At 40.5% G+C, this 72,089-nt stretch overlaps 2 protein-coding genes across 2 annotated transcripts; both read right to left on the bottom strand.

The window, feature by feature from the left end:
* Nucleotides 1-22,922: 22,922 nt before the first annotated feature.
* LOC147838382 (uncharacterized) lies at nt 22,923-30,768 on the bottom strand. The gene is made up of 6 exons (XM_087303738.1): nt 30,562-30,768; nt 28,941-29,264; nt 25,703-26,002; nt 24,327-24,428; nt 24,146-24,213; nt 22,923-23,350 (listed from the first exon to the last, which is right to left on the bottom strand). Exons 1-6 carry the CDS (start codon nt 30,608-30,610, stop codon nt 23,297-23,299), a joined length of 897 nt encoding a protein of 298 aa, XP_087159864.1. The 5' UTR covers nt 30,611-30,768; the 3' UTR covers nt 22,923-23,296.
* Nucleotides 30,769-35,199: 4,431 nt separating this feature from the next.
* Nucleotides 35,200-51,607, bottom strand: LOC147838381 (SLAM family member 9-like). Its single transcript, XM_087304817.1, has 4 exons — nt 51,594-51,607; nt 38,931-39,274; nt 38,467-38,757; nt 35,200-38,388 (listed from the first exon to the last, which is right to left on the bottom strand). Exons 1-4 carry the CDS (start codon nt 51,605-51,607, stop codon nt 38,273-38,275), a joined length of 765 nt encoding a protein of 254 aa, XP_087160943.1. The 3' UTR covers nt 35,200-38,272.
* Between the last annotated feature and the right edge of the window lie 20,482 nt (nt 51,608-72,089).

The following is a 72,089-nucleotide window of genomic DNA, read 5'->3' as shown; positions in this document are numbered from 1 at the left end:
GTACATACACACACACACACATATATATATATATATATATATATATATATATATATATACATGTACATACACACACACACACATATATATATATATATATATATATATATATATATATATATATATATATATATTGTTTAAATTATTAACTAGTAGGATAATTTATTTTAAAGTGACATATTATTGTTTGCTTTTTATATTTTACAACAAAGTGATTTTAACGAAGTATGATTATATTAAGATCGTGAATTAGTTTATTACACTTAATCCAACAATTAGATGGTCTATAATGTTTTCTTTGTTTATGTGTGGACCTATGAATAAAGTCAGAAGTGTCTTTAACCAATTATTTTTATTTACATAAATTGAGTTCAGAAATTGCAGAGATGTTAAAATGATCGTTACGATATAATAATAATAATGACTGAAATGGGAAACCATATTTTTGAAATTCAATAGGTGGAGATAATGGTAAAGATTTAGTTAGCATGCATGGTTTGCCTAAATCGTGTGTCCTAGATTGTGTGTGCCTAATACGTGTGTGGTTCTGCGTTATTTTGAATATTATTTTCAATAATATTCTGGATATTATTGAAGTCAATACAGAACTCAACCCCCCCCCAACTGTTGTGCACGCAGACCAGAGAAAATTTAAACCCTCGCCCCCGCCCACAGACACTGTAGAAAGAAAAAGAAGAACACAAACACTGAAGCAGATCCCAGTTTAATCATGTCACGAAGACGGTATGCTCTGAAGTGTAAAAATGAATTATTTCCCTACCCAAAGATGAGGCTGTGGAGAGTCAGTGGCTTAAGTTGATTTTTGCAAACAATACCTCAGTATTATAGCCCAGCCATATGCAGTGCTCCTGTCATTTTTCTGATGAGTGCTTCAGCAATCTACATGCTTACAACAGGGAATTTGTAGGCTGTTAAAGCAAGGATCAGAAAAGACTATTGATGTATGGAACTTTGTCAGTGCTTGACTAAAACTTTATAGTCCACAGTTCATGGATCAGTTTCTTCCTCTATTTCACAAGTGTAAGTTGTGTGATTAAAATGGTTGCCTCCTTGTTTTCTCTAGCTTGCAAATGATGTATTTAATTGTGTTTTGTTACTTGCTCCATGCGGCTTGTACTGTATCTGGTCAGGTTTTTATATTCTCATTATCGTGTCTAAACTCATGTTGAAAACGTCATGTGTATGCACGTATTTAAATGCGTTTGTGAACTAGAATCGCGACCCTCTGCTGTTTGTCATTGCTTCCACCATCAGCTGTTCCTACACACATGTGGCGGTCAAGTTTCAAAATAGTTAAGCTTTTGCCGCTGTGTGGATTAATACTGAATGTGTGTCGTTTTTACTTAATAAGAATAGAGCAATATGGTGTAGAAAAACCTTTAAGTATAAATACCTTTATGTATAAAATGTTCAAATAAATGAAGAAATAAATCTATAAATGAATCAGTGGACATAAATCAATGTAAAAATAAATAAAAGCAAAATTAAATGTGGAGAAAAACATAAATAATAGATAACAATAAAACAAATAATGTTTCTTTTAAGCTTTTTTTTACTTTTTGCATTTATTTATCTTTGCTTTTATACATTTTATAATATATAAGTTTTTTTTTAACCTGAACCCCTAAACATATAACTAAGCTCATAAAATGAACATAACACTAACAAAATCAATAAGAGACATTAAGTAAAATCTAGCAATATGCCAATATAAATATATCAAGATATCAATACACAGAATTTAAGTGTACAAATACGCTATTTACAAATAAAAACAAAATAGTTTTGAGCTGTTATTTACTTTCATAACAGTCTCATAATGATCATCTCTGAGAGACATTTGACCTTTTGTCTTAATCACACAATGACTTTAAAAATCACGACAAACACATCAGAAATCAACTCTAAATCATACAAAAATAGTTTAAAAAACCTTAATCGGGTTAATGTTTAGATGATGTTCAGGTCTCATTGAGAGTAGTGCTGACATTTACAGAGAAAAAAATAGTATTTCACCTGTTATGTTTTTTTTTTTTTATGTTATACATAGTTGAATACATATATTAAAAGCAAATTCTCAACAGCCCTGGACAGTTTCTGCTCAGGTTTCCACTTTATTTCCCTCACACACACCCATCGTGTGTATATGTGTGTGAAGGACCTAAACCAGTGTTTCATTTTTTTTTTTTCAGAAGCACATTAAACCACAATGTGAAAACTTGAATAATGTGTGCAGTTTTAACGGTTTCTTTCACAGATAAGCAAAAACATTATGTCCAGTTAAGTTTAAAAACGCACACATTAGTATAAATAAAAAAAAAACATAAAAAATATTAAATTAATTCAATAGTTATAAAATAAGTTTATTATCAATAAATTAAATCATATTATTTAATTTATTTATTTTTAGTTAAATAATATTAATTACTCACGCACGAGCATGCTGGGCTTTATCAACTAATGAAAAGAGTTCCAGCACAGGAGCCCGTGTCAAAGCATTTAATGTTATGGTCAATAGAGAGTATTATAAATCATTAAGTGTTATGAAGTCTTCATCATACATTGTTTTCCTAATGCAGGTAGTTCATCTCCGGTCTCCAATGAGACTGAATCAGTTTAAAGATTTAAGAATAAAGATCCCTTATTGAACCACATCATTAATGTTTTCATACAGTCAGAGTTATTTATAACTGATAGAAACTAAATATTTTTCCAAAACATATTTTACATTATTAATATAAAACCGTTAACAATTTACATTTACGACATTTGTGTCGCACTCGTCTTTCTCTCTCTGGTAGTTGTATATGTTATTGCTACAGGCCCGGCGCCAGGAAGTCAAAACTGAGGGGGCACTTTAAATCCATAGGGGGGCACTAGACCTGGTGACTCATTTTGTTCTCTTGTTTCTTTCATTTAGGCTATTTATTCACATTTATTATTACTTTGCATTACTGCCTAAGTTACTGAACTAAGGCAGTAATATAGGCTACGTTTTAATAGTAATAACAATATGCAGTTTCGCTATTACGAATTTTATTAACGATAGTAATGCGTACCGCTTATTAATGCAGACGGATGATGGCTTCAGTGCCAAACGAGTGCTTTAAATCATGTGTTATTCTCCTTCTTTACGTTTTATTTCAAATAACAGGCATATGAATGTTTAAAGTTTTAGGTAAAGACGTCAAATTATGCCCACGCATGCAAGCTGACCCACGATCAGACTATTCATTTAACCGGTAAATAAATATAGTAAAATCAGCTCAACCGAGTCATCCCGCTTCACGTATTATCCAACCAACATCATTGTTAGGGAAAAGCTAAATGTTACAATTTAATGTCATTTAAAACAATTACTTAGTTTCATTTTAAGGCATTAGTGTAGCCAGAAAAATACATAAAAATATACCAAAATTCACATGTTATTACCGTGAAAAATGTTTAAATTTTGGCACGGATAACACTCAATATGCTATATAACTTTTTTTCATGATTTTAAATGTAAAAACAAAGATTTATCTTAGGCTATCATAAGTGTGTTTTTTTTCGTGATATTGTAAACCATCATAAACCATTAGGTTACTAAGCCTACCTGTAATTTTATTTATTAATTATTTAATTAATTAAGCCTTTTTTTAATAGCTTGTTTTCAGGTTATTTTCATTTTAGGGCCATGAGCTACAAGTCAAAACAAACTCGATATGTTGTATTTTAGCTCTTAAAGTAGATCTACAATATTTTGTTTAATTTTGCATGAGCAAAAAGCTGTATAGCCTAAATGACATATTTTTAAAAGATTATCATTCTGCTTACCTGCAGCGCGTGAGAGGTTTCTCGGTTGATCCGCGATAAATCCACTTAAGCACTATATTCCATTTATAACACTGCAAACTTGACTTAATAAACGCAAAAGGCATTTATTATGTGTTATACCTTGACTGCTGCTGCATAATGGGATGTTTCTCTACACAACTGTAAAAGTGCGCTTTTTAGCAAAATGAAAGCAAACATTCAAAGGGTTCTGCGTTTTGTCAATTTTAGTTTAATTGTAATAATATTAATAATAATATTAATAAATAAAATTTAAAAAAAAATTATAGTGTAGCCTACTGTTGGACTGTGCAATAAACTATTTGTTTTTATTAAAACATTTTTATTAGGCTACATCTTCCCGAACTAATAAATGACTGGCAGTTGCGTCTCTGCTAAAATTAATTTAACAGCAAATTTCTTATGTGTTTTTTCCTTTTAGAGCTCAAGAGAGTTGTGTTTAAATAATTAGTTAACCAAAGCATGTAATGAATTAAGCTGCTTCTATCATGTCACCCACTTTTCTCCGTTGTGAGTTGAGTGCGCCTTCATCGCCGTGTGCGCGTTTTAAAGGCTATTTACGGCCGCACCTGACCTGACGCGGGGACCGGATCTCTGAACTATAGGACTAGCTTTAATATCACTATTTTCATAATTCAATTGCTATGTCATATATTTAAAAAAATTTAAATGTGTGTTCTTAAGGTTGGAATGACAGGAGTTTTAATAATTAATGACAGAAAGAATTTTCAGTTTGAGTCCTTTATAAAAACTGGGGGGGCACAAACTCTTTCTGAGGGGGCAATGCCCCCCTTTGCCCCCCCGTAGCGCCGGGCCTGTATTGCTAGAAGCAACCACTAGGTGTCAGTAATATACCTACCACCAGTGTGGTCACATAAAAGTCCATCTTTGTGAGACATGGCAACCCACATGTGGTCTGCAGTAATAAACGGCTGTGCTACAGGAGCCAAGACTTTCAGAAATTTGATGGGGAAGTTGAGTTTCAACATGTTTGATACAGCTGATTAATCCAAACTCGAATGAAAAAGCAGAGAAAGGAGTGCACTTTGTAAAATTGCTACTCAAACAAGCTGTAACTTATACAGTAAACCTATTAGTATTTACCTGTAGTTCTGCTGAATTACCAGGCTTCTCTACATGGCATGCACCACACAGAAATCCCGAGAAGATGTAGACTACGGACCACACTTCCTGGCCTAGCAACACCCAGAAAGAGCAATAATCTAATAAGAAAACAACTTGAAATGGAGACAAAGGCAAATCATGACTCCATAGGGACTAGAAGGACTTTCCAAAGGTGACACCAGGTTTCTGAAGGGGTTGCAGAAGTATTCTAGTGTAAAAGAGCCAAAGTGCTGGAGGAGTTGAACCCCAGATCCAACACCATCAGGATGGAGGATGGTCAAATCTTGAGGAGAAATAGTTTGAACACAGGGATCTACAAAAACATCTGAAACACTTCCAGTGCTAGCTGGGAGTCAACCAGCTGAAGATAAGAATTTACCTGTGGTAAGAAATCTAATCGCAGTGCAAACAATTCCTTCAGAGAGATTTAACCTTTAAAAATGCTTATATAAGAGTAAGTGCAGTCTGGTGATTATTAATATTCAGTGTTAATTCCTGACACTATAATTGTTGTGTAAAGTTTAACTTATACAGTGATTATCTCAGGCTTACTGACTTTTAATAACTTGTTCTTAACGAAAGGCGATGTGGTAATATTATGTAGATGTGTATGCTATTGCTAAAAGTAACCACTAGAGGTCAGTAATGTTATACTTACCAGTGCGTGTAACTTTTATCTTAAAAACAATCAGAAATTTATTTTCAGAGAAAACATGGATGCAGTACACGTCTGATTTATGGGCACTCAAGATTAATATGAGATTGGTCAAAGTGAGCTTACATTCCATTTAAGAAAGGGTGAGTAAATAAAAAAAAAACTTTTATTTTAACCACACAAGCTGATCGTTTACTAGCTCCGAGATGCACGTTGTGGTTAAAAATAGTATGTGGGCATATAAGTTGATAAGAACAAATTCAAATGTAGTGAGTTCTCATATGGACATAATATTGGTTTCTAGCTAAATATGTGCTTTCAACAGACTTATAACAAACAAACAAACAAACAAACAAAAAGTTATTTTTGCTTACTTATCTATCCAAATTAGCACTGGAATGATCAGTAATCGTTTTGATCGTGGCTGGTCAAAATGTTTTGGATTAGTTAAAGAGCAATTAAAACAATGTGTTTCTATATTCATCCACTTGAGGAACCTAAAAGTATCTTCTTCATTAGATACTCCATCAAACTTAATAAAAATCTTAAGCTTAAACATTTAAAATTTTGATAAAACATAGTTGAAAGCTGGATAACTTGTGACAATAACTTAAATCAACAAAAACATTTGTATTCCTGACTTTTTATGTAGACGTGTAGATTGCAGAATAATATACTGATACAGTGGGGATCGAAAGTTTGGGCACCCCAGGCAAAAATTTGTATTAATGTGCCTAAAGAAGCCAAGGAAAGATGGAAATATCTCCAAAAGGCATCAAATTACAGATTAGACATTCCTTTAATATGTCAAAAAGTTAGATTTTATTTCCATCATTTACACTTTCAAAATAACAGAAAACAAAAAAAATGGTGTCTGCAAAAGTTTGGGCACCCTGCAGAGTTTATAGCATAAACTGCCCCCTTTGGAAAGCTGAGACCTGACAGTGTCATGGATCGTTCTCAATCATCATCTGGAAAGACCAAGTGATGTCAATCTCAAAGGTTTTAAATGCCCAAACTCATCTAACTCATCTGACTTTGCCCCAACAATCAGCATCATGGGTTCTTCCAAGCAGTTGTCTAGAAAACTGAAACTGAAAATAGTTGATGCTCACAAAGCAGGAGAAGGCTATAAGAAGATAGCAAAGCGTATTCAGATGCCAATATCATCTGTACGGAATGTAATTAAGAAATGGCAGTCATCAGGAACAGTTGAAGTTAAAGCAAGTTCTGGAAGACCAAGAAAAATATCAGACAGAACAGCTCGCAGGATTGTGAGAAAAGCAAGTCAAAACCCACGTTTGACTGCACTATCCCACCAAAAAGATCTGGCAGACACTGGAACTGTGGTACACTATTCCACTATAAAGAGATACTTGTACAAATATGTTCTTCATGAAAGAGTTATCAGAAGAAAACCTCTTTTACGTCCTCACCACAAAAAAACAATGTTTGAACTTTGTAAATGAACATATAAACAAGCCCGATACATTTTGGAAACAAGTTCTGTGGACCGATGAGGTTAAAATAGAACTTTTTGGCCGGAATGAGCAAAGGTACGTTTGGAGAAGAAAGGGCACAGAATTTAATGAAAAAAACCTCTGTCCAACTGTTAAGCATGAAGGTGGTTCAGTCATGCTTTGGGCTTTTATTGCAGCCAGTGGCACAGGGAACATTTCACGAGTAGAAGGAGAAATTAATTCAATAAAATTTCAGCAAATTTTGGATGGTAACTTGATGCCACCTGTGAAAAAGCTAAAGTTAAAGAGAGGATGGCTCCTACAAATGGATAATGATCCTAAACACACCTCAAAATCCACAATGGATTCCATCAAGAGATGTAAACTGAAGGTTTTGCCATGGCCTTCACAATCTCCTGACCTCAACATTATTGAAAATCTATGGATAGACCTTAAAAGAGCAGTGCGTGACAGACAGCCCAGAAATCTCAAAGAACTGTAAGAGACTTTTGTAAGAAAGAATGGGCAAAGATACCTTATACAAGAATTGAAAGACTCTTGACTGGCTACAAAAAGCGTTTACAAGCTGTGATACTTGCCAAAGGGGGCAGTGCATGCTATAAACTCTGCAGGGTGCCCAAACTTTTGCAGACGCCATTTTTTTTGTTTTCTGTTATTTTGAAAGTGTAAATGATGGAAATAAAATCTAACTTTTTTGACATATTAAAAGAATGTCTAATCTAATTTGATGCCTTCTGGAGATTTTTCCATCTTTCCTTGGCTTCTTTATGCACATTAATACAAATTTTTACCTGGGGTGCCCAAACTTTCGATCCCCACTGTATACGATGAGCATTTTCAAAAACATAATGAGACTAATATAACAGACTAAGAAAATATTAAAAGGTTATACATTATTTAGTAAATGTTAATGAAAAATATGTATTTTCCATGTTTAGCCGCTAGTTGGCTAATGGGTTTTTAATAGAGGCCTGCTGTCTATGAGTATCATCTCTGATTAAACTAGAAATATATAAAAAATTAATATACAAAAAATATATTAAAAAGCAAATATAGATAAATTAATATATAATAATAAACAAAAAAAGAGGATGAAGAGGATGAATTATGAGGAAACTTGAATATGCTGGCCAGTTCATTATTTGTCTTTAATAACCTAAATGGTTATAAAATACATTTTTTTAACTGTTTACTAAACTTTTACAAATATAACAAAGTCCTTTTTACAAAGAAATGTAAACAAATATTATGCAGCTTCAATTTTAAACAAGTTAAATATTCGTGGTTTCTTGTAATAGAGAAATAAAAATTGTATATTTCCCCAAACATTTAAAAATTTATCTAACATTTACAAAAAAGCACATTTGCCTCACAGCAAGAAGGTTGCTGGTTCGAGCCGAGGCTAGGTCACTTGTCATTTCTGTGTGGAGTTTGCATGTTTTCCCTGTGTTCATGTGGGTTTCCTCCAGGTGTCGGGTATTCCCCCACAAGTCTAAAGACATGTGGTATAGGTGAATTGGGTAGGCTAAAATTGACCTTAGTCAAAGACTACAGAAAGCACAAGACATGTCACTCGTATTCTTTTGAGTGGGGAAAAGTGTAACAGTCAATATGGCGAATAAAGCCCTGCCTTCTAGCACAGGAGCCAATCAGTGATCGCTATATGGTGAATAAAGCCCGCCTTCTAGTACAGGAGCCAATCAGCGATCGCTATACAATGACAACTCTCCAGGGAAGGGCTTGGACTAGACGTGAGTTTCGAGTTTCTAGATTTTGTGTGATACAAACATTTAGAAATGAAACTGAATAGACAGTTGTTGTTTAATTCTATTGGTTATTCATATTATGTAATGTAATCGTAATCTTAGCAAGTAGTTTTGGAGAATTTGATGTGTCCCCATTCAAACAAAATGCCCGGGCATATTGCCCGAGAGGCGTTTCAAAGATGGCTGCCAAGTGAAATGACTTGCCCTAAAGGGACTTTGCCGTAGTGTATGAGAGTGTGTGTGACTATGTGTGTGTAGATGTTTCCCAGTGATAGGTTGCGGCTGGAAGGGCATCCGCTGTGTAAAACATGTGCTGAATAAGTAGGTGGTTTATTCCGCATGGCAACCACAGGGTACCATAGTGGAATAAACCGCCAACTACGAAGTTGGAGCTAAGCTATGCAGGACACCGGCCCTACAGGACCGAGTTTGGACAGCCCTGCCCTAATAAAAAGAAAATGTATGCTATAATAATAGCACAGAAAAAACATATAGCTAAAGTAATCACATGAATGCAACACTAATAAAACTAATATTAGATATTATGTACAAATATGAATACAGTGATATAAGTATTTCGAGAAAGATATCAAGGTATCAATACACAGAATTTGAGTGTAAAAAGTGTTTAAGAACCTATTCACAGTAAAGTCTCATGATGATCATCTCTTTGCGTGACTTAATAACACAATGACATTCAAAATCACAACAAACTCGTTATTAAATTGTTTTAAAATTGTAATCCTGCAGATAATTCTCTTCACTCATTCTTCAGAAATGTTTAGATGATGTGCAGGTCTTGTTATTTTTCAAAAGCAGAGCTGACATCTACACAGGAAAGAAAACATTTCCAATATGTTATTTTTAGATGTTATTCAGTTGCATACAGGTGTTAAAAGCAAACTTTCCACTCCACTGGTCAGTTTCCTGTCTGGTTTTCACACTTTATCTTTCTCACACCTTTGCACGGAGTTCGAAGTGCACAGCTCTTGTACACCTTTAGCACCTTAGACCTTTAATCGCATGTGACTAATGTCAGTATCATTATTGTTTTTTTGAGAAGCAGGTTAATACACAGTGTGAAAAGCTGACTAACACGTTCAGTTTTAATGTTCTTTTATTGATGAGCGTAAACATTATGTCCAGTTTAGTTTAAAAACACATGTTAGTATAAAATTATAGAACATAAACAAATAATTAATAATAATTATACCAGAAGAAATGGCTAAATATTAATTTTATATACAATTTTTACATACTTTTGTCATTTTAAAGATTTATTTTTGCCATTTTTGCCTTTATTATTATGAAAAAGTATAGATATTGACAAGAAGTGCATAAAGGATTTTAGTCTCCTTCACTATGATATAAACATTATATACTTGCACTGCACAACTTGTGTATGGCCCCATAAAGTACACACGGTCCCACCAACCTCTTTTTGTGCCTTTTGCCTTTATTGTGCTAAAGTGGATGGGATTGGGATTCAAACTCGCTGACAAGATGGCATCTCGTGATAAATGGACGCTCTGGAAAAATCATGACTGCCGGCAGCTAGCTCTCTGCAACTCTCACATGGTCGCCCACTGAAGCTAAGCAAGGCTGCACCCGGTCAGTACCTGGATGGGAGACAGGGAAAAGCTAGGTTGCTGCCGGAAGTGGTGTTAGTGAGGCCAACAGGAGGCACTCAACCTGCGGTCTGTGTGGGTCCTAACGCCCCAGTATAGAGTGGAGGAACTATAACGTCACTTTGTAGGCTAATCGGCTGCTAGCATAAAACTGGTTCCCTCGTGAAAATCCCTATAGGATTTTCCCATAGGGTTTTCGAAGATTGCAGATAATAAGCCCTGTGTTCAAACACAATTCATTACACTTACACGTTTTGTTCAGCCGGATAATTGTCACACGAAAATACAACTTTGAGCACTTTTGGATCTTAAATGCAAACGCAAGAATTGAAAAGCTAACATTAGGCTATAAACGGACTACAGCGCCCTCGGGGCGCTCGTCAGTGACGTCAGCACCACCCTGCTACAGACAACTTTTCAAGCTTATTTTTTAGAAATAATGTCCATGACAGAGTTAATCTTTCTGTTTATTATATTATAATCCACGCTATATATTATAAACTAATAATAAATACGCAAACACACATAGACATTTGTGTCTTTTGGATCATTTTTACGGGGGAAATACATCTGTTTTGCTTTGCGGTTGTTCTAAAAGTTTTAAAAATGTGTATGAATGTGCCTATATAGTATTATTATGAGACATATAAATAAGTGTATCGCTCGCGTGCACACAGCCTGCTTACCTTAAACAGACGACAGAAATGAGGCGTGAGGAGAAACAAGATAATCAAATTCCTGCAAGTTCCATCATGGACACAGAGCAACATTCAATATTCATTTTTTGTCACGAAGTACAGCGAAAAGCTGCCCATACAGTCACATATGCTGAACGTTTTATGGAGGAGTGTAAATACTGCAGTTAAATGTGTTCAGATAAAGAAAAAAAGACGAGAAATCACTTGATCACGTTAAAATGACAGTTAACATGCATTTATTTTTACACATTTATTCACACGTTTGCATTACTGAAAGCAGGAAAGAAAAAGGCTGCTGCACTGGTGAGCCGTATCTTCATAATATCGTTTAATTAAAATAAAATATCAACAAATTAGTCTGTCTCGACAGCCTTTACATGTGAAGGAATTATCTACACACAATCTAAATTCTCAATTTGAATAATACAACAAACTATAAAATACTATTCATGAAAATACCTAAATAACAGACAAATCCAAACGCCCAACACAAGCGAGCTGCGCTCCAGACCAGATCAGCTCGATGACGTTTAATGTCCCCGACGCCACCTGTAGTCCCATTTAGCAACTTGATAGCAACCGTCTTTTTAAAGAAGCATAATCGATTAAAAAGTTAAAGAGTGTGCTGTAACTGATGTGTTTTATGTCGTAGAACAAAACGTGAAAGTATCTTGAGTTGGTGTTCGCCACGGACCTTATTTAAGCGATTTTACTGAAACCCCATTCAAAAAACCCATTGACTTTGGGACGAGGGAACTGGAAGTGCTAAAATGCTAACACGCTTCCGGGTTTTTGCATACAAATTGACGTCATAGTTCCTCCACTTTATAGTGACGGGGACTCAGTGAGCGCCGGCTTTCGGATGAGACGTTAAACTGAGGTCCTGACTCTCTGTGGTCGTTAAAAATCCCAAATTTGTCCACTGGCCTCTGTCTATCATAGCCATCCCTATCTGATAATTGGCTTCATCACACTGTTTCCTCTCCACCAATCAGTTGGTGTGTGGTCTGACGCAATATGGCTGCCATCGCGTCATCTAGATAGATGAGATTCCCCCCCCCCCCCCCCAATGTGTAAAGGGCTTTGAGTGTCTAGAAAAGCTCTATATAAATGTAAGGAAGTATTATTATTATTATTATTTTTATTTTTTTATTTTTTTTTATTTTTTTTATTATGTTGCCCAAAAATTAAAATTATCTGTGTCTGACAGCCTCTTGGTCAGTATGCTGACATATGATGGGTACATTTTTATTTAATATTCAAAATAGGTCATCTCTTTCTGTTAAAATAGCTCATCAGTAAGTCAGAATTTTTTAAATATCCCTAAAAACACTGAATTCTTAAGTTTATTAATAGAGATGAAATTTACTTAAAAATATAAATTTGATTCAGTTAGAGTTAGGGTTAGGGTTCCTTTATCCTAGTTGTCCTAGTATCATAAATGTTACACTAACTATTGAAAAAGTCTTTATATTTCAATTTATCTTTATCTCTGTAGTGCTTTTTAACACGGTAGATAGTGTCAAAGCAGCTTAACACGGATTAACAAAAGAAAGTAAAAGCCATCATATTTCATATTGTGGAATTCAGGCATAGTCAATATAATATTCACACAATGGGCTTACAGAATGTTGTTAAACTTAAATAAATGTTAAGAACTTATTTAACATTTTATTTGTTGTTAGTTTTCAGCTCCTTTACTCTTAAATTATTTCTGCATAATTTCACGGATATTTAAAAAAGTGTGCAGATTTTGTCTGGTTCTGTTTATAGGGTAAGAAAGAAATTAGTTTAAAGCACAACACATGATATATATACATCTGTACATTATGGAGTTCAACAATAAAGCAACAATGAGCTAAAATTTAAAAAAGTTGTGATCAAACTAATAGCAGTGTGCATGTAATATAGACAGCTTCACTCTTATTTCTATGACTGTTTGCAATTGTTTTGTTTTTTTCTTCTCAGCTTCTCATATCACACTCGCAGGTTTTTTTTTTCTTTCTTGTGGTGAATATTTTCCTTGATGTCAACAGAAGTGTTATGAGGTTAAAGTTTGTCACCTTTATCAAGACATTTTAAGGTTTAGATGTGTATTTGCTAAAGCGTTTCATACTCAATGTAATTTTTACTGCAGTGAATTGACTATTAGCGTCTGTGCTATTTTGTAGATAAATGTGCTCTCTAATTGATTAATGCGAAGATAATTTAGAAGAACATTTTTACATCATGAAATAGAGATATCATTAAATGTGCTGGCGAGGTAATTCAACTAGTTGAAAAATCATCAATAATTTCAGATATATAGAGGATACCATAGAGTTAGCCAGAAGGATAGAGCACCTGACTCATTATTTAAAAAAAAATCAAGAATGAAAGTAAAAAAAAATTACGGTAACATTATCATTAAAAAAACAACAACTAGAATGATCATAAAGCTAATGGAGGAATTGAGATTAAAGTCAATGATGAATAAATTTAATCAGCTCAGGATTTCATCAAAATTTGATCATGGTGGAAAAAATATGCCCCTCAAGTCAAGCACATTTGGCTTTGAGTTATTGATAGTAAAGGTTTTACTACACTTTGAGTAAAGAAGGTACAAATGCTGTCAATGTAGTGGTAAGTTTTCAAAAAGTACACATTTGTACTTTCTAGGTCCTAGTACGTAACTTTAAGGTACTAATGAGTAGGCCTTGCATAATAATCAATATATGGACTTATCGCACCACACATGGATGAAGCAATATTGCCCATACATAAAAAACAATTCTAGCAACATTTCAGCTAATTGTAAAACCTCTCTATCTCTATTGGATGTGTGATTGTGGTTAAAAAAACACTATATTTTCGTGTGGAGTTTTAATTTTTTTAGTGGTTTCTGTGTTTCAAGAGATGACACTTAGCTGATGACTGATTATAAAGCGTGTTTGGCATGCTGTCTCAGGGGAGAGCCCTGAACTAATAAGACCCTCGAGTCCAGGGCTCCCTCCTGTTGCAGGGTGAGAGGGGAGTTTGAGCTCAGGTAGATCTCGAAAATCTCCTGCTGTAGTAGCTAATCAACAGATAGTGATTGCTATGAAGTAATAACTACTTACTAGGAGCACATCTATGTTGCCGATTTGGATTAGTTCATTAACTTAACTTGCATGTCATTGAACTGTGGGAGGAAACCGGGGGACCCGGGGGAGACCCATGCGAACATGTGGAGAACACATAAACTCCTTACAGAAACGTCAACTGGCTTGGAAATGACTAGAACCAGTGAAGTCCTTGCTGTGAGGCAACAGTGCTAACCACTGGGCAACCGTGCCACCCATCCAGGAAAGGAGGAGGGGTAGAGGTGGAAGGGGGATTCTTCAAAACGAAGATGGCTGTGGTATGGAACTTAAGTTATTTATGGAGACTAATTAATCGTCTGATTGGTAAATCATAAATTGTCTAATGCAGGACCAGCTGTTTTCAATCATAAGCACATGACCCTCTCAAAATTAGTTTAGAAATAAACTTCCCTTCAAGAGTTTACACTTAGCTGATGATTGATTATAAAGCGTTTTTGGCATGCTGTCCTGGGAGAGAGCCCTGAGCTCAAAAGATACTCAAGCCCAGGGCCCCCTTCCGTTGCGGGGCAGGAGGGGAGTTTGAGCTCAGATATATCTTGAAACTCCCCAAAAATGCCTTTATTAGCTCGGGACAGTAGGTGCGTATTGAAGAAATGCCCCCCAAATGCAGATTGAACAATACAATATCTGGCTGCTGTGTCCAGTTAGAGTGGGGAAGAGGAGAGGGAGGGGCAGTGGGTTATTGAAGTGTGACTGTAAAGGGGTGGCTGGTAATGGGCTTAGCATGACTCCTGCAGGAGTTGGAGCTCAGGGTAGACTCCTGCGGAAGTCAGAGCTGTTGAGAGGGGAGTAAGAAGTAGTGAAGGGGCACAAACACTAGATAGAGGGTTGAGTGAGGAACAAAGGCAGGGTCAAGCTTGAGCCCTTAACTTTGGTGTATGGCAATCAGCTGGTCAGGACCAGTACTTAACTTGAGATGGCATTGCTGAGGTGGATGTAGGCACTGAAAGCGTCAGAGGACCAGCGACCGAGACTCTGGTTTTTATGTGGAGAGAGACCTTTGTTGGCTGCTATGGTGGCTGCACCAATTCTAAATGAATGGCTAGATAATGGTTCAGGGGGGAAGCCTGAAAGGTGAAGGATTTGGAACCAAATATTAGTTACTGGAAAGGGCCCTATCATGCACCCGGTGCAATGTGGCGCAAGGCACGACGCAATTGTTATTTGCTAGTTTGCTAGTCGTTTTGCGCCACGCTGTTTAAATAGCAAATGCATTTGCGCTCATATGTGCGCCCATAGGCGTTCTGATCTAAAAAAGCAGGCGTGTTTTGGCGCGTTGCTGTTTTGAGAAACTATAATAGTCTGTTCTTTAGACCAGAACAAAGCCGGTCTGTTGTCTGGCGCAGAGTGCGCCTGGCTTGCACACTGCTTAACACACACAAGATGTAGAGCAATACGCAAATATCTTTACATATGAAAAATATCTAAAATATTAAGGATATATATAGGATATAATAAGGATGTATATAGGATATAAATGTAAAAGATTAAATATTACAAAACATATTATTTTCTCGCCTACATAAATTTAAAAACCACTGCCTTCATACATTCTTCATCTCGGGAGGCTTTTTCAGTTCATTCAATTTGCTTTTGTATAATGTTATTATTATAAGCAGTATTATTTATTATATCCATATTTTTGTTTTATTAAAAGCAAGCTTAGATTAGAACTGAATTTAGAAATAGTTTTGAAACAAACCTTTGCGCTTAACAAACAAAATTAATTATCTATAGGCTAATTGATGTCTATGTCTACAAGGTTTCCCTATCCACGAGAGCGAAAGTGAAAGTAGATTATGAGATGCCTTATCTCTCATTCTCGCGCTGTAGATGCTCTGTTTAACTGTTTTCTTGCTAGTGAAATGCTCAGCTTTTTCACTTCCACTTACTTTACGTCATGTTAATAGCAATTGCGCTATGGCGTGACTCAACTGGCTCTTAAAGGGAATGGGAGATGAGACTCTGATTGGTTTATTCCCCAAACACACCTATAACTCATTAAGAAAATAAACTCAACCCTTTTGGACCATGCGCCATGGCGCAAATCTGATTTTTTCACCCTTAAATTAGCAAAGGTGGATTCTGACACGCCCTGAAAGCGTTTGCTCCCTGCGTTTTGTGCTTTGCGCATGGACCGTCAAAATAGAGCCCAAAGTGTTAGAATGAACTCCATTCAGGGATGTGTGACTGAAGGGTTCTAGGGGCAACTGCTTGTAACATGAGGAATATGAAAGTTTCACAGAGGTGATATATGTGGTGGATTATGGCAATATTATTTCTAAATAATAAGGCACAGGAGTTATATGTAACTATTGACCCAATCTGCAGGTTAAAATAATTTTTAATTTAGATAATCATTTAAAAGAATCAAATATGAATTAGTTTTTTTAATTTTTTTTAAACAGAAATAAGATTAGAAATAAACGGTCCAAAATAATCTGATTTGTACAGCCGAGTTGACATTTTTAACCACTGATGGACAGGGGAGACACTTCAGGCCAGACATTTATTAATGTGCCAGAGGGTTAAAAGTCACACAATCAGCAATGTGCATAAAATGTTTATATATATATATATATATATATATATATATATATATATATATATATATATATATATATATATATATATATATATATATATATATAGATACATACACACACACACACACACACACACACACACACACACACACACACACACACACACACACACACACACACACACACGAGATAATGATCAAACTAGGATCTGAGTGCATAAATGCACCTTTATTTTACCACAGGGTCTACATGCATATTTCCACACAATTTATTTTGCTCTTGTGGTCAACAACTTCCTAGAACTGTTAACCATGTGTTTCCAACTAAAGGCATGATAAGATTATTGTTTGACACATTTTAATAGACCTTTTTTTGTATTTGAATGTGAATTTGCAAAACTGTTAATCAGAACAAAGACTGTAAATGCAGAAGTTTTTTGATTACAGCCAATGTGTTTTTAGTGTAAAATTGTGTGTTAGTTAGCCATGTGATGGTGACATTGTTTACAGCTGTGGGAAATCACCAACAACCGCCGGTGTTGCAGTAGTGGTGGGTGGTTGGGTCAATCATGCTGTGAAATAATTTCTCTCAAATGTGAAAATTCTTTCTGTCATAATTGCAAACACTCCTGTAATTCAAACCTTCAGAACACAAATTTAGATATTTTATAATATGAAAAAGCTTTTAAATTATATAGATTGTGAAATTTAGGCAATAGTTTAAAGATCCGGGGCCTCATGTATCAAAGCTATTACTTTATAATTGATACAATAGGTTAATTGACAGAATTTTTTGTTTACCAATTATGTAATTTAGAACATATAAAAACATTTTCAAATTTATACAACCCCTAGTCTGGCGATGGCAGTATTGGCCTTATTAGAGGACATTGTCAATGGTCGAATCCGAAGGGAACACATTTTTTAGGGATCACAGTGATTTTCTGGTCCATGATGATGACTGGCTTATTAGCCGTTTCAGATTTCCAAGAGCTATACTCTTGGAGCTCTGTGCTGGGTCCAAATTTGGAAAGAGACAGCGAGGAGGCTTCAGGGTGGCAGGGTACGCGATGGGTGGCTTCTTGGTGAGTGATGCATTTAAAGATTATTCCAGCTAAGTTTTTATTTTTTTTATTTTATTGAGTGTAATTATTTAACTGTATATTAGGAGACCGCGGTTATCCACTAAAGACGAAGCTGTTAACCCCCCTCAACAACCCACAAACTGACCAAGAGTGCAGATACAATGCCGGTGGCGCTGCCTTGATAAGAGTGGATGTGTGCTGCTATGCCACCCTAACAAAGTGTTCCTCTAAGGCCGCATTTACACTGCGCTGTTCAAGTGACTCAATTCCGATTTTTTTTTTTCTCCATGTGGCACAGATCGGATATGGCCCATGTACGTGTAACCAGGAACAAATCACATGGAGTCCGATTTACTCAAATCAGATTCAGGCCTTGTTCATATGTGGAAATTTATCCGATATGAATCGGATCTGTGCCGTCGTGTCTGCAGTGTAACCAGTTAGATCGGATTTTCACCTGTCAATGTGAGTCGCACGTCATTAAAAACCATAGCAAATGAGGTTGAGTCTGACGCTTTCATTTCAGAACAGACTACAGCAAACCAAAATCCCAAAACAGAGTCCCAAACCTTAAATCTCATACACAAGAACTTAAACAGCTTTTATACTGTCATATAGCACAGGTAAAAGCATGTTAACGAGAGCGAGAGAGCGCTATGTCCGCCACGTAATTAATATAAACTAATATAAAACTAGTGCATACATCACATGCATAAATCATGCCATGGACATTACATTAATATGCCTAAAGATTTTAAAAAGCCTATATATCAAAAGAAGATGAGAACAAAAGAGAACCTTTCTGTCATAAACTATAGTCAAACAGCTCAAAAACTGCAAACAGATTACATACAGGAATAGAGAAAAGAGCACTCTTTAATTATCAGCTTATAGTCAGCGCCCGCTTTTTTTTTTTTTTTTTTGGTCATTGCGCTTTTGCCATGTGCTGTGTAAATGCAGATACGAGTCACTTTTAAAAGATCATGTAAGCAGGTCAGCAAAAAAAATCGGATACAGTCACAAAATTGGAATTGACCATCAAGATCTGCAGTGTAAATGTAGCCTAATACAACTGTGTCGCCCACAGACATTGATGCTACTCCAGAGAATAATGTGTTGCCCACGCAATGTTTTAGCATTAAATGGACGTTGAGCACAAAGCAGTAAAAGAAGAAATTTAATTCCTCACAGTGAGAGAGACACATGTGGTGCTTTATCAGTTTCATGATTTCAAATAACAATATATAAACAAATGAAAAGCTAAATGCATAGATGTAAATATAATATTAAATAAGCCAGTATAACAAGGCTAAAGATGATTAGTAATATTACAAAAGTATGCATTACTATTACAAGTGTTTGCATAAACATTTCTTACACATCAACCTTTCACAAAATAAATCATCACAGTGAGAGAGAGAGACATTTGTAAGAAAAACTTTGTCAGGATCATGATGGCAAACAACAAACACATTGTTCAACATCCCTGGATAGAAGTCCTCTTATTACATTATGATTCAGTACTTTATAAACCTTCATGAATCTTGAAACACAATGGAATAAGGGTAAGGTTTAACAAATATCATTATCTCAATATCAAATACTCTCAGAAAAACAAGGCAAAAAAAGCCGTAACTGGCGGTATTCGCTCCTAGAGATTATTTAGTGTAAAACTTTATTAATCACCTTGGGGCAATTCATTCTGACATGGTGGTGCTTCACATACAGTACAACAAGAATGACACACTTAACAAAATAAACACCAACACTTAACAAAAGGTACAAAAAAAAAAAAAAAAAATTGCATATAAGGTCGTTTACTCTCACCTCAAAAATGAAAATGTACTCACTATTTACTCTCCCTCAAGTGGTGCCAAACCAATATATATTTTTTTCTTGTTAATGATAAAAAAAGATATTTTGAAGTTAAAAACCTGTAACCATTAACTCCCACTCTTGGAAAAACAAATGGAAAGCAACAGAAGAAAGAAACTCATAAAGGTTTGGAACAAGTAAAGGGTGGGTAAATGTTGACAGAATTTTCACATGTGGGTGTCCCTATGAGATACATTGCAGATCAGATCACAAGTTGACAACACTAAATACAGGAGGAAACATAATCCTGTTCACTTTCTTTGGGGTCAGAAGAGTCTCAATAATAATCCACGCCAAAAACCCCCCCCCAATGTATTCAAATTCATATGCATGAAAACAAATTCATGTGAATGGTACAGTACGGTATGGTTCGATACGCTTTTATAACTTTCCACTGTCAAAGTGTACCTAAAAGCGAACCGAACCATACCACTTTTTTGGCACCCTTTGATAAGGTTACCAAGGGTAACAAAAGGCGGAGCTAGATGCACAGCTGAACGCTACCGGTTTTCAGAGATATGTCATTCGCTCGCGCAATAAGCCAAAATGAAAACAAAGGAATCACCATGTTTTAAATATGCAGCCGAGACAATACACCATTACAATATATGCATAAAATAATGAGCCATGGTCAATCCAAGCTCAGACAAACCTTGTCGTCTTGATGAACAGCCACAAAGCCAAGAAGAAGAGCAGATTTGACCCTGTGCCCTGAAGTTTTTTTATGAGCCAGTCAGAAGTGCGAGCGGTTTCGCTTTCTTGCTTGTGCTCGAGTGCGCTTCTATATCTAAAATAACAAACTTGAGTTAATGATAATAACGTGCGCTTGATTATTGACGTGCTTTTGAAAACCTTATTCTTTTTAAAAACTGACAAACGCAAGAGTGATGCCCGAAAAAACAAAGGAGCAATTTTTTTTTTTTCCAGCAAATGTGAACAAACTGCCATGGTTAACTATTATGATCACCTTATGGACTATTATGATCTCGGAATGAAGGAATTACTTTCTAACACGAGGTTACATGTGCCTACTGAACACTTGGATGAAAGGTTTGCACTGACTGTGGGCTAAATTTCGTGTTATTTTTTAACTCAAATAAGGATTAAATGTCTGCTGTGTGTAGTTTTTCTGTAATTGGTAACATCAGAGACTGTAAGGGTCTGTATGTGTTCATATATGTTGCATTTATTTATTTATTTAATATAATTATAGACGTTACAGTAGGCTATTTCACACTGTCATTGATCTGCAGTTATAATCAACTCATGTTCATAGAAAAATTAGTAATAAACATTTATACAGAAGTATTTATGTGTATAAAGCATCTGTTTTGTGAGAAGTGCTTCTCATATATGTGACATTATATGAGACATTTCCTCGAGTGAGAATGATGTAGATTGAAACTTTCTGTCTTACACCACCCCCACCAAAAGAGTACCATTGATACCCTTTTAGCAGTGGAAACGCAAGCTTGATAAAGGTGACCCGTACCGCACCATACTGTATCACTCAGTATGTAACATAGGACAAACCATTTTTGCAGCATTAAGGGATTTTTTTTATCTGTAAAGGTATGTAAAGTCTTGTATTGTTGTGCCCACCGTCTTCTAGGCTAAAAGATGGAACCATTTTGAAAGATGTAAAAAACAGAGTGACTGCTAGCCAGTTTTGAGGAAAACATGACACAGCGGGGTTAGTTGTAACGGTGTTACAATTAAACCACACACTGTTGGACACTAACTAAATGAACTATATATATATATTAGGGATGTAACGGTATCAGAATTTCACGGTATGATAATACCTCGGTATGAATGGCACGGTACAGTATTTATTGAATAATTTACAGGAAAAACAAAACTAATAAAAAGACTTGAAAAAAGCGCCAAAAGTGTTTATTTATCTTAGCACTGAGCATATCAATGACATACAAATTAGCCATCTATCTGTAAGTTTCGAAATAGGAACTTCAATTTTTCAATTTTAATAACAAAAAACTATAAAACCATATAAAAAAAAAGTTTCAATTTAGTATTGTTGAAAACTCATCACATTCTACATTTAATCACTCACTCACCTAGATAGAGATGGGATTTTTAAGAAAAATTATCATATAACTATAATCTGGTAAAAGCTGGGATCTCTGGGCATGTCCCCTGCAACAGAAAAAAAAACCTCTCATTTGGGACTAAGGTTTCTGGGACAGAGAGATATGATTTAGGTGGACAGCAGTGGGTAACGTTGTGCATTGTCTTTCCACCACTTGAGAGGAGAAGCCATGAGTGAGATAGAGGTCTCTTTGCGGTACAAGTCAATGTCTGCATCAATCTAACAAGTGTGCTGTGTTCTGCAGTCCCCATGACTGTTTTTAGTCGTATTCCCCGACTTATATTTCACCACAGTCTGGCAGTGCCTGCAAACTGTTTTTTCTTTGTCTGTCACCTTTTCTCCTTTTTCATATCTTTTTAGAAAGAAACCAAAATGCTTCCACACATCCGATTTAAAACCCGCTTTAGATTCGATCATTTCCAGCTCTTTTTCTTCCCCGCTACTAGCAACACACTCCAACACTCCATTTCCGCATTACTGGATCTGTGGTGACAACAGACCGCAAAGGATGATGGCCACGCCTGGGCTGATGGGAGTTGTAGTTCCCGCTACCTCCCGTTCGCTTCATTTGCCTAAGCAAACTTTTCTCAGAAATATAGTTATATTGAGTCATGCGCCTACGGTAATATTGAGAAAAATTACTATTGCGGTATGACGGTATTTACAATATTGTTACATCCCTAATATATATATATATATATATATATATATATATATATATATATATATATATATATATATATATATATATATATATATGTATGTATATATATATATATATATATATATATGTATGTATATATATATATATATATATATATATATATATATATATATATGTATATATATATATATATATGTATGTATATATATATATATATATATATATATATATATATATGTATATATATATATATGTGTGTGTGTGTGTGTGTGTGTGTGTGTATATATATATATATATATATTTTTTTTTTTTTCACGTTAAGAACTTTTTATATAAAAAATACTTGTAAAAAAGAACTTCTATGAACATTTTTTTTAAAATTGTGCTCGTGAAATATTTTTGTGAATTTGGTGTCATGCATGTAAATATGGCTACGCATGTGTACATCGTGTTTTTTTACGCAAATTATTAATGTGACTCCTCTGACTCCATACTTTCAGGCACTTCCAGATATAGTTGGAAATACATTTAGTCATATTGCATAAACTCTTCAAATGCTCACAAGGTCAAATGTGTTAGATACACATTAAAAACAACCACACTAACATAGTAATTACTTTTTAAGTAGGTTGTGATCTAGACATTGGCAGCCCTTAAAATGATTCGCAGGTTTGGTCAAAAGTTTGATCAATGTCTCACAGCGACTCCTGCATACTCCACATCTGGCTCCTCTTGAACACCCTAAAACAAAACAAACACGCGTGCAAAGAGATTATTTAAAACATATAATGTATAATGTGTCAATTTGCATACAAACAAACCCCAGATAGCAAGCACTTTTGAGTCGATTCTGGCTAAAATGCGACACTGTTGGGTCAGTCTCAGCATCGGTGAGATGATGGGCTAGAATTGTGCCAATGCTACAAAAACCTTCTAGCTGACTGACACATTTTTTTTCTCTTTGGGCTGGTCTCAGCTCAAAGCTGTTTTATTCATAGCGGGTCTGCTCTTGGTGCAGTTGTGTGTATGTACCTTCGGTCCAAATTTATACTGTTACAGACGACCACTGTCAGAATGAAAAATCCCATATGACAAAATAAATAAACAAATAAATAAAGACAGTTTGGTGGTTGAATTGTGATTAGAATCAAGTGTTTGATTAAGCACACTGCCCAGTAATGTAATGCTTATGTTTCTGTAAATAATGTTTATTAAATAAAACGCAGTACATCTGGTGCTGTATTTGGTGAAACCTAGTTAAATTAATCTTATCAATCATATAAATTTAACAAAGACACATTTATTTGATCAGGTGTAATTGAAATGTTTCCACAACTCAGAAAAAATACATCTAGTGCCCAGGTGTAAACAGCCCCATAGTGTTATTTCAACAGGGAGTGGGCCAGATCTCAGCCTGATCTAAATGTATGTGTCTGTTTCCAGTGTGTCTGTTGGGTTTTGGCTGTGGACTGATGTGTAAAGTAAGCCAGAATGGAAGCCAAATTATGGCCCAGAGATGAGCCAGAGAGCTCTCACCGATTTCGGTGCTTTTCTTCTGTGGAATGTGGGATCAGCATATGTGATCTCTTCTGCACGAGTCTCAACTGTTGAAACAATAATGACATCTTTATGTCTACCTAATTATAGAGGTGATTTTCTCATTTCTGCAATGTTAATAACTTGAACATGAACAGGGTCAGCATTTGGTAACACTTGCCTTTTTGGGCTGTTTTCTTTTGCTTCATGCAGATGCCAAAGATCACGAGCAGAGCTAGAATCAAGCATCCAGCAGCAGCACAGAGCAGCACTTGTAGTAGGCCTGTAGGCAAAAATATACATGGACTATATGTACACACATACACACAAACACGCACACTTTTTCTCCGGCCAGTTTATTAGGTACACCTTACTTGTACAGGGTTAGACCCCCTTTTGCCTTCAGAACTGCCCTAATCCTAGGCATAGATTCAACAAGGTACTGGAAATATTCCTCAGAGAATTTGGTCCATATTGACATGATAGCATCACGTGGTTGCTGCAGATTTGTCTGCTGCACATCCATGATGTGAATCTCCTGTTCCACCACATCCCAAAGGAGTTCTATTGAATTGAGGTCTGGTGACTGTGGAGGCCATTTGAGTACAGTGAACTCATTGTCATGTTCAAGAAACCAGTCTGAGATGATTCACGCCTTATGACATGACGCGTTATCCTGCTGGAAGTAGCCCACAGAAGATAGGTGCACTGTGGTCATAAAGGAATAGACATGATCAGCAACAATACTCAGGTAGGCTGTGACACGATGCTTAATTGGTACTAATGAGCCCAGAGTGTGCCAAAATATCCCCCACACATTACACCACAACCACCAGCCTGAACCGTTGATACAAGTCAAGATGGATTCATGCTTTCTTGTTGTTGACACCAAATTCTGACCTTAACATCTGAATGACACAGCAGAAATGGAGACTCATCAGACCAGGCGACGTTTCTCCAATCATTCTATTGTCCAGTTTAGGTGAGCCTGTGTGAATTGTAGCCTCAGTTTCCTGTTCTTAGCTGAGAGGAGTGGCACCCGGTGTGGTCTTCTGCTGTTGTAGCCCATCCGCCTCAAGGTTAGACGTGTTGTGTGTTCAGAGATGCTCTTCTGCATACCTCGGTTGTAGTGAGTGGTTATTCAAGTTACTGTTGCCTTTTTATCCGCTGAACCAGTCTGGCCATTCTCCTCTGAGCTCTGGCATCATCAAGGCATTTGCGTCCACAGAACTACCGCTCAATGGATATTTTCTCTTTCCTGTACCATTCTCTGTAAACCCTAGAGATGGTTGTGCAAGAAATCCCGGTGGACCAGCAGTTTCTGTCTGGCACCAACAACCATGCCACGTTCAAAGTCACTTAAACCCCCTTCTTCCCTATTCTCATGCTCAGTTTGAACTGCAGCAGATCGTCTTGATCATGTCTGCATGCCTAAATGCATGGAGTTGCTGCCATGTGATTGGCTGATTAGAAATTTGCGTTAACGAGCAGTTGGACAGGTGTACCTAATAAAGTGACATGGTGAGTGTATATGTTTATCTAAAATCAGAGATGTACCTGAACATGGCTGACAGAGTGTGTTGATGTCCAGATGTATGGTCTGGTTGCTGATGGTGTTGTTGACCACACAGCTGTAGGTGCTGTTATCCTGATATTCCACCTCCAGAGGTAGAAAGAGACTGATGCTGAGATTAGACGTACTGATGCTGGACAATAAACTGTTTCCTTTGTACCAGGAGAGACTCACAGTGCTCACATTCAACACTGAACACACCACTGAACAATACTGCTCTGATAAAGATGTGGATGAAGAACATTGAGAAGAGCTCAAGAAGATGTCAGGAACAGGTAGACGAGCTGAGAGATATTAGAGAAAAACAACTACTTCAGTTATGACTCTTTAGATGCTGAAGACTGAGGCTCTTTACGATAGCTATTTACAATGTTTCCATCCATCTATTTCTATGCTCATTTTTGAGATGCACATAAAAATGATTGACGGAAATGCCAAGATGTGCATACATTTTGAAAATGCACCTTAACAATGTAGATGCATAATTGAGTAGTATAAGATAGATGGAAACACTTTTACCAAAGAAATTCCAGTATACGCATCAAGTCATGTGATTTTGTGATAAGAGATCATGATAAATGATAAATATGTGTGTAAATGGACAAACAAGCAGGCTGAGGACATTGTAAAACATCTGAAATGTTGTTTTGGTCATGCTAAAATGCCTTTAAAAAACCTTAATGACCAAATATGTCATTTTGGTTATAAAGATAAGAGAAAGTCATCGTTTAAAACAGTCTCTGTTTTGTGTGTGTGTGCGTGTGTGCGTGTGTGCATGCGTGCGTGCGTGCAAAATTTGAAGTGCATTTCACAAATGCATTAAATGCATGTCCGAATCCACTTTTGCTATTTTCATTCATTAATTCATTCATTCATGTTCTTTTCAGCTTGGTCCCTTTATTAATCCGGGGTCAGCGGAATGAACCGCCAACTTATCCAGCATATGTTTTACGCAGTGAATGCCCTTTCAACCCATCACTGGGAAACACCTATACACACTCATTCACACACATTCACTATGGCCAATTTAGCTTACCCAATTCACCTATAGCACATGTTTTTGGACTTGTGGGGGAAACTGGAGCACCTGGAGGAGACCCACGACAACACGGGGAGAACATGCAAACTCCACACAGAAACACCAACTGACCCAGCTAAGGCTCGAATCAGTGACCTTCTTGCTGTGAGGTGAATGTGCTACCCACTGCACCACCGTGCAGCCCCTTTTGCTATTTTATGGATGAAAAAATACACCCTGCGCCGCGGCGCATGGTTAAACAGGGTTGGCTCTTAATGAGTTATGGGTGTTTTGAGCATCTCCCATTTCCTTTAGGAGTCAGTTGCGTCGTGCCATGGCGCATTTGCTATTTACAAATGGCGGACTTTGTAAGTGAAAAAACTGAGTGCTTTACTAGCGAGAAAACAGTTAGACAATCTGCAGCTCGAGGATAAAGAACAAACCTCCTCCATTCTGCCTCTTTACTTTCTCTTTACTTTTACTTCTACTTTCGTAGATAGGAAACGGTGTTGTTCACACTCCACTTAAGACATCCATTAGCCTGCATATTTCAAGAGTTCCCACTTAGATATGCTTGGCACTTATAGCAGGTTTGGCATGCTGTCCCGTGAGAGAACCCTGAGCTCGGAGATATTTGAGCCCAGGGCTTCCGCCCGGTCTAGAAGCATATCAGGAGAACCGAGATCAGGTAGGTCTCGATCGCTCCCCCTTTAGAAGGGGAGAAAAAAAGGAGGAGATGGAGTGGAAGGGGGGATTCTTCCAAAACGAACATAGTGCAATAAGGAGAAAGTGATCCATTTATATTAAGCTAGGATCATTCTGATTGGATTATTACTGATTACGAATGAGTGGCCAGCGGTGCACAATCATATCACATGCTCCTCTCGAAATTAGTTTATGAAACTTCACTTAATTTGGTTTGTTAAGCGCAAAGATTTGTTTCAAAACTATTTCTAAATTCAGTTCTAATTTCCAGCAAACAAATAAATAAACAAAAATAACAAAGTGTGATCAAAAGACCATTTATATCCAAACACATGTCCTATTTTTATGTCCCTTATAGTGGGGCATACGTCTCCAAAACCCGACAGTTATAAATCTAAATTTGTTTTGATTAAAAATATATAAATATGCATACAATAAATTATTCTGCTAATAAAAATAACATTAATAAAAATGCTAATTGTCATGAATAAACTAAAAAAGCCCCCCTGAGACATGGAGGCAGTGGTTAATTTATTTATATTTAAAATATATATTTTTTAAACATTTTAATCCTTTCCATATGTAAAGATGTTTGTGCATTGCTGTACATCCTGTGTGTATTAAGCAATGTGTAAGTGTTTGGACCTGCATAGTAGAGATCTGTGCGGGACAAAATTTTGCTCCCGCTTACATTTAGCATTTGTTGTCAACACCCGAACTGCCCCATTTTCTACCTAAAGAAGGGGTGGGGGAGGGGGGGTAGGGGGAAAAAACAGAAAACCACCCAGCTATACAGAGTCCAGACAGCCTATAACAAGTTGTCTGTATAAACACGCGCACCCACACACAGACAAACCTCTCTCTCTCTCTCTCTCTCTCTCTCTCTCATTCGCGCACTCACAAACACACACACACATAAGCACCAAGTACGCACACAGGCAAAGCGCGCACACACACACACACACACACACCTCTCAATTGTGCGAGCGCACACACACACACAGTAACAAACAAGCTAAACACAGCATTGCGCTATTTAATTTACACACATACATACGCGTGCTTGCTCGGGAGTCGGGAGCGATATTGCTAGACGGTCCGCTCCCGTCCCAAATTAAACTCGTTACTGACTGCTCCCGCGCTTTATTCGGAAATTTAGGATTAAGTATTAGGATTTATTCGGCCACAGGATCAAGAAACTTGCCCACCAAGCATTTTATTTGTGTGTGTTTAAAATATGTCTAAACAGTGACAACTTGGCTAAAACAAGGCTAAATTTGGGCTGTCAGTGAAAATTGAATAGCCATCCGATAAAAGCCCAAAACCTGGCTAGATGTCCATTAGATTTTTACTAACGGCCCAAAATTTAAAATGTATATTTCACAAGATTATTTTGTACTTCGTAAACAAACACACACACACACACACACAAATCTTTAAAAGGACTATAACTGAAAACACTGATACCTTGCAAACATTGCAAGTAATACTTTACTCACCATAGACAGTACAGTTGAATGTGAAGAGTAATTTGCTGTCCGTGTTGGTTACTTTATAAAGTCCAGAGTCTGTGCTTCTGCTGTTTGTGATGGTCAGAGATCCAGTTTGATTGTCCAGCTTCAGTCGCCCTCCGAATCTCCTGTTAGCAGCATTATCATAGAATGTGCTCAAATGATTATTTCTGTTCAGTTTAGCTATCAGAATATTATTTCCAAACCGCCATTCGATCTCATCAATTTTCTGTTCTTTTGTAACGCTAATGTGTAGAGAGACCGAATCTCCTTCAGTCGCCAACACAGACTTCACTTCAACACCAAACACACCTGATAAATACACACACACACAGACAGACACACAAACTGTCTCAGCCAACTACTAGCAACTGTAATTGTTTTAAAACTATAGCAGTACTTAAAAGATGTACTAATATTTAAGCTAAACATTATTATGAACTAATGATGAGTGAAGACATGTGCTAATAATTAACTTTAACAACATAAGTCATGTGAGTTTGTATGAATAATGGCTACCTTATTACTTGTTAGTTCATGTTTGTTAATAAATGGTTTAGCTATATTATTATTGCATTATTTTAGCTATATGTAGGGCCAGACAAGATATGCGCGCGCAGAATTCCACAGATTTTCCGAAGATTTTTAGCCCATCATTAATTCTGTTTATTCACTTAAGTAAATGTGTGTACATCTATATTTATTCAGTTTTTAAATTAATTACAGTAACATTATTGACTAATATGAAAATATTCATCTGATTTATGTACAATGCAGTTTGTACAGTAATATTTTCTGTCTTTTAGTAGAGATATTATATGAGAGACTTGCTTTGTTTACCAAATAAAGTGGATCTAATTGGATTTGCATTTTAAACTATAAAGTTAAAAAGTATTATTTTTATTTTATTTTAGTCATAATTCTCCCAAAATCATTCAGCAGAAATCAGTAGATTTTTACCAATATTTTCAGCAGAAGTAGCAAAAAAACATTCGCAGATTCATCTGGCCTTAGCTATATGTAACCAACATGAATTCATGACCTATTAATGTATTTTAATGTCATCACTTTACTAGAAGAGGCACATTATCATTACTTCACATATCTTAAGCTCTCTTGAACTCCTGTTTAAACTGTTAGTTTTGATGTAGACAGAACACCTTTCTATTATTTTTCAGTGTAAACACAGTATGACCGTAACGTTTAAACACAGAGGTGACATGTTAGTTTGTCATTTCTAGCATGCCTTTATTCATCATTAGTTCATAAAGGAACATTAAATGAATATATTATTACATCAATATTAATGTACTGTTATTATAAAATACCACTATAAAACAGTGTGTCATTTCAACAGGCTAAATTACAGTAACTTGTGATGAATTTAACGTTTCATATAATAGGGTAAGTAAAACAAACAATGGAAATAATGAACAATATGGTGCATGTAGACAAATGATAATATGCTGTAAACATATATTGTTATGTCTCTTTGTAAGGAGAATATAACATACTGTTATGCAAGAAAAAAACAATCAGATACAGATCTGACAATAAAGTTTGTTTAAATATATTGTACTAAACCTAATAATAACATAATCAAACTTACCAGCTAGACTCCATGAGCACAAACTGAAGATTCTAAACAAGTCCAACATTTTCTTAAGGGATTTCACTGAATTGTTTTAAAGAACTTTCACAGAATGGTCACAAATAAGATAAACGCAGCAGAAATACTTAGACTCTTTTTTTTTTTTAATGAACTAACAGAAGAGTTTGAAAGCTGCTGGTCTGCAGGCGCTTGTGAAAATAAAGTGAAGCTCTGCAGTCAGTGACAACAAACTTATCTAGTGGGTGTCACCCTTCAGAGACTGTATGTTTTTATAGAAATAGACTGCTTGGTCTACTTTCTAACAAAGGGAAAGCTAATTCTCTCTATGGACACCCTGCTGAAAAATCCAGCTTAAACCAGCCTAGACTGGTTGGCTGGTTTTAGCTGGTTGACCAGCCTGGTTTTAGAGGGGTTTTGGCCATTTCCAGGCTGGTTTAAACCCATTTCCAGCCTGGTCTTAGCTGGTCAGGCTGGAAAATGACCAGCCAAATCCAGCTTAAACCAGCTCGACCTGCCTGGTTTAAGCTGGATATAGCTGGTTTTGGCTGGACTCCCAGCTTGGCTAGGCTGGTCAAGCTGGTTTTAGCTGGTCATCTCCCAGCCTGACCAGCTAAGACCAGGCTGGAAATGGCTGGAGACCAGCCTGGAAGTGGCCAAAACCCCTCTAAAACCAGGCTGGTCGACCAGCTAAAACCAGCCAACCAGCCTAGGCTGGTTTAAGCTGGATTTTTAAGCAGGGCAGTATTTTAATATTAACAATTTACATTACAAAAAGCCAATAAATGTTAGATTTGTTCTGATATCTCTCAGTTCCTATACACAGCCATTGAAAAAGGCAAGGGAGTGCAGGAAAAAAAGGTCTCTTCACCTACTATTCTACACTTAACCCATGCCACAGCAGCAAATTAAACGAGTTAAAGTTCATTTAATTATAAGGCACATTTGAAAACAGCCTGACCAAAGTGGAAGACTGACCATAAGTGCTGTACATAAGACTATATAGAAATAATAATGAAAACAGGAAACCCTATTCTGAGCTAGCAACATCGTACCATCGTATCTGTAAACTGGTTGCATCCATTTTGTGAGCTGGTAGACTGGAGGCAGCCATTTTGTGGTCTAGAGAACTGGTGGCAGACTTCTTGTGCATTAGTGGACTGGTGGCGGCCATTTTTTGAGCAGCAAGCTCCGTTGCCAGCGAGTCTTGTTGTTAAGCCCCCTCAATTTTGCTCCAGTTTGCACCGGTTTTGACAATTGTCTGTCTGACAATTATTTTTTAATAAACTGCACAATGCACATGGATCCTCACCTCTGTTGCCCTCAACCATTTGTTACAGTATGCTCCAACTAATCCAGCAGAAAGAATGTCTCTGCAACATACTTTGACAAATGTTCTATATAATTGTATTCATGAGGATTTGTTATTTTAGCTGAAAATTTAATTGCACTGAACATTTTCTGGACATAAATTACACTGAACCACACTTTCTTTAACATGGGCGTCTTATTCAATTATTCAAAGAACACAAGGTTGTTGATATTTAGAGGAATTTTAATGGAACTCAAAGGCAGTACATATATGCTCATGTTTATGATCATTTAATTTATTTAGCAAGGCTGGATATATTTAGAAATTCAAACATCTTCTTAAAGCACCTTGAGTTGATGGGCTACCAGTGGACTTTTATAAGTCAGAAGTAGAGCAGTTCTCATGCTTTTGACAAAAAAGAAGACTTGAATGACATTAAAAACTGGAGACTGGTGAATTACTGTGCCGTGATTATAAAAAAGAAAACATTTACTGACTTGCTTTTCCAAATCATACCCAAAGTGGCTGAGTTCAGGTGAATGTGCAGTTCACGGTGGATGTTCAAATATACTTTCAAGTTCATCAAACTACTCTGTCACAAGTCTTGCTGTGTGTATTTGTGCATTATTATTCTAATACATGGGACCAACTTCACTCTGGGCATGCAACATTCTGGGTGGTACAGGGGCTACTGTCTGGGCTTCTCTACACCCTAACTCTCCAGGATGTGGGAAAGGAAGTGAAGGTGGACTCATCATAGAACAATACACTGAATCCAGAAAATGTTTTACATTGTCCGCAGCACAGCCCATATATATCTTTGCTGCTGGCACCATAAAAATCGTTGTTTGGCATTCGCAGGAGTGACCAAAGGTTTGGCTAAAGCAGCCTGGCCATGTTGATCCTGTGAAGGTCCTAATGAACAGTTTTGGTGGAAACAGAAGAGTTGAGGTGGATATTTAATTAGTTTTATGTTTTTTAAATAAACTGAGAACAGATTTACATGGGCTGTATATTCCCAGTTGTGTGTACAGGTTTAAAGTGCCAGCTTATGCAGATGAGGTTTCATTTAGACTTTAGATAAGTTGGTTTTAGACTTGTTGCTCATAACAAGTCTTGATGATCGTTTTTCACGTTTCCAATGTGTGATGGCCAAATCCAGATGCCTCCAAGCCCAGAGAAGTCAACAGCGTTTTTGGACATTGTTAACATGGGGCTTTCTTTTGGCACAGTGCAGCTTTAACTGGCATTTGTGGATGTAACTACGTATTGTGGTACTTGACAAAGGTTTGCCAAAGTAGTCCCAAGCATATGTGGTGATAACACTTACAGATGAATCAGGATTCTTGATGCAGTGCCGCCTTAGGGATCGGAGATCACGGTTGTTCACCTTATGCCTAGTTCAGACTGTGTGATTTTAACCCCGATTTTGGCTCGCCGACAGGTTTTGAGAAATCGCCGACAAATGCCTGAAATCACAGGCAAATCGCTGCTCGTGCACATGAGTGACAATCACACAGTATGAACTATCAAAGACTCGATCTGAGAGAATCGCAGATGAGTCGCCGATGCCTGTGAGATATTTGGCGTGCTAAATATCTGGAGCTGTCGGCGATTCAAATCACGCCGTGTGAATTGAGTTTTGACTGAAAATAACGAGCCATCGCCTACAGCCAATGAGAGAGCAGCTTTCACTTGTGTGTGTGCGTGTGTGTATACCTGCTGCAGGCCAGCTGGAGGCTGGGGGAGAAGTTAACAGCGCTCTTTTTCGGTTTATTTGGACCCACGAAATGGAGGAAAAACTAGTGGAGGTTTGACAGGCCTCAGGAGCAACCGTGTCTGTTTGACGTTTCATACAGAAAGAAAATAGTTTTTTTATCAACTTAAGTTGAGGAGAAATGGCTAATTCCCTTTAAACCCAGGTGAGCAAACATGTACATGTTCTACCCCATTAAAGGCTTCTTTCTCATTATGTAGTTAATAACAAAAGATATACTACATGTTTTTGGCTGTGAGAAGTAGTTTGGACGAAGTTGTCGGCGATTCTCCCTATAGTAAAGTCATGCAATGTGAATGCCCATGTCGCCGATCCATCTTGCAGTGTAAACAAAGCAGCGACGAAACGCTAGCCCAGATAGTCATGCAGTGTGAAAACATCTGTGACACGACTACTTTGAAAATCATGCAGTCTGAACTCGGCATTAGGGTTGTGCTCTTGTCCTTTATTTGTATTTGTTGGCAAACAAAAGATTATCTGTCTATCTTTGCTCCTAAAGTACTAGACCTTTTTTGGATGCTGCTTTTTTTAATCAATCATTCATTTTCTTTTCGGCTTAGTCCCTTTATTAATCTGGGGTTGCCACAGCAGAATAAACCTCCAACTTATCCAGCACGTTTTTACGCAGCAGATGCCCTTCCAGCCGCAACCCATCTCTGGGAAATGCTGCTTTTGTACCAAATCATAATTACAATCACCTGTTGAAATCACATCATCATTTAATCAATTTATCTGATTACTTGTCCTTAACTGCTCCTGTCCCAACTTTTTTTGGAATGTATTTCAGGTCTGAATGACAGGAAAGGATGTATACCCTGCTGAAAAATCCAGCTTAAACCAGCCTAGGCTGGTTGGCTGGTTTAAGCTGGTTGATCAGCCTGGTTTTAGAGGGGTTTTGGCCATTTCCAAGCCATTTCCAGCCTGGTCTTAGCTGATCAGGCTAGAAAATTACCAGGCAGGTCCAGCAAAAACCAGCTTGATCAGCTAAGACCAGGCTGGAAATGGCTAGAAACCAGCCTGGAAGTGGCCAAAACCCCTCTAAAACCAGCCAACCAGCCTAGGCTGGTTTAAGCTGGATTTTTCAGCAGGGTATTTACAAATGAAATAAATCAGACAAAAGATTAAATATTTTGTGTTCATATTGTCTGCAATGAAATACAAGTCAAGTAAATTTGGAAATTACTACTTTCTTTTTTCATTTACATTTTCCATACTGTCCCAACTTTTTCTGATTTGGGGTTGTACCCGGTTCCCGGCACTGGTTGTTACAAATTTTGACTATCAGTTGGATATTTCCCAGGACAGTTGTTGTGAACTAGCTCAGGGAAGAAATATTAATAATGAATCATGATTAGTAGTAATTATTATTATTAGATAAGCTATACACTTTTACTTGACATATTTGGGTCAAGAAATTATTTGTTCAAAGATAGTTAATTTCATGGTTATATGAAATAACCTTGTTAAAACAGAATTCTCCACAGAGCATGTAGTAAAGCTGGCATTATTAGGCAATTCAGGTAAGAACAAATAATGTACAACTTCAATTAAGATACAAAAAAGACTTTATTAACAATGTTAAACACTTATGTCTCTATTTTAACAATCTAAGTACAAAGTCCAAAGCGCAGGGCGCAAAAGCATTTTTTCTTATCGAATAAAAGGTTTATCCTACTCAGTTATGCACATTTTCAAAATTTGTGCGCATCTTGGGATTTCCATCAGCCATTTTTTATGCGCACAAAAAAATAGGTGGATGAAAACATAGCTACTGTTTATATTTGTGCATATTTAACCTTTTTTATCTGCGCCCCAGTTTTGAGCATTTTTCAGAAAACGACTTACCCAAATAAAAATGTCTGTAGTTCTTGAACCCTGTGTTCTATGTTTACAAGTCTGGTTTTGTTTAAAACTAGACATTGGCTAGTTTGGTACCCAAGGGACAAAATAATAAAGTAGCACTCAAAGTACTAAAGAAACAGAGTAAAACATGGTAAAATATAGGTGAAAGTGAATTGCGATTAGTTTTAATGAAATTCATTAGAGGAAAAATGGATGTGACTTTTAGGATAATTGCATGGAAACATCAGAAAAATGAAGCTAAATGTCTGACTATGTTTTGATTCAAATTTCATGATGATACTCCCAAAAATGTAGCTTCTTTAAGCTTTTATTTTCAAAAAGTCTAGGCATCCTTTCTAAAAAGCCATTTGGAAACTCCAAAAAGACACCTGGTAATTAAATGAGTCAAAATCACATAATGCATATATGCATATCTGTTCACCTCAAACTGTTCTGCCTACAAAACCACACAAGGAAAAAAAAGTACTTCAGATCAACATTTGTGGCATTTCCGCATTTGGTGTCCATTTGGAGTCTCCAATTGACATTTTATTTTAAAAAAACAAAAAACACCTGGACTTTTTGTGAATAAAAATTAAGTATTAGTATTGGCTTACTTAAACTACAAATTTGAACTATTTTTAAAACATATTACTGTAATTTAGCTTACGCAGTCTAGGAAACATTTTAAAATGGTATTTAGACGTATTTGCACATATCAATGTCTTAATTTCAATTTATTCTGGATCTATGGCTTAATTAGCGACTATTCCAGGCTTTTTGATCCATGTTTTCACGTCCATTCATCGCCTTTAATCTTCCAAAACAGTATGAAGACCACAAAACTGTTCTAATGTTGACTTTACTTGATAGAGAGGCCCGAGTTTTGGAGACTGATCCCTGCGCTGATCTAGAGCTTGCTAGATAAGACTTCGCCAAAGTACTTTCGCTATGTGCGCAGAAGCGGAAATATACAAAAAAATGTGCAAGGATTTTATCGCAAACTACTTAAACTGTGTATCACTGTAAAGGTTAGTTGATTGACTACTTCATCGATCCATCAAAACTTTGCTGGCTTGGCATTGACTGGTATTATTCAGCGTAAACACGAGGTGTGAAGATTGACACCTGATCCAGTCAGAAGCTGGTTTTCTTTGGCCCCGTTTACACTAATGCGTTTTAGTTTGAAAACGCATAAGTTTTGCTACGGTTACGCCATCCGTCCACACTACGCTGGAGTTCTCGAGCGCCGAAAACGGAGCGTTTCGAAAACGCTGGAGAGGCCATTTTCATTCTGAAACGCTGCTGCTCCATCTCCGTGTGGATGATGGAAAACGGAGACATCTGAAAATGGAGGCGGGGCTGCAGACATTCGCCTCTCTGATTGGGGCTTTTCCTCAATATTAAGTAGCCTACACACACAGTTCAGTCTTGCATCTTCTCCTTGTCAGTTCAGACTTCGCAAGTTTGATCAAGGCTGCATCTCTTCTTCTCAGTTTGATATGGTAAACAGACTATACCGAGGACACGGGTAAATCTTCAAAGGGAACAGTGTACTTTATAACTTCATTCACATCACCTTGGCTACGTTGTTTCACTTTCTCAACAATAAAATGTAAACATGATATAAGGAACTGCCTATTTTCATTTTAATATTAACAACTTAACAGACAGCAGACATGTTGAGGCGTCGTGCTGCATGAGCGTCATCTTCACTGTGTGGATATTTATAACAAAACGGAGCCGATAACAACACTGCCTCCTTTTAATTTCAGTGAAAATACGAAACCCTCTCTTTTGCTGAATATCAGTTTTAATAATCGATAATTATAAAAGTATAACACACAATAAGTTTATACATTGTAGGAAATAAAGGCAAGCGATCAGTCAATGTACAGAATAGGCTACGTGGTTACATTAATCATTAACTTATCTTTGCGCTCAGCCAAAACACGTTACCTGAGAACAAGTAATAGATTCCAATGACCAAAGTCAGGGAATATGTCGTTAGATAAAGACAACAATATGAATGAAATATCACGTTTAGCAAATATAGTGAGATTAGATCCAGCGGGAGATGCTTGATGAGAAGTCCGACCAGCACAGCTCTCATCTGGGTAGATGGGCTGCAGCGCTTGACAAAGTGTGTGTGTGTGGTCACGTGATGTGCGTTTTCAGCGTTTTGGTGTGGACGGAGAGCTGTTCAGAAACGCTGGGTAAAACGCGAGTGTGGACGCGGATCGTTTTCATTCTAAAACGCCATTTTAAAACTAAAACGCACTAGTGTAAACGGGGCCTTTTTGACTTGTAACAGGGGCTGTGATTGAAGGAAACAGATGGGGGAGGACCTATTTTTTTTCTGGAAGAGTCTAAACTATGAGAATAGCAGGGCCTATAATCAATATTTTATTTAAAATCAACATCATGCATTATCGGAGCCTAAAAAGCTTGAAAGTATCTTTTGTTTTATTCCTAATTCTTCCTTTGTTTTGGATGAAAAACTGTGATGCATTTTGAATACTAGATCCTTGCACTTATCTGCATGCTGTTGTTTCTTGGAATCGTTCCCACTCATTAAAACTACAGCTGATGAAACATAAGCATTACAGTGCATTTTGTGCTTGTTTAAATGTCTGGTTCTTTAAGGTTTGATTTAAATCTTAATTATAACCTTGTTTTAAAATCATTTGAAACATTTTGCATTCTTTAAACCGCCAACTGAATCATGAGATCTAATGTTTTTCGTGTATGATTAATCAGTCTTTGATGATGAAATTGATTCAAGGACGTCTGGATCTGAAGTCATAAATCAGCAAAGTGACTGTAGCCACACCCACTAGAGCAGAGAGAACCAATCGGATCAACATTTCAGTAAAACCACAGCAGTGGACTGGTTCTGTGGACAGACAGAAAAAAAGGGTTATTCAATGGTTGAACAAATCCCTGGTGGCCAGTAAGTTCACTGCTGTTGTACCTGCACATGGCTGACAGAGATCAGTGTTGCTGAGTTGTTGAGTCTGGTTGCTGATGGGATTCTTCACTTCACAGCTGTAGGAATCATCCAGACACTCCAGATGCAAAGAGATGCTCTTGTTGAGATCAGACACATTGATGCTGGACAATACAGTGTTTCCTTTGTACCAGGAGAGACTCACAGCTCTCACATTCACCACTGAACACACCACTGAACAATCATGGCTTGCTAATGATGATGATTTTCTTTTGTTTGAAGAGTCTCTGCTAATTACAGTATCAGGCAGAGGGGCTGAAAAATATTACAAAATTAATTCGAGAATAAATAAAGTTAAATTTATAGGTCTATTTCATGATATCAGTGTAGTGAATAAAGTCTTCTATCATTTCGTAATATTCTCAGTAATTATGACAGAGAATGATCTCAACAGATTTATAAATATGAAGATGAAAGTAATACTTTACCATAGACAGTACATTTGAATATGAAGAGTGGTTTGCTGTCCGTGTTGGTTAGTTTATAAAGTCCAGAGTCTGTGGTTCTGCTGTTTGTGATGGTCAGAGATCCAGTCTGACTGTCCAGCTTCAGTCGCCCTCTGAATCTCCCATTAACAGCATTATCATACAATGTGCTCTTATTAATAATTCTGTTCAGTTTAGCTATCAGAATATTATTTTCAAACCGCCACTCGATCTCATCAGTTCTCTGTTCTTCTGTAACGCTGATGTGTAGAGAGACCGAATCTCCTTCAGTCGCCAACACAGACTTCACTTCAACACCAAACACACCTGATAAACACACACACAAACTTCCTCAGCCAAAGACTTGCAACTGTTCAAAATATAACAGTGCATCAATTCAATTAAACTTTTCATACACTGTAAAAAATGATGTGTTCCACACAATTTCTTCATGTTGCCCCAACACAAATAGATAATTTTTTACAAATTTAGGTGGATTGAACGAAGAGCAATTTAGTTGTCCTCAAAAAGACATCAACAAATCCTAAAACAATAAAGTTCGAATTACTTAATTGAATTAAGGCAGCAAGTTTGCACAATTCATTTAAGTAGACGTAACAGATGTATATTTATGGTGTACATTCGACTACTTAAAAATGTTGTGTTCCACACAATTTCTTCATGTTGCCCCAAAACAATTTGATAAAGTCAGCTTACTAATTTTTACAAATTTCAGTGGATTGAACATAAAACAATTAAGTTGTCCTTGAAAAGACGCCAATAATTGTGTTGTTTCAGCTGATAAATTTGAAAAAAAAAAGCAGCAAAAGTCGTTTTTTTAGTGTATGGTTATATAACCAAATGATTGGTTATACGAGCTCTAAAATTAAACAACAGATGATTGATTTAAATACTGAAATCAGAGATTTAGAGAAATTAACAACTATAGATAAATCCAAACATACTAAACAGAAATTATTAGCTCTAAAAGCAGAGTATGGAGAACTATCCACATTAGCCTGGTAGATTAAGAAATTAACATCAGAGAGATCCATTAATGAAATTAGGAATGAAAAAGGGGTTAACAAAAGATCCAGCTGAGATTAAGAACACTTGTTACATGTTATAAGTCTCTATATCAATCAGTATTCGCTACAAGCTACTAATCAGGATAATGTTTTTGACGGATTAGATATGCCTTCTCTTACTGAAGAAACTATATGGGTAATTAGAATTAGAAGAGCTTTCTAAAGCTGTTCCTAGTATGAGGAGTGGTCCAGCGGCGGGTCCTGATGGGCATTTAATTGAGAAAGGAATTTAAAGGGAAAATAATACCTCATTTACTAGATATGTGTTACGTTTCAGTGAGAGTCAGAGAAGATCCAATAGCAAGTGTACAAGTTTATTGTGAAGACAAATACAAATAGTGTCAGGCTAGACGGACGCAGGACGCAGGGCAGGAAACAGAACGGGGAAAACCAGATCCAGATTACTCCGCAGGGCCTGAGCACAGACACAGAAACATGAGTGATAACAACGAACTGACACAGACACACAAAAGCGTCGCCCAGATATAGGCACCATGATGAGCCTCAGCTGGCGAACTAATCAGACCCACTGAATGACGTCATAACACGTGAGCCTAACAAATCCACATGGACAACCAAAACAAAACAAACCCACGTGATCAACATACACTCCGGAGAAGCGCACAAACCTGCAACCGTGACATTACCTCCTCTCCTACGAGCACCTCCTGGTGCTTCCAGAAGAGCTTACCTGGCGATTGTAATCATCGATAAGAGAGTGATCCAATATGTCCTTTGCAGGAACCCAACTCTTCTCCTCCGCACCATAACCTTCCCAGTCCACCAAGTACTGAAATTCTCGTCCCCTCCGTCTCGAGTCCAGAATGCGCTTAACCGAATAAACGGTCTCCCCATCTACGAGACGCGGCGGGGGGGGAACCGGAGTGGGCGGGTTAATGGCCGTATGAAAAACGGGCTTTAATTTGGAAACATGAAACACGGGATGTATTCTCCTGTACGCTGGAGGAAGTTTGAGGCGGACTGCCACCGGACTAATGATCTTGATGACAGTGAATGGGCCAATAAATTTAGGTGCAAGTTTATTACATACGGAACGCAAGGGAATATTCTTAGTTGAAAGCCACACTTTTTGACCGACGACGTAAACGGGAGGCTTCGACCGGTGGCGATCGGCTTTAGCCTTGGTGCGCGCACCCACTTGGAGGAGGGTCTGTCTGGCTCTGCTCCAAGTGCGTCGGCACCTCTGGACAAAGGCGTGGGCAGAGGGGACCGCGATTTCGGATTCCAGACTGGGAAAAGCTGGTGGCTGGTAACCTAAACTACACTGAAACGGAGAGAGGCCCGTAGCCGACACTGGTAATGAATTGTGTGCGTACTCCACCCATGGGAGCTGCTGACTCCAAGAGGCGGGATTTTGGGAAACCAAACAACGTAACATACGCTCGAGATCTTGATTGGCCCTCTCTGTTTGTCCGTTACTCTGAGGATGGAAACCAGAAGAAAGGCTTACAGTCGCTCCCAATAAATGACAGAATTCTCTCCAAAATTTAGAGACAAACTGGGGTCCCCTGTCAGAAACCACGTCCGTCGGGAGGCCATGAATGCGAAAGACGTGATTAATAACAGCATCCGCTGTCTCTCTGGCTGAGGGTAATTTGGGCAGAGGAATGAAATGAGTAGCCTTCGAGAACCGGTCCACAACGGTCAAAACAGCCGTATTGCCACCAGATGGCGGGAGACCAGTGACGAAATCTAGCGAAATGTGCGACCAGGGTCTCGAAGGCACTGACAGCGGCTGAAGGAGTCCAGCAGGGGGGCGATTAGAAGTCTTAGAAACAGCACAAACAGAACAGGCCAAAACAAACTCGCGTATGTCCCGTGCCATAGCTGGCCACCAAAACCGCTGTTTAACCAAAAATAATGTACGACTCACCCCAGGATGACAAGCCACTTTGGAGGAATGTCCCCACCGAATGACGTCAGACCGAATCTCCTCCGGCACAAACAAACGACTGGGTGGGCATCCGACCGGGGGCGTTACCCCATCCAGGGCTGTGCGGACCCTGCTCTCGATCTCCCATGTTACTGCAGAAATACAAATCCTCTGGGGAACGATGGGCTCAAGAGACGTATTGCGCTCGGAAGAATCAAAAAGACGGGATAACGCGTCGGGTTTGATGTTTTTAGAACCCGGTCGATATGAGATGGTAAAGTCAAAACGTCCGAAAAATAATGCCCACCGAGCCTGCCTGGAGTTAAGTCGTTTGGCGGACCTGATGTATTCGAGGTTCTTATGATCGGTCCAAACGATAAAGGGAACCCCCGAACCCTCCAACCAATGACGCCACTCCTCCAAAGCGAGTTTGACAGCCAACAACTCCCTATTACCAATGTCGTAATTTCGTTCAGCGGGAGATAATCGGTGAGAGAAAAACGCGCACGGATGTATTCTGTCATCCGAGGCTGCGCGCTGGGACAGGATCGCGCCCATGCCCACCTCTGACGTGTCAACCTCCACCACGAACTGCCGGGCTGGATCAGGTGTCACCAGAATAGGAGCTGAAACAAAGCGGCTCTTTAGTTTAGTGAATGCAACCTGTGCTGCACTCGACCACCTGAAAGGCGTCTTGGCGGAGGTTAAGGACGTCAGAGGGGCGGCGAGCTGGCTGAAATTGCGAATAAAACGCCGGTAAAAATTAGCGAAGCCCAGAAATCTCTGCAGGGCCTTACGAGACTCGGGGATTGGCCAATTCACCACAGCCTGAACTTTCTCTGGATCCATGCGCACCCCCTCGACTGACACAATGTGTCCTAGAAAGGGAACAGACTGTGCATGGAACACGCATTTCTCCGCCTTGACAAAAAGCCCATTCTCTAGCAGCCGCTGAAGCACTCGCCTGACGTGCTGCACATGTTCCTGGAGAGAACGAGAAAAAATCAGAATGTCATCCAGGTAGACATAAATAAACTGATCTATCATGTCTCGCAACACGTCATTTACGAGTGCTTGGAAAACCGCAGGAGCATTAGAAAGCCCGAACGGAAGAACACAATATTCAAAATGCCCCCTGGGGGTCAAAAACGCGGTTTTCCACTCATGACCCTGCTTCATGCGAACCAAATGATATGCGTTACGGAGATCTAATTTCGTGAAAAACGAAGCCCCTTGCAGACGCTCGAACGCTGAAGACATCAGCGGCAAAGGATACGTATTCTTCACCGTGATGCTGTTCAGCCCTCGATAGTCTATACAAGGTCTAAGAGACCCATCCTTCTTTTTCACGAAAAAGAACCCCGCCCCCGCCGGAGAAGAAGAGGGTCGTATGATCTTGGCCGCTAGAGAATCAGAAATATATTTCTCCATGGCCTCCCTCTCAGGAATAGAAAGAGAGTATAACTTGCCTTTAGGCGGAGAGGTACCTGGCAATAAATCTATTGCACAGTCATAGGGACGATGAGGAGGCAAAGAAGCAGCTCGAGACTTACTGAACACTCTCTTCAGGTCGAGGTACTCACTGGGCACGTTTGACAGGTCCATGCGCTCCTCCTGAAACACAGAACAAGAAACAGCAGAACGAGCAGACGAAAGACAAGACTCATGACATTTCTCACTCCACGAAAATATGGAATTAAGACCCCAATTAATGTGAGGTTTATGAAGAATTAACCATGGATGTCCTAAAACCACCGGTGAGTTGGAACAGTCTGTTAAAAAAAATGAAATGTGTTCAACATGATTTCCAGACGTGATAAGTTTTATGGGTTTGGTGGAGTGAGTGATGGTGGGAAGGGAAAGCCCACTGAGGGCGCGTACTGCAATGGGTTGTGACAGTGCGATAACCGGAAGTTTAGAACTGAAAGCGAAACTGGAGTCAATGAAATTTCCCTCCGCCCCGGAATCGACGAGGGCATGGGTGTCACGACTTCCGGAACCCCATGATACAGTGACGGGCAATAAAGTGGCAGCCGTAGAGGATTTTTCCAAATTAATTTCACCCATTAGTAACCCCTTACCTACTGATGGGTGTCGTCTTTTACGGGACAGGAAGCCACCCGATGACCCGCCCCTCCGCAGTAGAGGCAGAGTCCCTCCGTTCTCCGTCGGCGCTTTTCTTGCACGGACAAGCGGGATCTCCCCAGCTGCATGGGTTCCGGGTCAGCGCTTACCGCTTCCGGTGTCGCAGTTAATGCCGGAAAGTCAGGAACGGGATCCGAAAATCTGCTCTGCTGCAGGCGAATCTCACGTCGAAGCAGTCTGGTGTCCACACAGATGGCCAAATCCACCAGCTCGTCCAGAGTCTTCGGAAGATCTAAGGAATAGATCGCATCTTGCAGACGATCAGACAATCCGTGCAGGAACATGTCCCACTGGGCCTCCGCATTCCAGCCGCATTCAGCGGCTAGTGTTCGGAACTCAATCGAGTACTCCGCTACGCTCCGATTCCCCTGGCGGAGTTCAGCGAGGACTCGGGCGGCCTCTCTCCCGGAAGCGGCTCGATCAAAGACCTTCTTAAGTTCTTTTGAGAACAGGTCAAACGTAGAGCAGCATGGTAGCTTTTGTTCCCAAGCTGTAGTTCCCCACTGAGCCGCCTTTCCCGAAAGGAGGGTGATGACAAATGCCACCTTAGATTGTTCAGAGGAAAATAATGACGGCTGCAGTGAGATGTAAAGGGAACACTTAGACAGGAAGGATCGGCACAAGAGAGGCTCTCCAGAATAGCTGGTCGGAGGTGGAAGACGCGGCTCAACAGGAACCGCAGGCGCTGGTGACACTTCCGGGGTCGGTGCAGTCTCGGGGGCAGGTGGAGTATCAGCCTGTGCAGCACGAGTAACCAGTTGTTGGACCTGGGATGTGAGCAAGGAAACTTGGCCAACCAGGGCCTGGATCGCCTGAGCCGTGGTGGCCAGAGCCTCATCCTGACGGTCGATGCGAGCGTTGCTGTGGGAGACGAACTCGGAGATCTGGGAAACACTCGCTGGATCCATGTAAAAGGTCAGTTCGTTCTGTTACGTTTCAGTGAGAGTCAGAGAAGATCCAATAGCAAGTGTACAAGTTTATTGTGAAGACAAATACAAATAGTGTCAGGCTAGACGGACGCAGGACGCAGGGCAGGAAACAGAACGGGGAAAACCAGATCCAGATTACTCCGCAGGGCCTGAGCACAGACACACAAACATGAGTGATAACAACGAACTGACACAGACACACAAAAGCGTCGCCCAGATATAGGCACCATGATGAGCCTCAGCTGGCGAACTAATCAGACCCACTGAATGACGTCATAACACGTGAGCCTAACAAATCCACATGGACAACCAAAACAAAACAAACCCACGTGATCAACATACACTCCGGAGAAGCGCACAAACCTGCAACCGTGACAATATGTATATGGAAGCTTTTAAACAAGGTTTTCTTCCTACTTTGTTGAGAAATGCCGCTATCACTCTAATTTTGATGCCTAGAAAATCACCTGTGGAATGTGGTTTATTCAGGCCAATGCATTTTAAATGCAGATGCCAAAGTAATTGCTAAAGCTCTGGAAATGAGGCTTGAGAGGGTTTTACCTCAATTGCTACATATAGACCAAAATGGCTTTATAAAAAATCAAGGAGAGTCTTTAATAGTGCATGCAGGAGATGAAGCCCTCAATCTTTCCATCTATTTAAAAAATCATCTGCGAAAATGTATTCACAAAATCCAAATCTTACGAACACCTCCATTAAGTACGGCCATTCTGTCACTCAATGCCAAAAAGGCATTTGACAGATTAGAATGGCCATACTTAATGGAGGAGTTAGTAAGATTTGGATTTGTTGAATAGTTTCAGAGATGGATGAAAATTCTTTTAGTTGACTCTTCTGCAAAAGTTCCCTCTAAGAACATAGTATTGTCTTCATTTAGTCCAATGACTGTAAAAAATATGGACGACGCGACAGCCCCTTTTCCCATTGAACGCCTTGAGGGCAAAACGCCTGCTTGACGGGCACAAACTGTCGCAAAAGACTGCTGAAATTGGAGCCTTGACATGCGCAGAAGGACTGTCTGATGGAGCCAGAGGAGGAGCCGCGAAAATGAGCAGAGTCGAGCTTCCAATCAAACGCTTTATGTAAAATCAACCACGCCCCCCGAACTTCTCAGAATGCGTTTGCTGTCATATCAACACAAATGGATGTAATAACGTTAACAAATATGAGGATTTTATATATTCAATAGCGCCAGCTCCGGGCCGCAGCGCATAACCCACTCGCGGCGTCGCGGGCTGATTCTGGCTCGCAGGCGGCAGCGCCGGCTCGCTCGGCCGCCGCATCTGGCTCGATTGACTCGGGCTGGAATCGGGCAGTGAGTCCAGGCATCCGGAGTAGGTCCAGCAGAGGTAACTTAGTCAGTCTGAGCTCTGAGGGGTAAGTCTCTGGCAGGCGAGAATCTAGCCGGAACTGGGTGCTATCTGGGTGGTTAGGCGTGTATCAGCAAACTAATAAAGCACGAAAAAAAGCCCTGACCTTAGCGAATAAACAGTGTTCCACCAGGATCATGTATGTCAGAAACTATAGTTTACTGCTGAACTCATTTTGTCATGGTAAAATAACACAGATATCGAAAAATAACACTTCAGTCTTCTGCCGAAGCTCAGACGCGCTGCTTTGAGAAACTGTCAATCACAACTGTCAATCACGATGACACGCCCAGCATTAAATTACTGCTAAAAACAAACTGTTTACAAAAATGAAGATCTGCACCTATTTCAGCACAATAATCAGTGCCTTAATCGAACAGAACCATCTTTCGGGACATTTTATTGCAAGTGTAATATTTTTTTTTATTTGGGCTCAAGTCTCCTTCATTAACACTGAGGAGGCGGGCTTTATGACTTGTACTGCAGCCAGCCCCCAGGGGGCGATCTAACGGCCGAGACCTTCACTCAAACGCAGGCTTGCGGCACACTTGATTTAGTCTTAGTCGTGGCACAAGACAGGGTTCACCAATTGTATCTCTACTTTTTGTACTAGGTATGGTGTCCCTGGAAATAGCTATTCATGGTATTTATATATGGCTATTTTTCTGGATTTAAAGTAAACAAAAATAAGTCTTAAATTATGTTTCTCAATGAACAAGAGAGATTCAATCCTAAAATTATTCACCCATTTATAAACACTTTAAATGGTTTTGAATGTTTAGGAATCAAAATAACCTCTTAACCGCTTTAGTTCAACAAATTAGGAACCCTTTGTAACCAAATTAACTGAAGAAACGACTAGATGGATGACACTGCCTCCTTTTTAATGGGAAGAATAAATGTGATTATGAGAATATTACCTACATTGTGATATATTTTTCCAATTAGTATCACTTCCCCCTCCCCCTACATTATTTTTAAGAATAAGAAAACGTCTTCCTATTTTCACTTGGAATAACAGGAAGACAAGACTGAGACTTTCTTTACTGTATCTGCCCTATGAAATGGGAGGGCTCCAATTACCAAAATTTGTCTGGTGCTATTGTGCTGCTCAGTAAAAAGCTACATTGTACAGGTTCTGTAGTGAAGCTGCTAGGTTGCATGTTGAAAAGTTGGCAGGAAAAGGCCTGACTCTTGGTTTTTTTTTTTTTTTATATATATATATATATATATATATAATCGGCAACCCTTAAAAAGCTAAAACAAAAGACAGATAATCCATTTCTTAAAAAAAAAAAAAAAAAACTATTGTAATTTAGCACAAAGCACACAAATATTTTGAAGACCTCCCAAAGCTTTCTTGCATTTCCCTTATATAGGGAAATAATAATTTTAGTCCCGCTAAAAATTATATGGGGTTTAAATATGAATAAAAAAGGGCATAATAAGATTAAAAGATTTGTATTAAGACTTGAATATATTTGAATACATTTCTCAATTTATTTTCATTCCAATTCCCTTATGCACAGGATTATGTATGTTGATATGCATGAAGACAGTTGTGCTTTGTCTACTAAACAAAGAATTTTTTTATTTATGTTTAATACAAGCAAGATATTGAATTGCTTTGTGTTGGAAAAATATTAATCGCCCCTCCACTTTGGTTGAGAAACCTAATAACATTTTTGGTAGAGCTGTAATCGGGAGATAAAAGTTATGCCCGACAGAATTCGGCCCGAGCCCGACAAGCCTAATTTGTTGACAGCTTTTTAAAAGCCAGAACCCATTTACAGTCCAACATTATTCAAATGTGCACATGCACACATCTCTTTTGTTTCCAGAATTAATCGTTTACAGTTGAAGTCAGAATTATTAGCCCTTTTTGAATTTTACTTTTTAAAATTTTTCCCAAATGATGTTTAACAGAGCAAGGAAATTTTCACAGTATGTCTGATAATATTCTTTCTCCTGGAATTTTTTTATTTGTTTTATTTCAGCTATAATAAAAGCAGTTATTATTTTTGAAAGCTATTTTAAGGTCAAAATTATTAGCCCCTTTAAGCTAGATTTTTATTTGATAACCTACATAACAAACCATCATTATACAATAACTTGCCTAATTATCCTAACATGCCTAGTTAACCTAATTAACCTAGTTACGCCTTTAAATTTCACTTTAAGTTGTATAGAAGTGTCTAGTCAAATATATGGACTTACAGAAGATTTGCTGTTTCCCAAATCCATCGTTCCAACGAACATTTGCAAACTGAGTCTCTGCGTCTAACTACACCTTTGTAGTTAGAAACATAGTTCCTGGCTGTGTTCTAATCCAAGTTTTCCCCTATACCTTGTTTGTTTAGAACATTCTGACATTTAAACTTAGAATTAAAAAAAAAAAAGCATTAAGGTCATCTCTCTTGGGTGTAATTTGCTTTTAAAGCATTTTTATAGTTCAGTTTTAGCCATCTTCATGTTTACAATTGCGCTCCCTTCGCAGTACTCTTTAAAAACATTGATGTCATTTTAAACTGCCGTGGCTCATGATGAAAGCTGGTTACCTATTATTTAAAAGCAGAATATGTTACATCTCTAAAGCTTGTGAAAACAAAAAAAGTAAGTATCTGTACTGTATATAACATGGGCCTGTTGGTTAGAACATTTATGCAGTAGTTTGCATGTGTCAAATTGTAAAAGTAGACTTCTAAAAAAATAAAAAATAAATTCATAAACAATATTTCACTTAAAAATAATAATAATAATAATCATCATCATCATCATCAATATTATTATTAAAGTAGGATTTTGAAATTTCCTAATAAATATTACATTTTATTTCATTAAAATTTGCCTCGTTATTTATTTATTTATATAATTTATATATGATAATAGAATACATGTTAGCTTTTGTAAGTGATTTTATGCTTTAGAATGGAATATGTAAGGTTCTCAATAATATTTGTAAAGGAAACACAGGTCCTATATCTGCCATTTACATGCGTTTCAATTAATTTGAAAAGCGAGTGCATGTTTTTATCAAAACTATTATTGGATTTTATTTTAAATGCATGTGCGTGTAAAACAATATTATTTGCACAAAGAAATTATGGGGTTCTTCTCTAAAGAACGTGTTACTCCATCCCGTTTAAAGCATCATTACATTATACTAACATGGTTCAAATGTTGAATTTTCAACAGAGAAACTATGGGTTTTGGGAAACACTCATCATTACATCTTTCTTTTCCCAAACGAAGCAACGTACTATGATAGCTCAGCCGCGTTTCCGAAAATCATATTTAGCCAGCTAAGGTCGCAAGTTTTGTTGTTACAAACATAGGTTATTGATTTGGCGTTTTTCAAATCCGTCGTTCTAACGAACATTCGCAAAGTTCATCGAAAACTTGTGCACTTGCAACTACACTTCTGGAGCTGTAATTAGAAACATAGTTCCTGGCTGTGTTCTTTTGCCAGTTATTGCCCCTATGCCCAATTAATTTTAGAACATTCTAACATTTAAACTTGGAAGGATTTTTTTTAAAAAGCATTAATGTCATCACTCTTAGGTGTACAGTAATTTGCTTACCAAGTATTTTTAAAGTTTGGTTTTAACAATCTTCATGTTTACAATTGCGCTCTCTTCGCAATGAACTTTGAAAACATTGATGTCGTTTTGAACAAAACCAAGCGGAATTTAAGTTGCGTCTCTAAAGCTAGTATATTTATTTTTTTTATGGGTCTGTTGGCTAGAACATTTCTGCAGTGGTTTGCATGCGTCAAATTGTCAAAGTAGACTTTAAAAAATAAATAAATAAACAATATTTACAATCGTGATCATCATCATTAATATTATTATTAAAGTAGGATTTTTTTCATTTCCTAATAATAAATATTACATTTCAGTTCTCAATAAATAGCCTCATTATTTATTTATTTATTTATATAATTTATATATGATATCAGAATAGATGTTAGCTTTTGTAAGTGATTTTATGTTTTAGAATAGAATATGTAATGTTCTCAATAATATTTGTAAAGAAAACATAGGTCCTAAATCTGCCATTTACATATATTTCTATGAGTATGGGAAGCGAGTGCATGTTTTTACCAAAACTAATAGTAGATTTTTTTTTTTTTATGCATGTGCATTTAAAACAATATAATTTGCACAAAGAAAGGATGTGGTTCCTCTTTACAGAAGTTGTTACTAAACCCAGTTTAGAGTAACATTATGGGTGTTTTATGTTATCAAATCAGGCCTTTATTTGTCACATACACTTTCGTATAGGGAAATTGAACCCCCCGGACCGTACACAAACATCACAATTTTCAGGGGAGATGGTCACAGGAGGTAGATGTAGTATAACTAACGTGGTTCAAACAATGGGTCTGCGACAGAGAAACTGCGGGTTTTGGCAAACACTCGCCACTACATCGTTCTTTTCCCAAACAATGCATTGAACTATGAATGCTGTACATTTTCCCACTCCACAAAATTAGCTCTTTTTGACTTCTCCATCATCATTAGTTTCACCTTTGCAGGGATGGGTTTTAATGTTTTAACAAACAATTTAATTACTTTCTAACATTAATCGAAATGCATCACATGATCGTTCATTTACCGTGCAAGCCGGACTGCAAGCCCGAGCCCGACCCAACCCTGTCTAAAATTATAGAAAACAAGCTTGAACCCGCAAAAATGTTCAGTTCTAACGTTTGGCTCCTTAAAAGCTCACATATGTGAAAAAAATCCTCTGAATTTTGTGATATCCTGGAGAATAATTAAATTTCTGCAAATGGAGATATTGAAGAAGCTATTGAAGTTTGAAGTTGTGAAATGTGAAATAGTGTCCGATTAGATTTCATTTCAGTTTAGTTTAATAATTGTTTTTAAATTTAGTTTATATTTAGTTTTTATGATTGTTATTCCCCCATAAACCTGTCTAGGGTAAAGTGTGGCTATTGGGGGTTTGATTTATTGTAAAACCTTATAAAACTTAATAAAGACATGTTATACAATACTAAAAAATAAAAAAATAAAAATAAAAACTTTCATATGCTCAAAACACCAACATAACCAACAAATGAATGAGTATATTGGTGAGATTAGAATTAGTGTAGGCCAAAATAAAATAAATGCAAATAATGAAGAATAGTGCTGGTGGACAAATTATACTATGCTGTACACAGAACTAAGCCTAATAATCAAAATAATAAACCTTACCAGTCAGAGTCCATGAGCACAAATAGAAGATAATAAACACATCCAGCATTTTCTTGAGGATTTCACTGAACAGTTAATTGTAAAAATGTCTTACTAGGAACTAACAGAAGAGCTTGAGAGCTGCTGGTCTGCAGGAGGTTTATTGAAGCTCTGCAGTCAGTGACAGTAAACCCCTCTAGTGGGCGTCACACTTTAGAGACTGACACCTGTTTACTCATCATGACCTACATGTTTAACTTCCTGACTACCAGGAAAATAGATATTTTCTAATTACTTTTTTCCCTAATTTCCCCAATTGCTTGAAAGACAATGATCATACTAAAACATTTTTTTGGAGAGGAAAAAAAAAGGTTGTATTTTAAAGGGCCACAAACCCCACCCTGTTTCATCAGAGTGTTTTCACACCTCTAGTTTGAAAAAAGTCAGGAAAGTGGGTGTGTCTAGCTCTGTTTAGGTGAGAGTGTTGGAGGAGGGAAAGAGGGAAGGTGCATAAAAATTTGCGTCAAAATGGGAGTGTCTGTTTCAGCAAGCGCTAATTATCACAGAGGCAAAACAACACACAGATGCAGGGGAGGAAGACAGTGACTGTGTTTACATGGACATCAGTAATCAAATTATCAGCCAAATTATTAAATGGTGGACTTTAACTGCAGTTTGGCATTTTCATTCAGGAATTTCATTCATGCCCATCATGACAAATAAGATATTTGATTTTCAATGCAATGTTTGATACCGCACGACGAATGCGAGAAAAAAACCCTCCGCATTTCTCTGTAACTTAGATGCACTCGGTAGGTAGCGTCAGAACGTCCTGTGTGTGTATAGACTATCCTGTCACAAAATGCGGCAAAAATTCAACACGACGGTAATAGTTTGATTGCTGTGTTTACATGTTTACACTTAGAGAGCAGCATTTACAGCAGATCTTTCAGTCCATAATATTGTAACATACTGTAAACTTTAGTAACTTAGAAATCATTTGACTAAGGTAGGTCTTTAAACACTGAAAGAGTACTGCTGAAGATACCAACTAACTTTGCCATCTGAATAAACAAACAAAGACCAATAGTCGCTAACTTACCAAATCTGTAGAGACAGGACAATCAACACCAACTGGACATGCGTGTTTATTAGGAAGAGACGAGCGGCAATTCTGGATTTTACCATTTCCAGATGAGAAAAGCTCTCGGGTAAAAAAATGTTCCATAGGCACGTACTTTTGTTGCGTGTCGCGTGCACTGTAATCCACACGTGATTCGTCCAGCTGCGCTCTCATAGAGAGAAAATGACAACAAAAACCTTTCTTGCAGCAAATTATAAAAGCAACACTGATGACCCACATCTATATCTCTAAACAATTCTTCCTCTACCACTTGCAACACAACGTGGCGTCTCTCTGCATTCTGAACACTGTACAGGTACAAACAGTCTTCGAAGCTATCATGCATATTATTGAGGTTGCACCGCATACACAATAGAGCGCGCTGATTGGTTTGAACCAAGTCTTTCTCATGAATGAATGCAGCACACTCAGAGATGTCACGAAGTACTCGCAGGTACAGACAGCCAGTCTACATGTTGGAATACATGCAAGTATCTAATCGGCGTGGCGCAGCTTCAAAAATTCATTTTAAACCGGAAGAACGTATTTGCTTAAAATAACACAAAAACAACAAAGTTTAACTTTTTTGTGAATTATATGTGTCCTAATAGTGTTTTTAGCAGTGTGGAACCCATATATGACTGTCAACATCTCAAAAAATGTGTTTTGGTGTTTCGTGACCCTTTAAAGATATCGGGGCCTATCATACACCCGGTGCAATGTGATTCAAGGCGCGACGCAGTTGTTGTTTGCTAGTTTTAGCTCAGCGCAAGAGTCGTTTTGACGTTTTGCGCCACGCTGTTTAAAGAGCAAATGCATTTGCGATTAAATGTGCACCCATAGGCGTTCTGATCTAATGCCTCGTTTCCACTGACTGGTACAGTACGGTACGGTTCGGGCCGGTATGGGTCACCTTTATCAGGCTTGCGTTTCCACCACAAAGGGTACCCTTTTTGTGGGCATGGTGTATGACAAACTTTAAGGCTATATCATGCTCGTTTGAATAACAGTCTACGGTAAAGCTGTACAGCTCGCTTACATATAATATGAGAAGCACTTCTCCCAAAACAGACGTTTTACACACATAAATACTTGTGTATAAATGTTCATTACTAACTTTTTTATGAACATGAGTTGATTATAACTGCGGATCAATGACTGTAACGTCTGTAATTATATTAAATAAATACATAAATGCAACATATATGAACACATACCGCCCCTTACAGTCTCCGATATGTTATTCATTACAGATAAATTACACACGTCATGCATTTAGTACTTATTTGAGTTCAAAAACACACGGAAAATAGCCCACAGTCAGCGCAAACCTCTCATCTGTGTGTGTAATCTTCAGCAGCACATGTAAGCTCTGTCAGAGAGTCATTCTGTTCATAATAGTCACAATTCATAATAGTCCAAAAGGCGAAGATAAACATGGTAGTTTGTTCATGATTCAGGTTGCTAAAACAATTGTGCTCCTGTGTTTTGACGGCATCTCTTTTTTTCCGCGTTTCACTCACGCTTCACTCTGGCACTTGTCCTTTTCTTTCCTTCTTACTTTCTGAATGGATCAGATGACAGAGACACTTCAATAATCACACACACATTATTATCATCAGCTCAAGAAGTTCGTTATATCAAATATAGAAGCGTTCGCGAGCTCCCGGAAGAAAGCGTATACCGAGCGATTTTCTTCTTGGCTTTGTGTCTGTTCGCCGAGACGACGTCAAGGTTTGTTTGAGCCCGGGTCATCCATAGCTCGTTAATAAATGCATGTAGTATTTCCATGTAATGTCTCAGCTTTGTATTTAAAAAAAACATGGCGGTTCCTTTGTTTTCATTCTGTGTAGCTCCACAAGCTCTTGACGTATCTCTGTAACCAATCAGCGTTTAGCTGCATGTGTAGCTCCACCTTTTGTTACCCTGCTATCTCCCATTTGGGACCCTTTCGAAAGGGTGCTGAAAAAGTGGTATGGTACGGTTTGGTTCGTTACGCTTTTTGACAGTGGAAACAGCCATATAAGTGTACCGAACCATACCGTACCGTACCACTCAGTGGAAATGGGCCATAAAAATGGAGGTGTGTTGAGGTGCATTGCTGGCGCGTCGCTATTTTAAAAAAACTTAAATAGACTGATCTATAGACCAGAACAAAGCCAGTCTAAAGTCTAGTGCAGAGCATGTTAGTTGTGTGCCTTGCTTACACATTGCTTAATACAAACAGGATGTACAGCAATACGCAAATATCTTTACAAATGAAAAGGATTCAAATATTAAGGATATATATATATGGGATATAATAAGAATATATATATAGGATATAAATATAAAGGATTAAAATATTACATTATTTTCTAGCCTACATAAATATAAAAACCATACTTTCATGCCTTCTTCATCTTGGGAGGCTTTTCAGTTTATTCATGACAATTTGCTTTTGTATAATGTTGTTATTATTATCAGTATTATTTATTATATCCATATTTATATTTGTTTTATTAAAAACAAGCTTAGATTTGCCCACCTGTCTGGTTTTAGACCATATGGGGCACAGCATGTGTTTTAGGATATAACTCAGGATATAACCCCTTCGGATGGGGAACTTCAATGCTATAAGTGGATTTAATCCACGTACCTGTATGGGGGATTTCGTTCAGAAAGCCAATCTTCTGAAAGATTATATAAACGGGCCAATGAAATGCCAAATAAATTGGCAGCGTCAGCTTGGGCACCTGAAGCTTATTGCAATCAATTCAGGAAAAGGAAGCCTACACTATCATTTTCGCTTCAGAGACTTCTACGGCCTTCTGAGAGAGTCGATGAGGGTTCCTCCTGCTGATATCTAGCGATTTCGAGTGAACGAGAGCGGTCTCCCGGTCCAGAGTGTGTACACGCAGCGGCAGATGGTCAAGCTGGGCTTCTCCCTTGCCTGGCGTTCTTTGGGTCTGATCTTTCAGAGCGGTGCGTATAAAGTTGCAAATTTCACAAAAAGAGCAACACAGTCGTGCAGTCGTCCACTGCTGCATCAGAGGGTGGGCTTTCCTTGTCCAACAAGGATCCAGGCTCGCACCCTCCGGGCAGATGAGCGCTGTCAAAACGGATCCTGAAACGGACATGTTAGCCGTGCTTTCCCGGGCTGCTTCAGCCGTGGTGTTGGAGATGGTTTATCTCCCAGCTCCGCGGCCGGACCGACTAGATGGGTGCTACATAGAGGACCAGAGGGCCAAGCCTTCGAAGCCTCTCGTCCCCTTCTTCCCGGAGGTGCACAGTAGGCTCACGCAGTCTTGGAGGGCAACTTTTTTCTGCCCGCGCTGCATGTCCCTCTGCCCTCACCACTCTTGACGGAGGAGCAGCCAGGGGCTATGAAGCGATTTCTCAGGTCGAGCGAGCCATTGCGGTTAATCTTTGTCCGCTTGGCGCCTCTTCTTGGCGGGGTCCGCCTCGTCTCCCATCCAAAGCCTGTAAGTTATCTGCCTCCCTCGAAGCCAGAGCTTACAAGTCTGCAGGCTAGGCTGCTTCCGCCTTGCACGCTATGGCCACCTACCAGTGCTACCAAGCGCAGGCGCTGACCCGGCTGCACGAGGGTGGGTCCAACCCAAGCTTGCTTCGCGAGCTCCGCACCACAACCGACTATGCTCTTCGGACAACTAAGTCTGCTGCCTGTGTGTTGGGAAGGACGATGTCCACATTAGTGGTCCAGGAGCGCTACCTCTGGCTAAATCTGACTGATATGCGCGAAGTCGATAAAGTCCGCTTTTCTTGACTCCCCCATATCCCAGGCTGGCCTGTTCGGCGACACCGTCGGTGAATTCACCCAGGAATTCAAGGCGGTGAGAGAGCAGTCTGATGCGAAGGGTAATTTTATCTATCGGTGGGACCGTAAGCCCGCTCCGACCACTGAGCCATCCATATCTGCTGCTCCTTGCCGAAAATGCCTGACTACGAGAGCTGCCCCACCCCTGCACACGCCTCTGGCGAAGGGGGCATGTCGAGCACCTCGAAAGCAGGCAGCTCCCCTGCCCAGTGCTCCGTTAAGTCTGGTAAAGGACCGCGAAGCGTACCTGAGACAGGTTGTCCGGAGAAGAGGGAATTTGCTCTTTCCCCGCCCATTTTCAACGGCACTTTTTACTGTCACGCAAACATCAATGAAAGAGCACCTTTCCACTTCCCCTGATGTGAAAGCCTGAACTATGCCAGTCTGGGATGCTCTGCCTTCCATTTAGCAGGTTCTGTGCATTTCGCCAGTGGCTCAAAGGCGCTTGGAGGATGGTCTCCTTTCTCCCACCCCTCGAGCCCCCTCTCCAGAGCGTGAGTGCGAGGTGAGAGTAAATCTCTCACCTTCAGCTCTTCCATGGGACCCTAGCGCTTCTCGGATCAGCACACCCACTCCGCGCTGCCCCACTGCTGGTACGTCAGCGATTGTAGCGATGACTCCATTAGCGAGAGCTCTGCCTTCCTGGTTAGCGCGGGCCAGCCCTTTGTGGTGGATCATATGCACAATCAGACTCGGCTACACGATTCAGTTCACAAAACAGCCCTTCAAGTTCACGGGTGTGTATTTCACCAGGGTCAGCTCCCTGTCCGCTCCTGTCTTGCAAGAGGAGATTGCGGTCCTCCTGGTGAAGGATGCAATCGAGCCGGTCCCTCGAGCCGAGATGGAGAGCGGGTTTTACAGCCTGTACTTCATTGTGCCCAAAAAGAGCGGTGGGTCACGGCCAATCCTAGATCTGTGCGTTTTGAACCGCTGTCTGCACAAGCTGCCGTTCAGAATGCTCACGCAGAAGCGCATCCTCCGATGCGTTCGTCCTCAGGATTGGTTTGCAGCGATAGACCTGAAGGATGCGTACTTCCATGTCTCCATTCTTCCAAGCCATCTTCAGTTTCTGCGGTTTGCATTCGAAAGTTGAGCTTGGCAATACAAAGTCCTCCCCTTCGGGCTCTCTCTGTCTCCACGGCTCTTCACCAAGCTTACGGAGGGTGCCTTAGCACCCCTTAGGTTCGCGGGCATTCGCATACTCAATTATCTTGACGACTGACTGATTTTAGCTCACTCTTAGGAGCAATTGATTATGCACAGAGACAAGGTGCTCCGGCACCTACACCTGTTGGGGCTTCAGGTCAACCAGGAAAAGAGCAAACTCGCCCCCGTGCAGAGGATCTCTTTTCTCAGGCTGGAGCTGGACTCGGTCACCATAACAGCGCGCCTCTCCGGAGCTAATGAACTTTTTAAGAGAGTTCAACAGCAAAATAGTGGTCCGACTGAAATTATATAGGGGGGTCCTGGGGCAAATGGTATCCACAGCCGCTGTCACGCCGCTCGGATTACTCCATATGAGACAACTTTAGCACTGGCTTCATGATCGAGTCCCCAGACGTGCATGGCATGCGGGCACACACCGAGTCACTGTTACTGCACTGTGTCACCGCGCCCTCAGCCCTTAGAACGACCCCTCGTTTCTACAGGCAGGAGTGCTTCTAGGACAGACGTCCAGTCATGTTGTAGTTTCAACAGATGCTTCCAGCACGGGCTGGAGGCGGGCATGCAGCTGCGGGCCTGTGGAAAGAAACCCAGTTGCATTGGCATAACAATCGCTTACAGTTTTTGGCAGTGTTCCTCGCTCTCCACCGTTTTTTTCCAGTGCTGGAGCAGCAGCACGTGCTGGTCAGGTCGAGAACGCTCATTGACAGTTGTTTTTTTCCCTGACCGAGGGCTCTCTCGGCACGGATGCACTTGCCCACAGCCTCGGGGCATGCGCAAATATGCATTTCTCTCAGTGAGCCTGCTCTCGCAGTTACTGTGCAAGGTCAGGGAGGCTGAGGAGCAGGTTTTGCTGGTTGCGCCCCTCTGGCCCAACCGGACCTGGATGTCAGAGCTCTCCCTCCTCGCGGCGGTTCTCCCCTGGCAGATCCCTTTGAGAGAGGACCTACTCTCTCAGGGACAGGGCACCATCTGGCACCCTCGCCCTGATCTTTGGAACCTACACGTGTGGTTTTTACACGCGAGGAAGACTTGGGTAACCTACCGACTGCGGTGGTTAATACCATCACTCAGGCTAGAGCCCCTTCCTTGAGTGCGCCTACGCCCTGAAGTGGAGTCTATTTACTGAATGGTGCGTCTATCGCAAAGAAGACCCCCAAAATTTGCCAGATCAACTTTGTGCTTTCTTTCCTCCATGGGAAGCTGGAGAACGTTCGAGGTTACTAAAGTAACCCTTCGTTCCCCGAGGAGGGGAATGAAAGCACTATAAGTGGATTTGATGTTCTAAATCCACGTATGGGAGATTCGGTTCAGAAGCTACTCGTCTGAAAGAGTATTGAACGGGCCAATTAAGAATGAATTGGCAGCGCAAGCCTGCGCAGGTGTGCGGCATATGCAATCAACTGAGTATATAAGCACACCTGGCGCCAGCAGACGCTATCCTTTTTAAACTGAAGAGACTTTTAACAGCTAAGGGACAGTCATTATGGCGACGGAGTATAGTGCTTCCGTTCCCCTCCTCGGGGAACGAAGGGTTACTTTATTAACCTCGAACGTTCCCCTTCGGGGGGAACTCCAGCACTATAAGTGGATTTGATGTTCTAAATCCACGTATGGGAGCCCATTGAAAGCGCCATAATGACTGCACCTCACCAACACCCACCATGAGAGAGCGGTCAGGCAAGCGTGACGCACCCAGATCATGAGAGGTGCGGTCCTCCAACGTGCCCTTGGCCCTAACTTATCCCACTTCAAAAGAAGCTTTCCTCAATCACCAAAGGTACCAAACACCCTTGAGGAAACCGGCTCCACTCGCAGATTATAAAATCTTGCAAATGTGTTGGGCGTCGCCCAGCCCGCAGCTCTACAAATGTCTGTTAAAGAAGCGCCACGCGCACATGCCCAAGAGGATGCAACGCTCCGAGTGGAGTGCGCATGCACTCCCGGGGGGCGCGGCTGACCTCTGCTCAAATAAGCACATGAAATGGCCTCCACAATCCAGTGGGATAAACGTTGTTTAGACACGGCACTTCCCTGCTGCTGTCCGCCATAACAGACAAAGAGCTGTTCAGAAGATCTAAAGTTCTGAGTACGGTCCACATAAATGCGCAGAGCGCGAACTGGACAAGTAAGGACAGGGCTGGGTCTGCCTCCTCCGGGGGCAGCGCTTGCAGGGTTACTACCTAATCTCTAAAGGGAGTGGTAGGAACTTTGGGCACATAACCCGGGCGGGGTCTCGGGATAATGTGAGAAAATCCCGGCCCGAATTCCAGGCACGAGTCACTGACCGAAAATACCTCCAGCCCGACCCTCTTGATGGAGGCCAACGTGACCAGCAGAGCTGTCTTCAGGGACAGAAATCTTAAAGATACTGTATCGAGTGGCTCGAAGGGATCAAATCGCAGGCTCGTGAAAACGAGGGCGAGATCCCAAGAGGGCGTGAGAGGGGGGCGAGTTGGATTAATTCGCCTAGCGCCTCTGAGGAACCGGATGATGAGGTTATGCTTTCCCACGGTGCCACCAGCCACCGCGTCATGGTGAGCGGAGATGGCGGCAACATAAACCTTGAGAGTGGAGGGCGACAGCCTACTGTCCAGCTTCTCTAGAAGGAAAGAGAGCACAACACTGATCTGGCAAGATCGGGGGTCTTCTGTGAGAGACACACCACTCAGTGAATAGACTCCACTTCAGGGCGTAGGCGCGCCTCGTAGAGGGGGCTCTAGCCTGAGTGATGGTATCAACCACCGCGGGCGGCAGGTTACCTAAGTCTTCCTCGCGTCTATGGACCACACGTGGAGGTTCCAGAGATCGAGACGAGGGTGCCAGACGGTGCCTTGTCCCTGAGAAAGTAGGTCCTTTCTCAAAGGGATCTGCCATGGGAGGGCCGTCGCGAGGAGGGAGAGCTCTGATATCCAGGTCCGGTTGGGCCAGAGGGGCGCAACTAACAGAACCTGTTCCTCGTCCTCCCTGACCTTGCACATTAACTGCGCGATCAGGCTCACTGGGGGAAACGCAAATTTGCGTATGCCCCGAGGCCAGCTGTGGGCCAGTGCATCCGTGCCGAGAGTGCCCTCGGACAGGGAATAAAACAACTGGCAATGAGCGTTCTCGGGGGAAGCAAACAGATCGATCTGGGCCTCCCCAAATTGCGCCCATATCAGCTGGACAGACTCGGGGTGGAGTCTCCATTCTCCAGAGTAAATCTGCTGCCGTGAGAGCACATCGGCTGCACGGTTGAGCATACCTGTGATGTGAATGGCGCGCAGCGACTTCAGCCGCGGGTGACTCCAGAGCAGACGGCGGGCGAGCTGAGACATGCGGCGAAAGCGCATACCCCCCATGCGATTGATATACGCCGCCGCCGCCGTACTGTCCGTCCTGACCAGCACATGTTGCTGCTCCAGCACCGGAGAAAAACGGCGGAGAGCAAGGAACACTGCCAACAGCTCTAGGCGGCTCCAATGCAGCTGGGCACCTACCCACAGGCCCGCAGCTCCATGCCCGCGACACACGGCTCCCCAGCCTGTGCTGGAAGCATCTGTCGAAACAACAACATGACTGGACGCCTGTCCCAGAGGCACACCGGCCTGCAGGAACGAGGGGTCGTTCCAGGGGCTGAGGGTGCGGCGACACAGCGCAGTAACAGAGACTCGTTGTGTGCCCGCATGCCATGCGCGTCTCGAAACTCGATCTTGAAGCCAGTGCTGAAGTGGTCTCATATGGAGCAATCCGAGCGGCGTGACAGCCGCAGCGGAAGCCATATGCTCCAGGAGCCTCTGAAAATATTTCAGTGGGACCACTAACTTGCTGTCGAGCTCCCTCAGACAGTTCAGCAGCAGGCGAGCGCGCTCTCCGGAGAGGCGCGCTACCATGGTGACCGAGTCCAGCTCCATCCCGAGAAAAGAGATCCTCTGCACCAGGGCGAGTTTGCTCTTTTCCCAGTTGACCTGCAACCCCAATAGGCGGAGATGCCAGAGCACCTCGTCTCTGTGCGCAGTCAATTGCTCCCGAGAGCGGGCTAAAATCAGCCAGTCGTCGAGATAATTGAGTACGCGGATGCCCGCAAGCCGCAGAGGTGCTAGGGCACCCTCCGCGAGTTTGGTGAAGACCCGCGGAGACAGAGAGAGCCCGAAGGGGAGGACCTTGTACTGCCATGCTCGACCTTCGAACGCAAACCACAGAACTGACGGTGGCGTGGAAGAATGGAGACATGAAAATAAGCGTCCTTCAGGTCTATGGCTGCAAACCAATCCTGAGGACGAACGCATCGGAGGATGCGCCTCTGCGTAAGCATTCTGAACGACAGCTTGTGAAGGCAGTGATTCAAAACGCACAGATCTAGGATTGGCCGTGACCCACCGCTCTTTTTGGGTACGATGAAGTACGGGCTGTAAAACCCGCTCTCCACCTCGGCTGGAGGTACCGGCTTGATTGCACCCTTCGCCAGGAGGGCAGCAATCTCCTCTCGCAAGACACGGGGCGGGCAGGGGATTGACCCTGGTGAAATACACGCCCGTGAACCTGGGAGGCCGTTAGGAGAACTGTAGTTCGTAGCCGAGTCTGATCGTGCGTATGAGCCACCGCGAGGGGCTGGCCCGCGCTAACCAGGCAGGCAGAGCCCTCGCTAATGACGTCATCGCAGCAATCGTTGACGTACGATTCCCCCCGCGGAGGGGCAGCGCGGAGCGGGTGTGCTGATCCGGGGAGCGCGAGGGTCCCACAGAAGAGCTGGAGGAGAGCGATTCGCTCTGGCTCCGCACCCTGACTCCGGAGGGGGGGCTTGGGGGCTGGGAGAAGGGAGACTGTCCCCCCAGTGCCCGTGAGCCGCTGGCGGAGCATGCAGACCTTGCGAGCTGAGAGGCGGCGCCTCCCAGGCTGGCAGGGCCTGCAGTGCCCGTGAGCTACTGGCGGAGTGCACCGAACCTACTAGCTAGAGAGCTGAGCTCAAACTGGCAGATTTCGGGCTGTCACCTCCGGAGAAGTGGAAAAGTGCCCTTTCATTTCATGGCAGTAAAAGGTGCCGTTGGAAATGGCGCCCCGCCCTCCAGCGGGGAAAGAGCAAGTTCCCTCCTCTCCAGATGACCTGTCCCAGGGACGCTTCGCGGTCCGTTGCCAGACTTAGCGGCGTTCTGGGCAGGGGGAGTTGCCTGCTTCCGAGGTGCTCGACGCGCTCGCTTCGCCAGAGGCGAGTGCGGGGGCGGTGCAGCTCTCGTAGGCGGGCGCCTTCGGCGAGGAGCAGGTATGGATGGCACGGCGGGCGGAGCGGGCTTACGGGGCCGCCGATTAGACATCACCCATCGGACTGCTCACTCACTGCCTCGAATTCCTGGGTGAATTCGCAGACTGTGTCGCCGACCAGCTTGGGATATGGGCGAGTCAAGAAAGCGGACTTTGTCAACTTCGCGCATATCAACCAAGTTTTGTTAGAGGTGGGGCTCCTGGACCACTAGTGTGGAAATCGTCCTCCCCAAAGCACATGCAGCGGACTTAGTCCGAAGAGCTTAGTCGGCTGCGGTGCGAAGCTCATAAGCCTGGGTTGGACCCACCCTCGTGCAGCTCGGCCAGCGCCTGCGCTTGGTAGCGCTGGTCGGTGGCTATCGCATGCAAGGCGGATGCAGCCTGGTCCATAGCTTTGTAAGCTCTAGCTCCGAGGGAGCCGAAAACTCACAGGCTTTGGATGGGAGACGAGGCAGACCCCGCCATGAAGAGGCGCTGCGCGGATTAACCGCCATAGCACACTCAACCTGAGGAATCGCCACATACCCCCTGGCCGCTCCACCACCAAGAGTGGTGAGGGTGGAGGGACACGCAGCACGAGCAGAAAAAAGGTGCTCTTTAAGACCGCGTGAGCCTACTGTGCGTCGCCGGAAAGAAGGGAACGCCCCTCTAGTTGGTCCGGCCGCGGAGCTGGGGGATAAACCATCTCCAACCCACGGCCGAAGCAGCCCGGGAAAGCACGGCTAACACGTCCGTTTCAGTATCCGTTTTGACAGCGCTCACCTGCCCGAAGGGGTGAGCGGGTCCGGATCATCGTCGGACAATGAAAGCCCACCCTCCGATGCCGCAGAGGATATCTGATCTCCGGTGTCAGCGAGCGTGAGAGCTACCATCTGATTAGACGGATCACTCCCAGCGCCCGAAGCTTGGATGGAGCGCTTGGAGGAGCGAGAGGTCCGCGAGCCCTTAGGCGGCGGATTATCTCTCGCTGGAACCCTCAGATCTGCCCGAGTGCCCGCTGCAGAACAGGAGGCAACTGGGGTGGCTCACTCTCTCACAAAAGTTAGCCGCGTCACCGTGCCCATCATCCGGAGCCAGGAAACCCCCGCAACCAGAAACGCACAGTCGGAGCGCCGTCCTGAAAAGGACGTGCTGCACGACTGTGTTGCTCTTTTAGGATGCTTTGCAACAATACGCACCGCTCTGGAGGACCGGACCCAAAGGGACGCCAGGCAAGGGAGAAACCCAGCTCGACCATCTGCCGCTGCGTGGACTCGCTCTGGACCGGGAGACACTCGTTCGCTCGAAGTGGCTGTAGACAGCAGGAGGAACCCTCATGAAGCTCGATCAGAAAAGTCTCTGAAGCGAAAAGGATAGCGTCTGCTGGCGCCAGGTGTGCTTATATACTCAGTTGATTGCATATGCCGCACACCTGCGCAGGCTTGTGCTGCCAATTCATTCTTAATTGGCCCGTTCAATACTCTTTCAGACGAGTAGCTTCTGAACCGAATCTCCCATACGTGGATTTAGAACATCAAATCCACTTATAGTGCTGGAGTTCCCCCCGAAGGGGAACAGCATGTCGCCCTCCACACTCAGGGTTTCGTGGCTGCCATCTCCGCTCATCATGACGGGGTGGCTGGCAGCACCGTGGGAAGGCATAACCTCATCATCCGGTTCCTCAAAGGCGCTAGGCGAATTAATCCACCCCGCTCCCCTCTCATGCCCTTTTGGAATCTCACCCTCGTTCTCACGAGCCACTTGACTCAGTATCTTTAAGATCTCTGTCCCTGAAGACAGCTCTGCTGGTCACATTGGCATCTATTAAGAGGGTCGGGAACCTAGATGCATTTTCGGTCAGTGACTTGTGCCTGGAATTCGGGCCGGCTTACTCTCACGTTGTCCTGAGACCCCGGCCAGGATATGTGCCCAAGGTTCCTACCACACCTTTTAAAGACAAGGTAGTAAGCCTGCAAGCGCTGCCTCCAGAGGAGGCAGACACAGCCCTTTCATTACTTTGTCCAGTTCGCGCTTTACGTATTTATCTGGACCTCACTTAGAGCTTTAGATCATCTGAGCAGCTCTTCGTCTGTTATGGCGGTCGGCAGCAGGGAAGTGCCTTAACGAAACAGAGGTTGGCCCACTGGATAGTGGATGCCATCTCCCTCGCTTACCAGAGCCAGGGCGAGCCGTGTACCCCACGAGTGCGTGCGCACTGTACTCGGAGCATCGCGTCCTCTTGGGCACGTGCATGTGGCGCCTCTCTAACAGACATCTGTAGAGCTGCGGGCTGGGCGACACCTAATACATTTGCATGGTTTTGCAATCTGCAAGTGGAGTCGGTTTCCTCAAGGGTATTAGGCAACCCTTGGTGGTTGAGGAAACAACTCGGTTAAGGTGTTGAAACACGCTTGCTGCACCACTCTCCCTAACACAGAGATATGTGCGCTTATTCACTCTGTCAGTAAAGTTCCCCGCTTAGGTGAGTCCTACAGATTCCTCCGAGGCACCCAGCACTGACTCAATGGAGGAGTCACTTGCTGGCCCATTACGTTGTCGGTCTTCCCGCTGGTCAGCCCGCGTTTTGGGTATAGGTGCCCGCTATGCTATGATCCCCACTAGGCGATCCCATATGCTTATTCAGCCACGGTGCAGTCCCCTCTCACAGACGGACCCGTGTCTTCCCTCTTCGTTAACCATCTTATTATATGCGTACTCCCCCTTCTCAGGGCCAGTCCATATACTCTGCCATCATATCTTCCCATTAGGTAGCATGTGGCCTCCGCAGCGTCCTCCCCATCGGGACTGCACGCTTTCCCAATGTACTGCCGTATTAAATTCCTAGAAATTATCTAGACGCTTGCAGCTCCCAAAAAATATATCTAAATCCATAAATCTCTTGAAGTGGGATAAGTAAGGGCCAGGGACCACGTTGGAAGACCATGCCTCTCTTTGATGCAGGGGCGCTCACGCTATGCCTGGCTATCCTCTCATCGGAGGCGAAGGTAAGGTGCAGTCATTATGGCGTTTTCTAGACATTTCCCCATACGTGGATTCAAATCCACTTATAGCATTGAAGTTCCCCATCTGAAGGGGAACACTCTGGTTACTAAAATAACCGAAATGCTATATAGCATCGCCATAATGATTGTTCCTTAGCTGTAGGCATCAGTCTCTTCAGCTTAAAAGGATAGTGTCGGCTTGCTTTCCCTGTGCTTATATGCTGAATTGATTGCAATAAGCTTCAGGTGCGCAAGATGATGCTGCCAATTAATTTGGCATTTCATTGGCCTGTTTATATACTCTTTCAGACGATTGGCTTTCTGAACGAAATCCCCCATACGTGGATTAAAATCCACTTATAGCATTTCCATTCCCCTCCTCGAGGAACGAGGGTTACTTTAATAACCAGAGCGTTTTTGAAAACACTTTGTTATTACTGTTCATTTATTTGTTTGCTGGAAATTAAAACTAAATTTAGAAATAGTTTTGAAACAAATCTTTGCACTTAACAAACAAAATTAATTATTTATAGGCTAATGGATGTTTGTGCATACAAGAAGTGTCCCTATCCACGAGAGTTAAAGCGAAAGTAAAGAATGAGGAGGCTCATCTCTCATTCTTGTGCTGAAGATGCTCTGTTTAACTGTATTCTCTCTAGTAAAGGGTTCAGTTTTTCCACTTACAAAGTCGTCATGTAAATAGCAAATGCGCTATGGCATGATGCAACTGACTCTTAAAAGGAATAGGAGATGAGACTCTGATTGGTTTATTCTCAAAAATAAGCTCAACCCTTTTAGACCATGTGCCACGGCGCAAAGTGGATTTTTCCGTCCTTAAAATACCAATACCAAAATGCCCGCAAATGAATGATTATTTCTTGCAAACCGGTCGTTAAATACATTGCACACCCCTCTTGCCCCTACTCAGATACGCCGCTCACTCTACCCCTGACACAGACACACACACAACGCGCTGCAGACGTTTTGGCCCCAACGGCCTTTCATACTATAGCAACTCCTGTCATGGTCTGTCACCTGCATGTTGTCACAGTCATTCGTGTTTGTTTTCTCGTAGCACATGGCATTGTTTTGACAGCTCGCCATGTGCTCCACTGCCTCACTCCACCCACTTATCAGGTTACTCATTAGATCATTATTTCATTATTCGCACCTGTCTCTAGTCTTAGCCTTATGAGTCTCCCTATTTATTCTCCTCTCTGTCATTGTCTTGTACCGGGTCGTTAGTGTGTTTACCTCACGCGGTGGCCTCTTAGATCGTGTCCTGTCTTGTATTCATTTTGACTCCATTGCCAGTTTTTTGATTTCGATTTTGTGGTTTGGACTGTTTCCTGTTTTTTCCCCTTTTATCAGATCGCCCTCGCTGCTATCAGTTGTGGCAGACGCTTCCCTCTCCACTTCCTGCTTCAGCCTTTTCTATCCCGCCCACCAGCGATCTTCTCCCTCTCTGGCCGCCTTGTATCCCGCCCGGGCGCTTTAACTTCGGCTGCTGATACTGCTGTGTTTCCCGTTTGACTGGAGAGTTGGACCACCGTGCTGGAAGCACTTAATATTGCCCTTCACCTGAGTTACCCATTTCCTGTTTTTTGACTGAGAGTTGGACTGCCGTGCGCCTCCTGCTGGAAGCACTTAATAATGCCCTTCACCTGAGTTTACCCATTTCCTGTTTTTTTAGCTGCGTCCCAAATGGCACACTATACACTATGCACTCATGCACTATGTACTTATGCACTTACACACTCAACAGGATAGTATATGTATGTAGTGTCGTCCCAAATGGCACACTAATGTTTTTTTACTAAGCGGAAATTCAAACCGTTTCCCTGATGACGTTTGACTGTTGCCAAATCAGTGAAATAAACGACTGAATTATCAAGTAATACCTGCTGTGAGTATTGCCACATTCACCATCGGGAGGCGCTATAATCACTCTCGTAGGAGAATTTTGCTTTCACCATCCAAAATAAATAAAGTTATTCAACATGTGCGTCCGATCGCTCCGCCCCTTCCGCTACGTAAGCAAACCTGCGGTCGTTGAGTGCGTGAAGTGTCCATCATTACACACTTCATTTTAGCGGCTGAATGAGTGCATCATCCGGGTAATTAAAGTGCACTTATTATTTTGAGAGTTTTCAATGTGAACACACTACTTACACTATTTATACTACAAAATGGCGTAAAATAGTGCATAAGTATGCGATTTGGGACGCAGCTCTTGACTGGAGAGTTGGACCGCCGTGCGCCTCCTGCTGGAAGCACTTAGTATTGCCTGTAATTATACCTTCTGTTTTTTGCCCCTTTTTGACTGGCGACTTTGGACCGCTGAGCGCCCTCTGTTAAACTTTCTTTATTTATTTTTTGCCAGTATTTTGTGCTTTTTCTGTGGCATTTACAGCACCCTGTGCTGGGAATTTTTTGTTGTATAATATCCCCTCTACAGGCCACTTTAGTAATAAATAATACCTGTTTTTCCCTGCATTTGATTCTTCCTGATTTTTTATACTGACACTTGTATGACAAACTCCCCTCAGATTCAACACGCATGATCACGTTCATCAAATTTGCTTAAACTAAGCGTCCTAAAGTATTACTGTATTTCACAAGGATTCTGACACAACAACGCAAAGCATATGCTTTCGTTGCGTTTAATGAGGAAACACACTAAACTTGGAGGCTCATGCTGAAAGGCAGAGTAATGCGCTAAATAGCAAATGCGCTATGGCATGACGCAACTGACTCTTTAAAGGAATAGGAGATGAGACTCTGATTGGTTTATTCTCAAAACACACCTATAGCTCATTAAGTAAACAAGCTCAACTCTTTTAGACCATGTGCCACGGCGCAAAGCGGATTTTTCTGTCCTTAAATACCAAAAGTGGATTCTGACACGCCCCTAATGCGTTTGCGTCCTGCGCTTTGCACTTTGCGCATGGATCGTCAAAATAGAGCCCATCATGTGTCCACTACAGTGGACATCACAATGCAGTATGTGTGAAATGGAACCATAAGAAGATAGTTAAAATTATTATAATTCCAAAGAAAATACTAAAGTCAACTTCTGAATTTTGACTGACACTACCATATTGTTAGTGTATACATCATGGAAATTTAGCATTTAAAAAAATTATTTAGGCCCTATTTCTGATGATATTTTTAAAAAGCAATAGCTGGCAGTCTTCAAAAAAAAGAAAAAAAAAACGCATCTTAAAATTCTTTTTTCCTCTGACAGTGGTCCTCTTCCTGTTCTCTGATATGTTCAAAATTAAGAACAAAATGATGGCAATAACCACAGATGTCCACTAGGGAGAACATTCTTTTAATATGCTTAAATTATGGTAAATGATGTAAAATTTAATTCAAAATTGATTACAATGTTTTTGTATGTTCAAATTACATATAACTACAACATTTCAAGACAGTTTTATTTAATGAAAATTATTAGCCACTAACTTTTCCTTGTCCTTGTGTCGTTGAACACCATTTTCTTTGAGAAGGAAAATGAAGTTCTCAAAACCCCAGCCTATAAATTTGATATCATTAAAAAGTTACATTTTGTTTTGTCAATTCTGTAACATACAGTATATAGAAGATATTTACATTTACAAAGGTCCTCTAAAAAGGACAAATTTAAACTGCTGGTAGTCAAGATATAGTGTGCGGTATGAAAAGTGGGCTTGACAATGCTTTAATCCAAAGAAGAGAACATGAAAAGGCAATATACACAAGAATTGCTACTTATAAAAGAGGGGCTGATTTGGGAGAGGTTTCAGAGAGTGTGATTGGAATCCAGATGTCCTTGGCATGGATAAAATCTCCAAATTGGATATAAACTGAATATAAAACAAAGATTATAATAACAGAATAATGCAAGGCAGGGAGACATGACACTATACAATAAGACAATGCTGATATAAAACAAAGCTTTATTTTTGACTATTGGAAATCTCTTACTACATTAATTTGTTGTCTCTGCTCCTTGCAAGCAGCAGATGGCAGCACAGCATTAGTAATAAATTATTAAAGTATTAGTTCATTCCAAAACAAGAATAGAGGCTTCATGTATGTATGTATGTATGTGTGTGTGTGTGTGTGTGTGTGTGTATATATATATATATATATATATATATATATATATATATATATATATATATATATATATATTTTTTTTTTTTTTTTTTTTTTCCCTTTGCATTATTAAAATTCCAGAATCCCAATTCACTGTTATTTAATGTTTATGATATTTTAAGTAAAGAGAAAGTGAAAACTGAATTTCTGTGAGTGGCCACAATGTAGTGCTGTGTGTTTTCTATGCAAGTATGTGTACATTTGACGTCACGTGCGGTGAGCAGCAGTAGCCAGATATATCCAGCTGAAGAACCGCAGAACCACACACATTTTAGGCACACTAATAATCTAGGACACACGATTTAGGCAAACCATATATGGTAACTAAGTAACTCTTTAGCATTATCACCACCTACTGAATTTCACAAGAATGGTTTCCCATTTCAGTCATTATTATTATTTTATCGTAACGATCATTTTAACATCTCTGCAGTTTCTGAACTCAAATTATGTAAATAAAAATAACTGGTTAAAGACACTTATGACTTTATTCACGTGTCCACATACGCAAAGAAAACATAATAGACCGTCTAATTGTTGGATTAAGTGTATTGTTGGATTAACTTATTCAAGATCTTAATATTATCATATATTAACCAATATTACTTGGTTAAAATCACTTTATTGTAAAATGTAAAAAGCAAACAATAATATGTCACTTTAAAATAAATGTGCCTACTATAGTTAATCATTTAAACAATATATATATATATATATATATATATATATATATATATATATATATATATATATATATATATATAGTTATAAACTGATTATCTTAACTGATTATTATATATTATTATTATATATATATATTTGTGCTGTCAATCGATTAAAAAAATTAACTAAATAATCGCACCTTTTTAAAAAAATCGCATTTAAAATACTGAAAATTGTAATTTTGGCTATTTAAATGTAAAATTAATGTAAACGCAAGAAAAAAAATATTTAAATTCAAAATATTATTGTTTAATAGAATTTTTGTTTAACTTGTAACAAAGATTTCTTTATGTAAACAACATACCCACAAACCATCAAGATCCTGGCTTGACAGCCATATTTATTAAAGAAATTAAAACACAGGCATGTTAATGACAATTAAATTTCAAAACAATCAATTTCAATTAAGAAAACATTGATTTCCATGTTGGATTCTAAGTGGACTGCAAAAAAATGCCAAAATACAGGAATTGCAGATATGGAAAATGGAAACTATACAATACAAACTGTTGCACTCATTGTAAAGTTTTATTGCTGTGAGTTGAGAACATTAGTAATAGAGTAGAAACAATTTTGCTTAATCCTCCTTTACATTCATCCAGTTGCTAAGACTAGGAGTATCCCGCAAGTGCACAGAGACTCCCAAATGCCCGCAAATGAATGATAATTTCTTGCAAACCGGTCGTTAAATACATTGCACACCCCTCTCGCCCCTACTCAGGTACGTCGCTCACTCCACCCTTGACACCCCTCAACAGGCCTGACACAGACACACACACAGACACACACACAACGCGCTGCAGACGTTTTGGTCCCAGCAGCCTTCCATACTGGAGCGACTCTCCTCAGATTCAACACGCATGATCACATTCATCAAATTTGCTTAAACTAAGCGTCCTAAAGTATTACTGTATTTCACAAGGATTCTGACACAACAACGCAAAGCATACACTTTCGTTGTGTTTAATGAGGAAACACGCTAAACTTGGAGGGCTCATGCTGAAAGGCAGAGTAATGCTCTGTCTTTGACAGCTCGCGACTTCACCAGAGACGTACTGAGTACATTCACATAAGACACCAATACTCCGATATTAATATGATTAAGATAAAACTCTTATTAAAATTCTACCATGTAGCCTTAAAAGGAACCTTACCTTAAAGTAACACTGAGTCACGAGATGCGGGGGATTTTCTTTCTGTTCGCCATGCGGTATCAACTTACAACAAAAGTCGAAAGTTAAAAATGAATCACCCGAAATTGCATGAAACTTTGGAGAGCCTGGTGATGCAACTAATTTTTTTATACTGAAACTTGCCTTCAAAAAGTG

This window comes from Danio rerio, chromosome 22 (genome assembly GCF_052040795.2).
Source record: "Danio rerio strain M-AB ecotype USA chromosome 22, GRCz13ab, whole genome shotgun sequence".
Taxonomy (NCBI): domain Eukaryota; kingdom Metazoa; phylum Chordata; class Actinopteri; order Cypriniformes; family Danionidae; genus Danio; species Danio rerio.
The sequence above is the reverse complement of the archived record's forward strand: the minus strand, read 5'-3'. Positions and strand labels throughout refer to the sequence as shown.

Excerpts from the sequence above, each read along its gene's own strand:
- LOC147838382 (XM_087303738.1), bottom strand. The coding sequence starts at position 30,610 with ATGTTGGACTTGTTTAGAATCTTCAGTTTGTGCTCATGGAGTCTAGCT. Across the intron at positions 26,003-28,940 it reads ATTCAACTGTACTGTCTATG|CTCGTCTACCTGTTCCTGAC; the intron begins GTGAGTAAAGTA and ends AATATCTCTCAG. Across the intron at positions 23,351-24,145 it reads GAAGAAAAGCACCGAAATCG|GGTGTTCAAGAGGAGCCAGA; the intron begins GTGAGAGCTCTC and ends GTTTTGTTTTAG.
- LOC147838381 (XM_087304817.1), bottom strand. Across the intron at positions 38,758-38,930 it reads ATTCAAATGTACTGTCTATG|CCCCTCTGCCTGATACTGTA; the intron begins GTAAAGTATTAC and ends AATATTTTTCAG. Across the intron at positions 38,389-38,466 it reads TCTCTGTCAGCCATGTGCAG|AACCAGTCCACTGCTGTGGT; the intron begins GTACAACAGCAG and ends GTCTGTCCACAG.